The sequence below is a fragment of the Cornus florida genome, unplaced genomic scaffold (assembly GCF_030987335.1).
Source record: "Cornus florida cultivar Cherokee Brave unplaced genomic scaffold, ASM3098733v1 CherokeeBrave_3.0.0_Hap2_Chr01, whole genome shotgun sequence".
Classification (NCBI taxonomy): domain Eukaryota; kingdom Viridiplantae; phylum Streptophyta; class Magnoliopsida; order Cornales; family Cornaceae; genus Cornus; species Cornus florida.
In genome coordinates this window covers 87,050,241-87,122,329 of record NW_026775571.1, presented here as the reverse complement: position 1 = coordinate 87,122,329, position 72,089 = coordinate 87,050,241, and the positions used below count along the sequence as shown (strand labels likewise).

At 36.6% G+C, this 72,089-nt stretch overlaps 3 protein-coding genes across 4 annotated transcripts; all 3 read right to left on the bottom strand.

Moving 5' to 3' along the window:
• Nucleotides 1-3,100: 3,100 nt before the first annotated feature.
• LOC132276876 (aspartyl protease family protein At5g10770-like) lies at nucleotides 3,101-12,545 on the bottom strand. The gene is made up of 3 exons (XM_059778515.1): nucleotides 12,414-12,545; nucleotides 4,989-5,049; nucleotides 3,101-4,551 (listed from the first exon to the last, which is right to left on the bottom strand). Exons 1-3 carry the CDS (start codon nucleotides 12,543-12,545, stop codon nucleotides 3,287-3,289), a joined length of 1,458 nt encoding a protein of 485 aa, XP_059634498.1. The 3' UTR covers nucleotides 3,101-3,286.
• Nucleotides 12,546-32,452: 19,907 nt separating this feature from the next.
• Nucleotides 32,453-35,031, bottom strand: LOC132276868 (aspartyl protease family protein At5g10770-like). The gene is made up of 3 exons (XM_059778502.1): nucleotides 34,876-35,031; nucleotides 33,640-34,535; nucleotides 32,453-33,086 (listed from the first exon to the last, which is right to left on the bottom strand). Exons 1-3 carry the CDS (start codon nucleotides 34,940-34,942, stop codon nucleotides 32,703-32,705), a joined length of 1,347 nt encoding a protein of 448 aa, XP_059634485.1. The 5' UTR covers nucleotides 34,943-35,031; the 3' UTR covers nucleotides 32,453-32,702.
• A 34,142-nt stretch (nucleotides 35,032-69,173) lies between these two features.
• LOC132304724 (aspartyl protease family protein At5g10770-like) lies at nucleotides 69,174-70,980 on the bottom strand. Of its 2 annotated transcripts, none has more exons than XM_059802452.1 (2): nucleotides 70,846-70,980; nucleotides 69,174-70,470 (listed from the first exon to the last, which is right to left on the bottom strand). In XM_059802452.1, the coding sequence occupies exons 1-2, from the start codon at nucleotides 70,901-70,903 to the stop codon at nucleotides 69,260-69,262; spliced, it is 1,269 nt and encodes a 422-aa protein (XP_059658435.1). In that variant the 5' UTR covers nucleotides 70,904-70,980; the 3' UTR covers nucleotides 69,174-69,259. The 2 variants fall into 2 exon arrangements, with proteins under 2 accessions (XP_059658435.1, XP_059658440.1); XM_059802457.1 differs by having other exon boundaries at nucleotides 69,174-70,464.
• Nucleotides 70,981-72,089: the final 1,109 nt, after the last annotated feature.

The window sequence follows — 72,089 nt, the reverse complement described above, 5'->3', positions numbered from 1 at the left end:
GAGCTCGCTGCTGGCTGCGTGATAAAGAGAGGAATAAGGTAATCATACAAGGTCATTTGTAATGACCATTAAAATGGCGGGTTCCACGACAATTTAAAATATTTTCTTTTAACTTTATATATATGAAACACATTATGACCACTCATTTAAACATGTGGACATGTAAATATGTACTAAATAATAATGTATGAATTGCAATGACCCCAAAACATAATCTCCGTATACAACAAAATCGGTTATGGGTCTCGTTCTAACCTCTCGGCCCAAAAAATAGAAAAATGCTAAAATGGCAATCAATGCATTTCTAAAAGCCCTGAATTCTATAACATTTCCCAATCATTACTCTGACAAATTCGGTATACCCCACGGTGTCTGACATGCAAAACGAAAAAAGACGAAAATACCCTCAAAATAAAAAAAAATCCTAGTAAATGGAAAATGATAAAAAATAAAAATAAAAATCAGAAACATTACAGGTATCACAAGGGAGCATATAGTTTAGGTATTGAGATAAAGAGAGAGAGTAGAGTGATAAGAAGAAACGGGTTTAACCTGCACAAATAGGCATTACCCATATTTTTATTATTTTCTAATTTTGGATAGGTGTCAACAGGGAGGATGGCCACGTTCAGGATGGCCACGTTCAGCAGGGAGGATTCATCCTCCCTGCGCAGGATGCAAGTATTACTCATATGTAAATTATATACTCTATTTGAAATGCAAAAAGCTTTTTCCTTTGTTCATCAAAGCTTCTTGCTCCTCTCACTGTAGAGGTCATCTGTCATTCAGATTTTTGGAGTACTTCTCTATGGTGGTGTGTTCTTTATGTTCTTTGAAGATTGTGATGACTTTCATCTCCTCTCCATTCCGACGACCCGGTGGGTTGTCTCCCCGAAGAGGCACCTGTGTTGAATGTCAATTTGGGGTTTTTGCAAAGTGGAAAGTTTCCTTATGAATTTTTTCTGCTTTTTCCTTTTGATTCGGGTATTACAATGTTGTTTTTGTTATCTTTGTTAGTGCTAGCCTTATTTCTGTACTTGTTTGCTTTCAGTTTTCTCGGTTTGCCTTCCTCTTTATCCATGGTTTTTTATCCATAGATTTCCATGGGGGGTCAAATGATTGGTAGTAATGCACATATCCCAGTTACAAGATCTTTGGTTTAAGATAGTAATATTTTGGTGTTTGGGATCCGTTGGTCATTCTACTAGGCGATGTTTCTCTGTTGGAGTTATTGTTGATGGCGAATCGTCGCTGCTGTCCTTATAGCGCGATCACATGGTTAAACCTTGTCCTTGTTCAGGTTTCCAAGTGTGCAATCAAAGTTTATTGAGGAACCACTGGATGACGGCATCTGTTCCTTTTGCAGGATTTCAAATTCTGTCCGTTTGGCTGTGGATTTTGGAAGAGACTATTGTATCTTTTCCTGACCATGATTGTAATGACTTGGGCAACTGTTCAAGTAAATTGATCAAGAATCGCCAAGTTTAGAGTTGGGTTTGTGACCATGAAATTGATATTCCAGATCAATTGTCGAAAAATCCTCCATCGTCGTTGTCGAGTGCACCGGCGTTTGGGTTCCATCATCATGATGGACTTACGATCCTGCACTATCAAACGTCTGTATTATCGTCTCGCATCATGATTGCATGGCAGTCTTTGCGTGTTGACCAAGATGAGAAAGGTAATTTGGGCCCCGCTGAAGGTTCTAGTGGTTGCATAAGGGTGCAGCACCAACTGGGCCCAATCAATGCTAATGGGACTATCCATTACATGCGTTTTGTATCTACTTCGACCCATCTTAGTCCTGCCAATGATAGCCTCAGCCCAAGGAACGAAAATGTTATGCTTATTAACTTTCAGTTTGATGTTATCTTCCTTTGTACTTATGTGGATATTTGGATCCTTGCTCCAGAGGAGTGTAAGCTTAGATCTTTGTAGTGTTATTGTTTCCCAAAAAAAAGAAAAAAAAGGAGGCATGTAAATTATATACTTGTTCCAAAATACATGTCAATCTTTTCATTTTTATACTCTATTTGTCTGAATGTAAAATATTTTTTTATTTTCGTAAAATATTTACGAAAAAAAAAATATTACAATCTAACAAAAATAATTTACTTATTAATTTTAAACAAGTTATTTTACATGTCCCACTCGATGGGGCTCGATCTGAACCTCAACCGACACCTTTGTCAAATACCGAAAAAAAAAATTAAAAAAAATAAAAAAAATATTTTACTTGAAAAAGAAAAATAACGTAGGCTTTGTTGTCCTAAATTGGATGTCTCATTAGTAAAGTCAAAGTGTTAATTTTTTTATATTATTTATTTATTTATTTTATTAAACCAAGAAAAAGGAATCAATCACATCCTTAAAGACCCACTATAAATAGATTTAGTAACTCTTTCAATATCAATATGATAAAAACTTTAAACACTAAAACTCATACGGAGTACACTTGAAAAGTTAAATTCTTGAAAAAAAAAAATAATAATAACACTATTTTGGGGTGAGGGAGTATATTTGTTATTATACGTTGTCATTAGTAATCCGGAGACTGATAGTTGTTCTTAGTTGCCCAACATTATGGCATTTTGTGTGGATATGGTGTAATAGAATTTCCCCTTCAATCAAAAGGGATACATCTATCATAAAATATTTATCAATGCATACTAGGCAGTAGGCACTATCAGTTAAAATATAAATAAATATGGGAAAGGAGTGGACGAGTGGTTAGTCTTAGTGACTATATTGCTTTGCATAACTTATCTCAATTATTTTCTCTTTAATGTTTTTCTATTAATTTACTTATTTATTTTGGTTTTATGGGAAGAAATTCGCACTCATTCTTTGTGGGTAATATTTTTGTCTTATATTTTCAGTTTTAACCGCGATCATAGCCGTTTGATCCATGTGTTTTGATGCGTTGCTTGATTAGATACTTGGTTGTGTCTTCAGTTTCAACCGTGACCAAATGGTCATAACCTTTTATCTAGTGTGTTTTGATGTGTTACTTGATTAGATACTTGTCTTTGATGGGTCGATTATAACTTACTTAACAGAAGGGACAAAATATATAATACTATATAATTTGATTACCCATGTAACTGGGGGCCTATAAAAGGCCTATGGTTAGCTCATACAATATCGAGTCCAAAAAACACAAATAAGAACAATTTAGCATCATGGGATCTTCATCTATCATACAAAAAGCGTTCTCCTGACTCTATTTCATGAGATGCCATATTATTCATTAATATATGAGATAAAGTTGCCATCATTTTAATAACTAGCTGCAGCCCCCAGCAGCAAAACCAATTCTTGAATTGGAGACATCGTAAGCCACACCATACGTCTGCTGCTGAGTGTATCCAACAACCGCTAAGTTGGGGTCGAGTGTCCCGAAGGCCAAGCACGTAATGCCCCTCCCATCAAAAAGAATGTTTTGAGACGCAAGAGTGAGTTCGGCCTCTCCTTCAAATACCAACCGAATCTCAGGCACATCTGTTGACAACTCCTTCATACTACCTTTATAACACGCATAAGAACTACTCGGGAGAGCCTCGTGCTTGGTGGATAAGATCTTTTTGAACTCATCGCGGAGAGCTGCATATACTGACGGATGCAGATACGTGAGCGTCGTTCCTGAATCTAGTATTGTTGGAATGTTGTAGTCGGCCTCAGACACTCCCTGCAGTGTCCTGCCCGCCACTACAATCGCGGACAGCTTCAAAAAATAGTAGCCCGTCTCTTGTTGAATAGGAAGCATTGGAGTGAACTTGTAGGGTGGTCCCGTCAGTGAATCCCTCCCTATGGACAACGAGCCTCCACTGCCTCCGCTCGCTGTTGGGAGGCAGTAGGAGAAGCCATTTCCGTATTTGGTTGACAGCTGGGAGACCATGGACAGTTTGTTACGACCAAGGCCGAAAAGGCCACCAGACCCAGCGAATGTCCCATTATTATTTTGCCCACACCCGAACACAAAACCAGGCAGTGTTTCGGATGGTGATAGGCTTAGTGAATCCTGACTCAAGTAGCCAACAGTGTAAGACTTGTCCTCATAGATAACCTCGTACAAGCACTCATCAGAAGAGGTGCAACCACGGCGATTCAGTGAATTGCACTCGGGTGTTGTGCACGACAACCTTTTGTAGGTGCTGGACGCGGAGGGATCAAAATAGGGAACGACCTGTGGGTGGCAGTACACCTCGCAAGGCTTGCATTGCACCCAGGAGATGTAGCTGCCGGTGTCGACAATCACGGGATAGTAAGTGGGTGGAGTGCCAAGACCAACCTTGATATAGTAACGGCCCACACCAACAGACGTATCAGAGTTCACGGGTGTGGTGACGAGATTCGATCCAAAAAGGTTTTCTGTGACACTGCTTGTTATATTCTTAGTGAGTCTGGAGTTGAGATGCGTAACTCGTGCTTGATCCCGAGATAGTAAATCGGAGAAGGATAGCGGAGACTGGGAGGTTAGAGGCGAGCCATGTCCATGCACATGATGCAAGGTGAAGCGTAAAGCTGAATGGTTGAGTCCTTGCTCATCTTCTGCCCAAAAAAGAGAAACAGAAGTAATTTAATTAATCCGTATCCCTTTCCAACTTTGAATATCATGCCCAACATATATATATATATATATAATTATATATATAATATGATCAAATAAAATGTTGCAAACAATAACCAAATGGGCAATAGCTTAGCTAGCTAGCACAAGCCCTCCAAATTCTCGAAAGAGAAGTTGGATGTTCAAGCCTCAGTGATAACATGACCGGTGTATTATTAACGGGCCAATAGTCTAGTAGTATCAATTTCTTATTTTTTAAAGGGAGGTTAAGGGTTTAAGTTTCAGTAAAGATATTTGTATGTGAATACCAGCTAGGGAAAAAAAAAATACATGACCTGTGTATTTGTTTAACCTTTCAAAAATAAATTGTTACAAACACTTGTGGGAATGTTGTAAATGAGATAACCACATCACATACCTTGATTCCCTGCAAATGTAGATGTTGCAAGAAATGAGGAACCAAGCCAACCCCATTTTTCCTACTCCTTTGGGAATGCTATCCTGATTTAAGTATATTTTATGTATATATGATTCACTTCTCTCACACATCTATATATATATATATATATATATAGACACACACACATGAAGCTAAGCAAAAGTTTTAGTAACTAGTCTGCGACGACTTTGAGTCGTAACATGCTAAGTACTCCATGTGAAACCACTATGAGAAAAGAGTCAACGATTTTGACACCCAAAGGGTCTCTTTTACATTTAAAAACATCAACTATATAGAGAAGTCTGGAGAGTTTGTAAGGCTTAGTTTGGTCACATGGAATAAGTAAGAAAGAAAAAGAAAAGAAATTTGTTTAAAACATTTTAAGAATTTTGTTAGCAAAAAAAGAAAAAAATAATGGATTATTATACTTAATAGTATAATTATTTATATTTAAATAAGACTTCATAATATTTTTTTAGATATAAGTAAAACTAATTATTAGTTTAAGAGAAAACGAAACTTAAAAAAAAAAAAAATACGAAGATGTACTAATGACAATATTAAAGTTTTAGAGAGATTTGATTGTATGTTGTTGTTGCCAATTATATATGAACTTGTGAAAAAACAAAGAAAGGTGCAAACAAACAAAATAAAAAAACAAAGAAAGAAAGAGTTGTTTTGTAGAGAACCTGCCTCTTAGAATTCCAGTAAAAAAATAAAGAAATAAATTGATTTGCATGATAAAGTTAATGGGTAAAATAAGAATGTCAAATAAAAAGATAATATTTTCACAAGCAAATATTATTTTTTTGTATTTTGTGTAGGAAAAGTTTTGGGAGAAAATAGGCAAGTATGAAAACATAATTTTTTCATTACATTTCTTTTTCCATCTATAAAAAACTCCAAAAAAGAAATTTTTTTTCTTTCCTTTCTTTTCTAATTGATTCCACCTAAAATACAAGATCTTTTTTTCTTTTTTCTTGTTCACAATTTTTAGTCTCTTCTCTCTCTCATTTTCTTTAGTTTATATTTTAAATTTTTTATAAAAATTTACAAATCTTATCAAAGGGATTTATCAAATATGAATTAATTATCAAATAATTTAATAAATTATGAATGCATATATATTGTTTTAATTAATCAAATACAAAGGTCCAATCTGAATTCGAGATGTTGACAACAATGACAAGTTTACATGTATGTTAGAAAAGTCGTGCTTTACGTGCTCAACATTTTTCTTTGGAAAATCTATATCGACGAGATTGGCGGAGAGAGATAGGTGCTTCTGAGTCTTTTTTTTCCAAGTGAGAATGACCTTGAACTGTTGCAGTCCAATGCGTATTAAGTACTTCTAAAATATTTCATTTTTATATATAAATTAGAATTAATTGTATAAAATCTCCTTTAACTATTAAAAATTTGCATGTAAATTTTTAGTACTCAAAATTGCAAAAACTTTGCAAGACAGTCCCTTCCTCAAAAGATTTGGTTTTATTTTTATTTTTTGAAAAAATAAAATGTATCCTTTTGAATTAATTGCAAAATACCCCTACCCCATGTTATGCCGTTTTAGGGAAAATTTATAAATTTCTTATAGTTCAAAGGAGTTTGTGCAGAAGAGTAATTTAGTAACTTTTAGTACACCATGCTGACCTTATTTGTAAATTTTCAACCGTTCAAGAAGGTTAAATTTAATTTTTAATATGGGAGAGGAGTGACGAGTCTGGTGATTCTATATCTCTCTATTATTTTTTCTTTATTTTTATTTTTATTTCTTTATTAATTTATCTTAGTATTTACTCTTTACTATGTTAAAAAACTCACACACTTATTTTTTGCATGTAAAAATTTAAAAAGATTTCATTGGTACTTTTATTTTATTTTTATTTTTTTGAACATGTTTCAAAATTTATACAGTTGTCTATTTTATGACACAAATATTTTGTCTCAAATGGCCTATTTTCACCATCAATCATATTGCCTTGGTCAATTATATGATAAAGTGACTTTAGTGGATGAATCTCATGTGTTGCTTGATTAGTTGTGTTTCGTGTGTTGCTTGATTGATTAGTTACCTGATGAAATAATCTGGGCCATCAAAATCAATACCGCGACCGATGGTGAGCACACAATGTTGGGAAGTTGAGAAGAGTTCAAAATATAGTGATAAAGCTCAAAGAAATTTGGACGAAACTCAGATGAAGTTTCTGTTAAATTGTTTAGAATCTGACAAGCTTCGGCCGAAACTCCGATGAATGTTTCAAATAAGGATTAAGATCTTTTAAGTTAAAATTTCTCTATATTATTGTAAGTTGAATTTTAGAAATTTTAACATGCGATCTTTATCACATATTTATGACTTGCACCACATTAACAAATTAAAAATAAGAAATAAAAATTAAAGTTATTTAACCAATGAATAGAGAAACGTCGTTAACAAATGCTAAAACTTTTTCAACTCTCTATTTTTTCTGGTCTCTTATGCCTACAAACTGTCTCCCACTCTTTCCTCTCTTCATTGTTACAAACCGTCTCTCTCTTTCTTCTCTCTACTTTATTTCTTCAGTAATTCTCTCTATGTATTTATATATATGTGTATATAAATTAATACTCTCAAAATTTTGAAAGAATTGAAGTAAATTGGGATTGGTATAGAATTGGTGGTAAAGTTTACAAATTTGTGGTGATTATCGGTGAGTTTAAATCATAATCTTCAGTTTAGATTGAATAACTTGCAGTTAGACGGAATCAAATGCAATTACCAACTTTTTGTAATCAACAAATCATATATTAAAAATAAAAAATAAAAAAATAAAAAAAAAAATTATCTCATTGATTTAGATAATAAAAAAATAAAAAATAAAAAAAAAATTGAACAACCTAGCATTATGTCTAGTGGAAGGAAATTGGAAGGAGCAGAGTTTAGGTTTAAACATTAAAAAAGAATTAGAATAGAGGGAAGTAAAGGTGAAGAGATCTAAGAATCTAGTTGGAAAAAAAACCGTTGTCGTTTCAAGCCTTTTTTATCACTAAATTATGTGGAGCATTGTCAGCCCTAAATTTAGATGAAATGACACATGTTAGAATCATAACAATACAACCAAAAGCCTTATATATAGAAAAGATGATAGAGAACGTGGTTCAAGTCAAAAGAGAAATAAAGACTATTGCGACTTGTTTAAGATAGGAATAAAGAAGAATGAGAAGGAGGATCTTTTTTTTTTTTTTTTTTTTTTTTGGAAAAAATGAGGGAGAGATTATGACGTAAACATGGTTAGAGTATGAAGATAACGACGCAAACCTGGTTAGAGACGTGGTTAGAGTATGGTGAATTTTCCTTAATTTAAAACGGTGCAGTTTTTATAAGAATCTAGTTGAAAAAAAAAAAAAACAAAAAAACAAAAAAACATAATAAAAAAACAACCAACCATTGTCGTTTCAAGCCTTTTTTATCACTAAATTATGTGGAGTGTTGTCAGCTCTAGATTTAGGTGAATGACACATGTTAAAACCATAACAATACAACCAAAAACCCTATATATAGAAAAGATGATAGAGAACGTCGTTCAAGTCAAAAGAGAAATAAAGATTATCGTGACTTGTTTAATACAGGAATAAAGAAGAAACAGAAGGAGGATCTTTTTTTTGGAGAAAAAATGAGGGAGAGATAATGATTTAAATGCTGTTAGAGTATGGTGAATTTTCCTTAATTTAAAACAGTGCAGTTTTTAAATTCGGTAAATTTTTCTTATCTCAAAACGGTGCAGTTTTAAACATTTTTTAAATTAGGAATTTTCCTTAATTTAAAACGGTGCAATTTTTAAATTTTGGTAAATTTTTCTTATCTCAAAACGGTGCAGTTTTCAAACTTTCTTCAAATTAGTTGACGTGGTTTAACACCAGCCGTAGATAGATTTGAAATGTCACGTGTCAATCAGTAGCGAATTCAACTTAAAATAACTTAAAAAATATTTAACTTAGAAGATCCAAGTCCTTTGATAAATTTTTTGGTGACCAAACCTAAGATTTTGGCCTAACAACAGGTGAAGTTTTCTTTGACTAAACCTAGGATTTTGGATGGAACTAGAATTCTAACCAACTTCCAGTAACCAAAAACTTTTGTACTCACTATATATTTGATAATGTTTAAATTTAAAATAACATGATTTATCAAAATTATTATTTTTAGATCAATATATACATGAATACAGTGATTCATGGATGGTAATACTTTATGAACATGTTGTAATACCCCTAATTTTAAAAAGGATATTCCTGGTATTTAATGGTATTTAATTTATTATTTAAGTGCATTTTATTTGATTATGTGTCATTATTTTTTTTTATTAGGTGCTTAATTGTTTTCTTTTGTGGTGATTTAATTTATTTAAATGATATTTATTTTTAGTTATTTGATTGGAATTACTTGTTAGTGTTTTAATTATTTAATTGGCATTAATGGTTTAAGTGTAATTGGTTTAGTTATTTGATTGGAATTACTTGTTAGTGTTTTAATTATTTAATTGGCATTAATGGTTTAAGTGTAATTGGTTTAATTATTTTATGTGTGTATTATTTTATGTGTGTCTTATTTGGTTTAATTGGATTTACTAATTATTATTTTGTTCAATTAGATTATTTGTTAAGTATTTAATGGTGAATAGGGTAATTAGGTAAATACGTCTAACTAGGGTTTTAATTACAGTATAAATTAGGGTTTTATATTATAGCCGTCGTAGGTTTCTACGTTAATTGGATGGGCCGGTTAGGATTGTGAGTTGGACTCAAATGAACCTAGGGTTTAGGAAAACTCTATAAGTATAAGGTAGACGTCTGTGTAGGGTTTTTTTAAACAAAGCACACGTTTTGTGGAAGTGGAGAAGGAAAAACGCAGTTTTTCACATTCTGCCAAGGTTTGATCAAAGCTCCGATCCTGCTTCGTCCGTGGTCCGATCGAGCTGAATTTTGGAGGAGAGGTTCACGACTCAGTGACGCACAATCTGAATGGTGGAGATCAGAGTTTGACCTCGGGAACAGTGATTCATACTCGTGAACAGTAACTGGGTCGCACAGGTTTTTTCCATTCTGCCCAGATTTCATCAAACATCCGATCCCGCTTCGTCCGTGGTCCGATCGAGCTGAAATTTGGAGGATAGGTTCATGACTCAGTGTCACACAATTTGAACGGTGAAGATCAGATTTTGAGTTCGGGAATAGTGTTTCGTACCCTTGAACAGTAACCGAGTTTTGGAACTCGCCGGGATTTTTTAAGAAGACGACGTTGAAACTTTGAACAAAAGTTTCTGAGGCAAGATTCTATCCTTACTCTTTCCCTTAGGCTTCATACTCTTTGCACTCTTAAATGATTCCAGGATTAATGAAGATTAAACCAAACTAAAATGATATCTGTTTTGCTATGAAACTGGTAGTTACAATAGTATTGTATGCTTGTTCAACCTAGACTAAGCATGTTTGTCGATGCATTGTGGTTCTGTGGTTCACGTTTTTCCTTACCACTGCTAGTATAAATTATTGGAAGGATGGGTCTAGATGATAGCTATCTTAACTTCTGTAATAGCAACTGTTGGAACTTAAATACTATGAGGATTTGAGTTTAACACTAGATCGGTTTTGTGGAACACTATAATTTGAGCATGTCTACATACATACTGTGAATATTGTTTTGATGCTTACATTATCACAGTTAGTATCAACTGTGGAGGTTAGGATTTTGTGATACATACCCTACATATCTATATGTCATTTGTAAGGTGTTAAATAGAAGTTTTAATTAATTCTGTCTTTATATCAGACTAAAGGGAACAACTTAAATTGGGCATGTATATGTTGTTATTGTGACCCTGTTTATCAATGCTTATTTTATCACTGCTAACATTGAATGTTGGATGTTGGAATTTAGTTGATATATACTTGATTTATTGGTATTATTAACTACTGGAGGATTGGAAAGTAGACACCGGTATGGGACGGTGGCATACTAAGGATGGGTTTGCTTTTTAAAACAATACCATTACCCACCTACTTGGAATAAGGATGGGATTAACTAAAAGTTAAGTCCCGTGGATTTGTATTGTCATGGCAACTACTTGTTGAGCGGCAATAGTAGGGATTTTGGTTGGATTTTATATAGGTACTGTTATGGTGCCTCGGTATGAGCTTGAGCCTCAGGACCGATGGCTAAGGAGCGTATATGCATCGGGATGTGTAGCTGGCTACGATGGTTGGAGGTGTACCCTGTTTAGGTATAGGTACATATACCCACTTCGTGTGCGTTTTAGCATGTTACTTCTATTCAGGTTGAGACCGGCCTGTAGTCCAGTGAGAGTCCTTTAGTGTGACTATATATATATTGACGGACTATCAGTTATTGTTGAATTGTTTAGGATGTACATGCGTATCGGGCCTCTGTTTGGATTGTAGTAGTATAGAACTTGCGCGTGGGCCTGACCCACTTCTATTTTTTCAGGTACACGACAGTTCCAGGCTTAGACGTGTTCGTGCTGAGCAGAGGTCTCTATTCACTCTTCCGACGATGTAGGGCTCTCTCTATAGTTTTATTTCTGGACGTTTATTACAGTTGTTCTATCTTCCGTTTGGATGTTTAATAGGGGTCCACTAGAGATGGATTCCCAAGTTGTAAACTGATGGAGTTTCGGAGTTTGGGTTTGATGGATTTTAATAATTATAATATTTTGCGGATTCTATTTTTAGTTCCTTCCAGCTTTAATTTCATTTCTTAATTTATTTTGTATTCCGTGTTCATTATAAAATATTAATTGTTTGATATTCCCTCGGGTTTGGGCCTAGGCCTGATCAACTCGTGTCTCGGATCCGAGAGGTATCACACATGTGAATTGTTAAATCTAGTTTAATTAAATTTTGAAGAGGGTGAAAATGCCTCGATAGTCCAATGGGTTAGTGACTCCATTAAACTTTGAGTGCTAAATTTCAAGTCTATGCATTTACTAATTTAATTTCTAACACTCATAAAACAATATGATTAGTTGTTTATACACAAACTTGAGATTTATGTTGCCAAACAAGAACAACAATTCAGGATCATAGGATTTTCATCCATCATATAGAAAGGATAGCTACAGAACATCTCATGACTCCACTTTATGTGCCATATTTATTGATATATGAGATTTAAGTTACAATCATTTAAATAACTAGTTGCAGCCCCCAGCAGCAAACCCAATTCTTGAATTGGCGACATCATAAACCACACTATATGTCTGATGCTGAGGTTTCCAATAATAGCCATATCATCCGTGGCAGACTTGCGAAGGCCAAACACGTAATGCCCTTCCTAGCAACACCCTCCAAAATGTTTTGAGGCGTAAGAAAGAGGCCAGCCTCTCCCTGAAACACCATCCGAACCTCAGGCACATCCAACATGTCCTTCAAACTCCCTTTATAACATGTGTCAAGAAATTCAAAAGACGGGGCAATCTCGTGCTTCGAGGACATAATCTTTGCAAACTCATCCCGTAGTGCAGCGTATACTGACATAGGCAAGCGCGTGATCTTCGTCCTATAATTTATACTTGTTGGAACCCTGTACTCAATCTCTGCCACTCCCAGTGTCCTGCCACTGCAATTGCGCAGACAAACTCATGGTACAAACTGTTTTGTACGGAATTAGTAAGCATTGGAGTGAACTTGTAGGATGATCCCATAAATGAATCGCTTCTTATGGACAATGTGTAAATTATTGTAAAGGAAAACATTTCTCCAATAAGTAATTACCAAAAAGGTAATTATAAGTTGAAAATAAATAAATAATATTAATTGATATCTATTTACTTAGCCACCAAGTAATATGTCACATGTTCAAATTATGTGGGCCACAATTAAATAAATAATCTTACATTCTCCCACTTGGCACATATGATAACTTCTATAGTAGTTTAGTAAAATAGTCATTAGTGTGCACCATAAATCAAATTAAGATATTAAGTTGGTCATCATAAATACTATGGTAAACAAACTACTAATGTGAGTCATGACGGTTGTATGTCCCTAAATGACATAGTCCCTTCCATGTATCACAATACTAGTAACCTATTCAACATGGACTATAAATGAGAAGTATCAATAATGATCTAATAATAATGTTTTTTCCAAGACTATTCCTATTACCACTTATTAAAGCAATACGTACATGTACATTAACTAATAGGAAATATCAGAAACACATTTAATGAGCACAAAATATCAAATATATATAAGCACTGTTAAGCAATCCACAATTAAAAAATAATCATCATTGACTACATTCAAGACCCATTCTTTTAACATGTTCCATAAATGTTTTGGGTGGTAGTTGTGATACCCCTCGGATCCGAGACACGGGTTGATCAGGCCCAGGCCCAAACCCGAGGGAGTATCAAACAATTAATATTTTATAGCGAACACAGAATACAAAATGAATTAAGAAATGAAAGTTTAAAGCTGAAAAGAAACTAAAAGATAATCCTTAAATAATTAAATATGTTAAATTTGATAAACCAAATATCCATAATTTGAACAACTCGGGAATCCATCTCTAGTGGACCCCTAATAAAAGTCTCACACTAAATGAAAGTAAAATAAAAGATAAAACCCCAAATCCAAGATCTGGAAAGAAACCCTACATCTTCGGTAGAATGGAAGATCGTCTCTGCTCTGCACGAACAAGCTCAAGCCTGGAACTGACGTACACCTGAAAAATAGGAGTGGGTCAGGCCCACGAACAAGTTCTAACCTACTACAATCCAAGCAGAGACTCGATACGCATGTACATACTAAATAGTTCAACAATAACTAATAATCCGTACATAAATAAATCCACACTACTGGACTCTCGCTAGGTCATGAAGGGGGTCTCAACCTGGATAGAAGGCATCACACAATACGCACCTGAGTGGGTATGAGTACCTAAACCTAAACAGGGTATACCTCAACCTTCACAGTCAGCTACACATCCAACTGCATATACGCACCCTAACCGTCGACACTGAGACTCAAGCTCATGACACGGTAACATAAAAATATATCTAAACTCCGTTTCTATCCATCCACCAGAACTCCAATAAGTCACTCGGCGTAGTCAACCGTACCGACTTATATATATAAGGAGGATTGTATTTTATAACCCGTGCCCTTACTCCAAAATAGGTAGGACTTAGCAATTTGAGCTAATCCAAACCCAGTATGTCACCGTCCCATACCGGTACATACAATCCAATCCGTCCAATAGTTGATAAAGCATCGATAATTATAACAACAATATCAACAATTCCATACTACACATAATAGAATGCATTAGCAACCATTCTTAAAAATACCAATAATTGATTCACATTGAAAATATAAATATCAATGTCAACTACTCCTTACTATGCATATTGGAATAGTTAATCAACACGCTTATTTACATTTACAGTTGACAAAATAATGACCATATAAATGTCAATACCAACAGTTCCAAACTAAACATGTTAGAACAGATTAACAAACATGCTTAAGTAAGCCAATTCCGAATCCATAATTTGATCATACAGGGCTTTATTAATAATGATGACCTATTCCCAGTTTCCATAGAATTAACAGAGCCTAAATAGACATTTTCCCACTCAAATCTATAGCATGCAGAATAAATATAAGTAATCTATTATACTTATAGTTTCCTGTCCAACAACTTGCCGCACTAACCGTTAAATTTAATCATCAACTAATTTTCAGTGAAATATAAATTGTTTTAGCATAGTTTCTATTGTCATGAACATATAATTCGAGTGGACAAGCTCTCACAGAAAATTTCTAATATAATTAAGAAATTAGAAACTCCAAATCTACACAGTCTACAAGACCTTCATATTTAACTCCATGTAATCCTAATGGTTAACGCTTTGTGTCCAATTTTATAAAATCTGGTCTTTGCATATTTATGTTTACCCTAGACCACTCCTAAATCACCCATTACAGTATTCATTCACCAATAAACACATTAAAACAATCACTAGGAAGCCTAATCACTGAAAAAATTTGAAAAAACAACCTACAGAATCAAAACTCACGCATAAACAACCGGGAGCCGGCTCCAGAATATTGGAGCCGCCTCCAATGGCCCTGGAGCCGGCTCCTAGACCATTGGAGCCGCCTCCAGTCCAAGGGGAGCCGGCTCTCTCCCTCCTCTTCTTCGTGTTCTCCTCTCCGGTCGCCGTTTACGCCTCCCACACTTCACAGTAGAGGTTTTCAGAGAGTTTCAATTAATCCTAGGAGATTCCAGTCCTTAACTCAGTCCTTATTATGCTACTAATATGGATTAAACCAAGAATTAAATAAGACAGTTCAAAGTTTAACAGTTTACAAGTTTTAAACCAAAATCAGTTTCAGTTACACTCTAGGCATGACACAGACAACGTCTTTTATTTTTAAACCTGTAATTCATCCTGGAACCATTGAGTATGCAAAGAACACGAGTATAAGGGAGAGAGTAAGGTTAGAACTTGCCTTGTGAGATTTTTGTTAAAATCTCTGCGTTGTCTTCTACAATCTCCAGCGACTCCTACTGCAACCTCCTCTGTTCCTCGTTTCTAATTCCACAGGCGTGTTTTGGTTGTATTATTTTGTTCCCTAAGCAGACTTATCTTATGTATTTATAGGCGACCAAAACCCTAAGTCCAATTATACCTAAAGTCTGAAACGAGGCCCATAAACTCAACCGTCGGCTCCTTAAATAACCCTAAACCTAAACAGAGCTAAAACCCTAACCACACTTTTTTTTACCTAGTCACAAATTAAAACATGTAATTACTAATTTAACAATAAAAATTCCAAGTTAACTACTAATTCAATTAAAGAAACAAATAAAAATTCCAATTAATGTAAAGAATGCAAATAATTAATTAACCCAAAGAAAACAAATAAACTAACGAATTAATTCAAATAACACTGAATAGAAAACAAGTAAACAAATTAATGAACCAAAAATAATTAATAAACAGAAAACAATTAAACAAATTACCGAGACTATCCTTTCAAAAGTTAGGGGTATTACATTCTTCCCCCCTAACAAAAGGAATTCCGTCCTCGGAATTCGCTCTTACCTTCTTCCAAAATATCAGGAAACTGCGAGCGAATGACATCTTCCCGTTCCCAAGTAGACTCAGCCTCATTGTGATGACTCCACTGAACACGAACCAAAGGAATAACCTTATTACGAAGAATCTGATCTCGTCGGTCGACAATACGACACGGTGGCTCTAAATAAGTTGCATCCGGTTGCAACTCAATTTCCCCAACATCGATATGCTGATATCGATCCTCATCTCGCAGAAATTTCCGCAACATGGAAACATGAAACACGTTGTGAACGCGATCCAAAGTATCCGGGAGTGCCAACCGATAAGCGACAGCTCCAACGCGATCCGTAATCATGAATGGACCGACAAACCGCGGAGACAACTTCCCTTTCTTCCCAAAACGCATAACACCCTTCATAGGAGATACTTTAAGAAGAACCTGATCCCCAACCTGAAACTCCAAAGCACGAGTGCGACGATCAGCATAGCTCTTCTGCCTACTTTGGGCAGTACGCATGCGATCTCGAATAAGAGCAATCTTTTCAGAGGTATCCTTGATGAACTCAGGACCTAAGAATCGATTCTCTCCAACCTCCATCCAACAAACAGGTGATCGACACGGTCGACCGTATAACGCCTCAAAAGGTGCCATCCCAATAGTCTTCTGGAAACTATTGTTATAAGCAAACTCCACAAGTGGCAAATATTCCTCCCAGTGGCCCTTGAAATCCAGAACACACGACCGAAGCATATCTTCCATAATCTGATTCACCCTCTCAGTCTGTCCGTCAGTCTGAGGATGGTAAGCAGTACTAAGGTGTAACTCCGTACCTAAAGCCTGCTGAAAACTCTTCCAAAATCCAGATACAAAGCTCGCATCCCTGTCCGATATAACAGACAATGGAATGCCATGTAGCTTCACAATCTCTGAAATGTAAAGCCTCGCCAACTGCTCCGAAGTGTAGTCAGTGCAAATAGGCAAGAAATGAGCTGACTTGGTCAACCTATCCATAATGACCCATATGGAATTATGCCCCTTGAAAGAATTTGGCAACCCTTCCACAAAATCCATAGATATGCTCTCCCATTTCCACTCCGGAATTGGTAGTGACTGTAGAGCTCCTGGCGGCCTCTGATGATCAATCTTAACCATCTGACAAGTACTACACTGAGAAACAAAAAGAGCAATGTCCCTCTTCATACCTGCCCACCAAAACTGCCGCTTCATATCTTGATACATCTTATCGCCTCCTGGATGAACAGAGAACTCAGAGTGATGAGTCTCAGTCATCACATCCTTCCTCAAATTATCAGCAGAAGGTACCACTAACCGTCCCTTGTACCTTAAACCTCCATCAGCCCCAACATGGTAGAATGGAACCTCTCCGGAAGCTATCTCTGTGACCTTGTCGACACATTGCTGATCAGTGAGTTGTGCTTGTAAAATCTTGCGAATGATGGAAGGTGTAACCACCATGCAAGCCATAAAAGCATCTGACAACTCATCTACATTCTTCAAAGCATTCCACTCAGTAGTGAATAGAGCAGAAAGACTACCAACGGGTCGGCGACTGAGTGCATCCGCCACCACATTCGCTTTCCATGGATGGTACTGTATAGAGAAATGATAGTCTTTTACAAACTCCAACCATCTGCGCTGTCTCATATTCAGCTCCTGCTGAGTGAACAAGTACTGCAGACTCTTGTGATCACTGAATAATCTGAAAGACTCACCCAACAGATAATGCCTCCAAATACGCAAGGCAAAGACCACTGCTGCCAATTCCAAATCATGTGTCGGATAATTAAGCTCATGAGGCTTAAGTTTCCGAGATCCATAAGAAATTGGTCGCTCCTCCTGCATCAATACACATCCAAGACCCTGCAACGATGCATCCGTGTAAACAAGATACTCTATCCCGCTTTGCGGAGTAGCCAGAACCGGTGCAGAAGTCAACTTCCTTTTCAGCTCATCAAAAGCCCGCTGACAGTGTTCATCCCACACGAACTGTACACCCTTCTTGGTCAGATGAGTGAGTGGTCCTGCTATCTTGGAGAACCCCTGGATGAATCTCCTGTAATATCCTGCCAGACCGAGAAAACTCCGAATCTCTGTAGGTGATGTAGGCTGTCCCCACTCAACCACCGCCGAAACCTTGGCCGGATCCACTGCGATCCCCTTTTCTGACACCACGTGACCTAGAAATTTCACCTCCCGCTGCCAAAATTCACACTTCTCGAACTTGGCATACAACTGGTGTTCACGAAGCGTCTGCAAGACTATGCGAAGATGTCTAGCATGATCGTCCTCCGACCGAGAATAGATCAAGATGTCATCAATAAAGACAATAACAAATTGATCCAAATAAGCCCGGAAGACTCTATTCATTAAGTCCATGAACACTGTAGGTGCATTAGTCGTCCCAAACGGCATAACACGAAACTCATAAGAACCATATCTCGTGAGAAACGCTGTCTTAGGAACATCCTGCTCCCTAACTCTCAGCTGATGATACCCAGAACGCAGATCAATCTTGGAGAAATATGTGGCTCCCCTTAACTGATCAAACAAGTCATCAATCCTGGGCAAAGGATACTTGTTACGAATCGTAACCTTGTTCAACTCCCTGTAATCTATACATAGACGAAGCGAACCATCCTTCTTCTTCACAAACAGAACCGGTGCTCCCCAAGGTGATGTACTCCTACGAATAAAACCCTGGCTGAGTAACTGCTGAATCTGATCCCTCAGCTCTCTCATCTCCACCGGTGCCATCCTATAGGGTGCCCTAGCAATAGGCACAGTGCCTGGAGCTAAGTCTATCACAAAATCGATCTCGCGACTAGGTGGCAACCCTGGAATCTCCTGAAATACATCCGGGAAATCCTGTACAATTGGTATGTTATCCGATGACACAGTAATCCCCTCCTTATTTTCCTCTTCCACATGGAACAAATAGGTGCTACCGCCCCCTTTAGAACGTGGCATAGCTACTACATACATATCCTGACCAGGTATGGTAAAAAGAAGAGACCTATCAAAACAATCAACTTGGGCATGGTAGTGAGACAACCAATCCATCCCAAGTATCACGTCATAAGTGTGCATGTCCAGGACCAATAGATTGGCTAGAAATCTGAGTCTGCCAATATCTAGTGTCACAGGCCCATCACTCTCATATATAATAGCTGTATCACCCAATGGTGTAGAAATACCCTGAGGTCTAGTGCATACCCTCGTCCTTATCCCAGATAAAGCAACAAAAGTCCTAGCTACAAATGAGTGTGTAGCACCCGTATCAAATAAAACACGTCCATGTAAACCATGAATAGGAAACTTACCCTCAATAGTCTGAGGTACCTGAACATCCTGTGGCTTGGGGTTATACACCCTGCCATAATGCAACTGCTGTGGCGCCTGTCCCTGAGTTTGCGGCGGTGCCGGTAAAGCCAGATGTGTCTGTCCCTGAATTCGTGGAACCTGTGGTGCTGGTAGAGGCACTGGCGCCCTCTGTCCCTGCTGCACATACTGTCCATGTCCCTGTCCCTGTCCTGCTTTAGGACACTGCCTGGTGGTATGACCATACTCTCCACAAGTGTAACAACTGCCCTGGAAAGTACCAAATGGCCTCCTCTGTCGGTTAGCCTGTGGCTGACCCTGTCCTGCCTGTGGTCCCCCATTCTGTTGCCTCTGAATAGGTGCCCCATTCCGATGAGCATCTGAACCACCCTTGTGTTTCTTCCAAGGCTGTTGCCCTTGGAACTTGCCTTTGTCATTCTGCCGGTGACCATTGCCATTCCCCTTTTCAGCTGACTGATTAGTAGAGTCTTTATCTCCTCGCTTCTCACCACGAGCCTGTCTGATGTCCACAGTCAACTGATACTGTTGTAGAGCGGCGTCTACCACCTGAGCATAGGTAGTAAAAGCTGGACTACCTGTAATAGCTCTCTTGATAGACCACATCAGTCCCTTGACAAAACTGTTGCGCTTCTTTTCCTCTGTATCCACCTCCTCCGGTGCAAAGAGAGACAAGCGTGTGAACTGCTGCTCATACTCCGCCACTGTCATGTTTCCCTGCTGCAGACTTAGAAACTCGGTCTTTATAGCTGCCCTGACTGCATAGGGAAAATATTTCTCATCAAAGCGAGCACTGAACTCATCATAAGACAATGTCATCCTCTCCTCTGAGGTGGTAACTGACTCCCACCACTGTAGTGCATCCCCAACTAACTTGAAAGTAGCAAGCATCTGCTTCTGAACCTCCGTGCACTGAACCAAACGAAGATGACGCTCAATGTCCTGTTTCCACTGGTGAGCTGCTCTCGCATCGGTTGAGCCTGAGAACACAGGTGGACTCCCCTTTGTGAAAGAGCTCCTAGCCTTTCCCCAAGAATCCGTCTGAACCACTGGTGCTGGTACAGGTGCCTGCTGAACCTGTGGTTGGTTCCGGAGTACAGCTGTTACCCCAGCCTCTATAGCCCGAGCAACGAGGTCATTGAGGTGAGGAGGAATCTCTGGATCTCTGTCTCGACCCTGAGTCTGTTGAACTTCCTCCTGCTCCTCCTGAAACCCTGGCATTTGCTGCTCTTCTTCTATTTGCTGACGCTGTAGGAGATATCGTTGCCTACGTGCCGCTCTCCTTTCCTTCCTAGTTCCTTGCATGTTCTGTCCATTTCTAGCGTTAACCATCTGTTAACACGAAAAGACAGACATCAGTACTATTTCTATACGAACCATAAGGAATACAATGAATCCTAACTTAAGCTCTATTCAAGAGAACGCTACGCGGAAGACTTAATATGAAAACATCCTAGAGACACTTGAACCTGGAGTGCTCTGATACCAACTGTGATACCCCTCGGATCCGAGACACGGGTTGATCAGGCCCAGGCCCAAACCCGAGGGAGTATCAAACAATTAATATTTTATAGCGAACACAGAATACAAAATGAATTAAGAAATGAAAGTTTAAAGCTGAAAAGAAACTAAAAGATAATCCTTAAATAATTAAATATGTTAAATTTGATAAACCAAATATCCATAATTTGAACAACTCGGGAATCCATCTATAGTGGACCCCTAATAAAAGTCTCACACTAAATGAAAGTAAAATAAAAGATAAAACCCCAAATCCAAGATCTGGAAAGAAACCCTACATCTTCGGTAGAATGGAAGATCGTCTCTGCTCTGCACGAACAAGCTCAAGCCTGGAACTGACGTACACCTGAAAAATAGGAGTGGGTCAGGCCCACGAACAAGTTCTAACCTACTACAATCCAAGCAGAGACTCGATACGCATGTACATACTAAATAGTTCAACAATAACTAATAATCCGTACATAAATAAATCCACACTACTGGACTCTCGCTAGGCCATGAAGGGGGTCTCAACCTGGATAGAAGGCATCACACAATACGCACCTGAGTGGGTATGAGTACCTAAACCTAAACAGGGTATACCTCAACCTTCACAGTCAGCTACACATCCAACTGCATATACGCACCCTAACCGTCGACACTGAGACTCAAGCTCATGACACGGTAACATAAAAATATATCTAAACTCCGTTTCTATCCATCCACCAGAACTCCAATAAGTCACTCGGCGTAGTCAACCGTACCGACTTATATATATAAGGAGGATTGTATTTTATAACCCGTGCCCTTACTCCAAAATAGGTAGGACTTAGCAATTTGAGCTAATCCAAACCCAGTATGTCACCGTCCCATACCGGTACATACAATCCAATCCGTCCAATAGTTGATAAAGCATCGATAATTATAACAACAATGTCAACAATTCCATACTACACATAATAGAATGCATTAGCAACCATTCTTAAAAATACCAATAATTGATTCACATTGAAAATATAAATATCAATGTCAACTACTCCTTACTATGCATATTGGAATAGTTAATCAACACGCTTATTTACATTTACAGTTGACAAAATAATGACCATATAAATGTCAATACCAACAGTTCCAAACTAAACATGTTAGAACAGATTAACAAACATGCTTAAGTAAGCCAATTCCGAATCCATAATTTGATCATACAGGGCTTTATTAATAATGATGACCTATTCCCAGTTTCCATAGAATTAACAGAGCCTAAATAGACATTTTCCCACTCAAATCTATAGCATGCAGAATAAATATAAGTAATCTATTATACTTATAGTTTCCTGTCCAACAACTTGCCGCACTAACCGTTAAATTTAATCATCAACTAATTTTCAGTGAAATATAAATTGTTTTAGCATAGTTTCTATTGTCATGAACATATAATTCGAGTGGACAAGCTCTCACAGAAAATTTCTAATATAATTAAGAAATTAGAAACTCCAAATCTACACAGTCTACAAGACCTTCATATTTAACTCCATGTAATCCTAATGGTTAACGCTTTGTGTCCAATTTTATAAAATCTGGTCTTTGCATATTTATGTTTACCCTAGACCATTCCTAAATCACCCATTACAGTATTCATTCACCAATAAACACATTAAAACAATCACTAGGAAGCCTAATCACTGAAAAAATTTGAAAAAAACAACCCACAGAATCAAAACTCACGCATAAACAACCGGGAGCCGGCTCCAGAATATTGGAGCCGCCTCCAATGGCCCTGGAGCCGGCTCCTAGACCATTGGAGCCGCCTCCAGTCCAAGGGGAGCCGGCTCCAATCCAATAGGAGCCGGCTCTCTCCCTCCTCTTCTTCGTGTTCTCCTCTCTGGTCGCCGTTTACGCCTCCCACACTTCACAGTAGAGGTTTTCAGAGAGTTTCAATTAATCCTAGGAGATTCCAGTCCTTAACTCAGTCCTTATTATGCTACTAATATGGATTAAACCAAGAATTAAATAAGACAGTTCAAAGTTTAACAGTTTACAAGTTTTAAACCAAAATCAGTTTCAGTTACACTCTAGGCATGACACAGACAACGTCTTTTATTTTTAAACCTGTAATTCATCCTGGAACCATTGAGTATGCAAAGAACACGAGTATAAGGGAGAGAGTAAGGTTAGAACTTGCCTTGTGAGATTTTTGTTAAAATCTCTGCGTTGTCTTCTACAATCTCCAGCGACTCCTACTGCAACCTCCTCTGTTCCTCGTTTCTAATTCCACAGGCGTGTTTTGGTTGTATTATTTTGTTCCCTAAGCAGACTTATCTTATGTATTTATAGGCGACCAAAACCCTAAGTCCAATTATACCTAAAGTCTGAAACGAGGCCCATAAACTCAACCGTCGGCTCCTTAAATAACCCTAAACCTAAACAGAGCTAAAACCCTAACCACACTTTTTTTTACCTAGTCACAAATTAAAACATGTAATTACTAATTTAACAATAAAAATTCCAAGTTAACTACTAATTCAATTAAAGAAACAAATAAAAATTCCAATTAATGTAAAGAATGCAAATAATTAATTAACCCAAAGAAAACAAATAAACTAACGAATTAATTCAAATAACACTGAATAGAAAACAAGTAAACAAATTAATGAACCAAAAATAATTAATAAACAGAAAACAATTAAACAAATTACCGAGACTATCCTTTCAAAAGTTAGGGGTATTACAGTAGTCCATTCGTTAATGAATTTGCAATCATAAGTTGTGTGCTTATATATTCAATAGACATTCGTTGTTTCTAAACATCTTTTTTAATGATAAAGTATTTCAATTTTAGAATACCTATCATTTTTCATACAAGAAGATCAATAATTGCAGCATAAATTTTCAGCAATCTGAAAATGGTACTCATAACTCCAAATCCTGAAATAAATTATGCAATAATAAATTGTAGCCTCAAAGCATGCTACAAATTAAAAATTCATAATAGACAAAGTAATAAAAAATTACTTTATACTTTTTCATAATATTGTTCTTCCAGCCAAAAGAAACAAATAACCAATTAAAGAATGTCTTTCTAGGTATGAGCATATAATCTTTTATCACATACCAACTTGTATAAATATCAAACTCCACAATATATGCATAAAGAATATTTTTTGTTTCTTTACCTTCTAGCTAACTCATTCTTTGGGATTGCATTAGGCTGACTTTATCCCTTTTTATGTATGGAATAATACTGGTTGAATAATGTTCTATACCAAATCTTTCTAGAACTCTTTCAATATATGTTTTCTGAGACAATATTAAAAATTTACGTGATCTATCATGAAATATTTCTATATCTATTACGTAGGATGTCTCATCCATATTTTTCATTTCAAAGTTCTTAGAGATTACTTTTATTTTCATATAATAAACTAAGATCACTACTAGCAAATAAAATATCATCAATATATAGAATCAGAAATATAAACTTACTCCCACTAACCTTCTAGTATATACATTGATTAACAGTGTTTTTCTTAAAACTAAAAGAAATAATGGTATCATTAAACTTAATATACCACTGTTAAAAAGTTTGTTTAAATCCATATATTGGCATCTTAAGTTTGCAGACCATGAATTCTTTACCCTCTAATGTGAAGCCTTCAGGTTGTTCCATATGGACTTTTTCTTATAAACTCCCATTCATAAAAGTTGTATTTACATCCATTTAATGTAACTATAAATCATAATAAGCTACTAATGCAATGATATTTTAAAAGATTCCTTCTTAGATATTGAAGAGAAGGTTTCTTTATAATCTCTTCATTAATGGTACCAATCCATTTAGTAAAATCATTACTGTTAATGGTTTGTGAATATGTAACTGGATCCGTATATATCTCACTATATATCAAAATCAGATTCTTGCAGATATATCACATAGTCATCCGAAATAACAGAACTCCTTTCTCTTTGGGTCAGTTTGGTAGAGTGGAAATGGGAGAAAAGGGAAGGGAAGGTGATGGAGGGGGATTAAAAATTTGTGTTTGGCAAAAATTGTTAGAAGGAAAGGGAAGGGTTTGGAGGGTTAACTTGTGCCTTCAACAGTAAATTTCTTAACCTCCCAAAAATGGGAGGAAATGAAGGGAAAGGGAAGGAGAGGCTTGGTGTGTGATTTCATATGCCAATCTTACCCTTGATTAGTTATAGAGAGAGATGAGGGCAAGCTGAGAGTTGAGAACGGCGAAGCTTGCGAACGGCGAACGGCGAAGCTTGAGAACGGTGAACGGCGAACTCGAATTGGAACAGCGGGCGATGGAAACTGATATGGGTTTTGATTTTTTGAACAATCTGATATGGGGTTTGATCGATATGGGTTTTGATTTTATAATGAATCTGAAATTGGGTTTTGATTTTTTGAACAATCTGAAATGATGCCGATATGGGTTTTGAAGTTTTGATTCTTGCAAACAAATATGATTCTTGCAGACAAATTTTATATGGGTTTTGAAGTTTTGATTCTTGCAGCCAATCTGATTCTTGTAGTAGTTTGTAGTTGTAGAGAGAGAGAGAGAAAGGGGTTCGGCATTGAGAACGAGAATAGAGAGATGGAGTTGAGAATGAGAAGAAAGATGGAGTTGATTTGCCGTAAAAAAAATTGCCCTAAAAAAAATTTGCATACGAGACAAATATATATATATATAAATAAATTTATATTTTAAAATATAGAAAGGCATAATAGTAAATTTATTAAAATAATTATCCTTCCTATCCTTCCCTTTCTTTCCCCAAATATGATTATTATCCTTCCTTTTCCTTTCCTTTATTAATCAACCAAACACAATATCAAATAATCATTATCCTTCCCTTCCCTTTCCTTCCCTTTTCCTCATAATTAATGTTATCATTCCCCTTCAAACCCACCCTACCAAATATAGCCTTTGAAATCGTCTTAATATTATTCCTTATGATTCTTCTACAATCTATTCATTGGTGACAATCTCATTATAGAATTGTTAATCATTTAATTGTTCTTCGTTGTTATACGATTCAACAACTGAAGAAACAATTATTTCCTTAGAAGTTATGGGTAAAAAGATTTGTACCCTAACTTCTGAATTGATCAAATTCTTATTTTTATCACTCCCACTGACTTCACCATTCTTAATGAATCTGTGATTACCGGTTTCAATAATTATCGTATTATGTTTAGGACAGTAAAACTTGTACCCTTTAGATTACTTAATATCCATAATATTATAGGTAACAAGAAATTACTTAAAATACTCCAAACCATATCCATAAAGAGTACGATTACGCCTTTTAGCTACACACTTCTGCTGTGACATGTATAACAAAGTGTATTGAACACAAATGGCATACATTTCAAGGAGTTTAGCAAACAGTTAGAGTTTTAACCCATTTAATCATACTTTCCATAATATTCACCACCTCTATATGAACTTATGATTTTCTCTTTTCTATCTAGTTGCCTTTCGACCTCAATTATGTATACTTCAAGAGTATTACTTGACATTTTTCATACAACAAATAGATATATCCATAGCGTGAAAAAAATTAACTATAAAGGTAATAAAATACTTTTCTCCACCAAAAGATGGAACATCAGAAAGTCTAAAAATATCTGTATGAATAATTTCAAGAAGCCCTATACTTATTGTAGCTCATTTCTTTCTGTGTTTGGTTTATTTACCCTTAATACAATCTACACACACAACAAAATCAGTAAAGTTTAGATTCAGAAGAATCATATCCTTTATTAATTTTTCTAACCTTTCACTAGATATTGACCTAGTCTTTTATGCCACAAGAAAGATAAATTTATATTAATTGAGTTACGTTTAATTCTAACATTATGATGCAAGATCAAAAAGTTTTTAATAAATAAACTATTAAGTTTGAATTTAGAGAAATCATCAATAATAATACCATAACTCACAAATTAGAATTTTTTGAATAAATATCATTATTAAATTTAAATGAAAAATCATTAATATAAAGTTTTGAAATAAAATCAAATTATAAGAAATTGAATAAACGTAAAAAGTTTAAAAATAATTTTACTAAAATCCACTGTCAAACATTAAACATAATGTCACAATGATTTTAACAAAACTTTTGTCCAATTATCATAAATAAGAAATTCTTATTTGAATTTATGGTTTAGGCCATATGAAATTCTTGCATCTATTAGAAATATAAGTATTAGTACTTAAGTCAACCTATCATGTATTAAAAATAATTTCAATAAGTAATTCAAAATATATAAAAGCCAAAAGCTTAGCATTCTTTTTCGAATCATTCTTTATATTTCATATAATTTTTTGAAAGTGTTCAATACATTCATGACACTTTTATATTATTACATTCCTTTCTTTTAGTAGATTGACCTAAATCTTTTAATTTTGGGTGTTGCTCACTTAATGCCTTTTCAGTCTTATTCCCAAATTTTATTTATAACTTCTTGAGTCATCAGATGAACATAATGATTACCTTACTACTTAAGTCTTGTCTCCTCCTAAATTAATATAATTATCAATTAAATCACTTTCCACTTGTCTTAATAGTGTTAATTTGAAATGATTCATACTGAATAAACGAGAAATTGAGAATAAATTTAATGAAAAATTTCTCATCCACAATCATCCCTAAGGTCCTCAATTTTATAGCAACATTAGTCATCTTAAGAACATACTCATACATGGTAAGAGTACCAACAAAATTACATAATAGTGATATAAATTAATAATTTTCGTTTTAGATATTTATCTACAATACGAAAACATTCTTCTATTCAAATATTCCTTAGCACTATCATTATGGGGAACAATTATTCGCATAATCATAATGTTTTATCTGCTCGATCTCTCCCAAACTTTATGGAGAATCTTTTCTCCCTCACTGTTTTATCAGTAATAATAGTAGGTTTTTCAGTTTAAAATGCTAAATTAAGATTTAACACATCTAAATTTTAAACTCAACTTACTCATTTCATAATGAGAAGTTAGTCCTATTGAGAATTAGAACAGATGTAGCATGCGCATTAAGAGATATAATAAAACAAATATAATAAGATAAAATGCTCACAACAATAATACTTTGAATTAACAACATGTTTATATAACTTAAAAATATAAATACAATGTATAACTATAGTACCCATTTGGGTGGCAACTATAAAATAGTAATAATGATATTTATTTGTATTTATATGTATACCTTCATTGGTGATGCATTATTTAATTAAACAGATAAGTTACCTTTGGATATCCTATATCTACCTAATTAAAAAATACATGCAATTCCTTAATTTTCATTTAATCACTTGAAAATCAATTCCTTTTGGAGAATTATTTCTCATAATTAAATAAATTCAATATTCATGAATATCACAAAAAATAATAAGTATCATAATTCATGAAATATTGCAATTATGTTTACTGCCAAAATTAATATTCATCAACCATTATGGTTAGGCTACTTTGGTAGCTACCAACCTTTACATAATATGAATATTAAATTAGATAGTAACTAATTTATGATTAATTATGTCTAGTACAAAAATTAATATTCATCAATCATTATGATTGGGCCACTTTTGTAACTATCAATCTTTACATAATATGAATATTAAATTAGATAGAGATTAATTCATCATTAATTATGTTTACTATTATAATTAATATTCATCAATCATCATAGTTAGGCCACTTTGGTAGCTACTAACCCTCACATAATATGAATATTAAATTATCTAGTGACATATTCATCATTAAGTTACCCATTTAACATTATACACACATACTCATGCTGATCGATCTATCCAAGTTTAGATAGGTAGATTCAATCCCAGAAATTTAATAGTCCAAAAATTTAATAAAAATATCTTTTTACTTTATATACATAATAAAATATATTATTTTTATTTTCAGACTTGAAGATCATAATTGAATCAATTTAAAATTGATTCTCCATCATCTATGTATGTATGGATACAAAATAATTATTTATTATTTGCATGTCCATTAAAGTTAAATTAAATTTCTAAACTAACATATTATTCTAGAAATTTAAATTTTTAATAAAATAAATAAATATACGTATTTTGTGCAATCAATTATTTATTAAATTTTTAAATAATTAATAAAATATAATCTGTATAATCATCAAACTGTAAATGATATAGAGATTGACTTTATTAAAAAAGTAACAAACAAAACAAATACTTTTCAATTCATATCATGTACAGAAATTGAAGCACTAATGAAAACAAAATTCCTTTACAATAATTTACATAAAAGATGTAAAAGCATATTAGTCAATCGACGGTGGACAAAACTTTATTAAAGGAATCAACTACATCAGCACATTCGGATACATACATATATATTATACAATAATTTAATTTTACTTTTATTTATGCGACTTTAAAGGAAAATAATGAGTTCCTAAAAATCAGCTCTGATACCACATGTAAACTCTAATTAATTTGTGTTAGACATTAATCACAAATGATCATAAATTTCTAGATTTTTAGAACTTCAATTAATTTCACATCCTTATAACATATAAATAAATATAGTTAAATATACATACATCTATTCATGATATCAAACATTGTTGAGATTAAATTCAATGTCCAGATTCTTTAACCACGAACCAATCTGCAACTCTGATCAACAGGCAAAGGCGGAAACTGGTTTAGAAATGTTTTATTTTCTTATTTCTTACTTTGATGGAAAGTAGAATTATGTTACTAAAAGGAAAACTGGTCATTTCTCTGCCTTTATAAAAGTGCATATACTTCATTAATTATGTACGATTAACGATACAACATGAGAAAATTTTATGTGTGCAAAAGACAAAGAAAGATAAACCAGTTTCTACATTTACCTGTTGATCAAAGTTGCAAATTGGTTTGTGGTTAAAGGATTTTGATATTGAATTTAATCTCAACAATGTTTGATATCATGAATAGAGGTATGAATATCTAACTATATTTTTTTATGCGTTATAAGGATGTGAATTAATTGAAGTTCTAAAGATCTAGGAATTTATGATAATTTGTGATTAATGTCTAACACAAATTAATTAGAGTTTACACAATGAGCCTCCATTGCCTCCGCCCGTTGTTGGGAGGCAATAGGAGAAGGCATTTCCATATTTGGCTGACAGCCAAGGGCGGATCTAGAAATTGTTGATGGGTGGGCTAAAATTAAACATAAATTTAATAACATAATTTTTTAAAGCAAATTTTTTTATTAGGATTTGTTTGGCTTGGACTTATTTAGTTTGAGCCTTTATTTTAGTATTGTGATTTAAACAAGCTGGCCTTATTTGAGTTGTCTAATACTAATAATATATTTATTTATTTTTGGGCTGGGCTGGATACGCCATTGCTTATAGCTGAGAGAACATGGACAGCCTGTTACTACCGAGGCCGAAAAGACGAGCAGTCCCACTGAACGTCCCATTATTGTCCTGCCCACACCCGTACACAAAACCAGGCAATGTTTCTGGTTCGGTTAGGGTCAGTGAATCCTGACTCAAGTAGCCACTAGAGAAAGAGTTGTCGCCGTAGGTAGCAGCAGACACTCATTAGAATAAGTGCAAGCAGGGTCATTTAGAGTGGCTTCCTTGAGTGAATTGCACCGGGGTCTTGTGCACGACAACCTTGTGTAGGTGCTGGATGTAGAGGGATCGAAAATGGGGACAACCTGTTTGTGGCAGTAGCCGGCGCAAGGCTGGCATTGCAGCCAGGACAAGGAGCTGCCAGTGTCGATAACCACAGGACAGTAACTGATTGGAGTGCCAAGGCCAATCTTGACATAGTAAATGCCCATACCAATACACATATCAGAGTTCACAGGTGTGCAGATGAAATTTGATCCAAAAAGGTGGTGTGATTTTTTTGAAGTGTAGGGAAATTTTTCAATATTTTAGTGGAATTTGTGCTGATGAAATACTTATATGGTCATTTCTAATCAGTAAAATTCATGAAATTTTAGTGTCTACAATAGAAATAAAAGAAAAAAAATGGAGAGAAAAACATACGAGTAGTGTTTGATTGAAGAAAGTGAATGCAAATTTTTTTTAAAGGATAAGAGAAACTTGAAAAAGCAATAAAGTTAAAGAGAAATGAAAAAAAAAAAAAAAGTTAGATAGAATTTCGGTAAGAGAGAATTTTATAGAACATTTTATAAACTTAAAATATTATATATACTAAAGTAAATATAAATTTATATATATATATATATATATATATATATATATATTAATTCTTTTATTTTTGTAAAATCTACAATGTTTGATTCCCAGAAAATCTATTGCCCTATATATATATATATATATATATATATATATATATATATTTATTTATTGGAGAACCATGTTAAGCTCGATGGGCAGTACACTAAAATAGTTTTGTGCATAAGTATCCAGGAGCCGAATGGGCTCGAGGAGTATACTTGGCCCCAGGCCCAATGTGGTTCCGAGCCTCACTCTTGTAAATATTTATGTGCTTCTTGATGAAGCGTGCCTGTAAATTATATATTTGTTCTAAAATACTTGTCAATTTTTTTATTTTTAGTTGTCCTAAATTGAATGTCTCATTTGTAAAGTTAAAGTGTTAATTTTTTTTTTTTTTTTTAAACATTATCAATTTACTTTTTTTTTTTTCTTTTGCATTGAACCAATAAAAAGTAAAAATCACATCCTTACATATCCATTATAAATAAATATAGTAACACATTCAATACCAATACAAAAAAAAATTAAATACTAAAACTCATAAACTTAAAAAGTTAAATTCTCAAAACTTTTAACACTATTTTGGGATGAGGGAATATATTTCTTCCGTTATGCGTGGTCATTAATCAGTAAGAGGGGTCAATCCAGAGAAGTCACTGACCATGAGCCTGATAGTTGTTCGTAGTTGTCCAACGTTGTGGCATTTGTGTGGATGGTGTAATAGTTGTTTAATAAAATTTCCCTTTCAATCACAAGGGATGCATCTATCATAAAATATATATATATATTTTTTTGGAAGGTTCTATCATAAAATATTATTCTATGCATCCTAGGCAGTACGCACTATTATTTAGTAAAATATAAATAAATATGGGAGTGGACCGAGTGGTTAGTCTTGTGACTTTTTTTTTTTTTTAAGTTGAAGGACTCTATATTGCTTTGTATATAACTTTATCTCAATTATTTTCTCTTTATTGTTTTTTTATTTACTTATTTATTTTGGTTCTTGGAAAAAAATTTACGCACTCATTTTTTGCCGATATTATTTGTCTTATATTTTCAGTTTTAATCATGATTAAAATGATCATAATCGTTAGATCCATGTGTTTTGATGTGTTACTTGATTAGATACTTGGTTGTGTCTTCAGTTTCAACCGTGACCAAATGGTCATAACCATTTGATCTAATATGTTTTGATGTGTCGCTTGATTAGATACTTGTCTTTGATGGGTCGATTATAACTCATTTAACAGAAGGGGCAAAATATATAGTACTATATAATTTGATTATACGGCCTATAAAAGGCCTATGGTTAGCTCACACAATATTTAGTCCGAAAAACACAAAAAAGAACAATTTAGCATCATGGGATCTTCATCTATCATATAACAAGGGTTGTTGCTGAGCGTTCTCCTGACTCCATTTCATGAGATGCCATATTATTCATTAATATATGAGATAAAGTTACCATCATTTTAATAACTAGCTGCAGCCCCCAGCAGCAAAACCAAATCTTGAATTGGAGACATCATAAGCCACACTATACGTCTGCTGCTGAATGTATCCAACAATCGCTAAGTTGGGGCCGAGTGTCTCGAAGGCCAAGCAAGTAATGCCGCCGCTCCCATCAATAAGAATGTTTTGAGCAAGAGTGAGTTCAGCCTCTCCTTCAAACACCAACCGAACCTCAGGCACATCTGCTGACAACTCCTTCAAACTACCTTGATAACACGCATTAGAATTACTCGGGAGAGCCTCGTGCTTCGAGGACAAGATCTTTTTGAACTCATCGCGGAGAGCCGCATATACCGACGGATGCAGATACGTGAGCGTCGTCCCTGAATCTAGTATTGTTGGTGTGACGACCTTGTGGGCGGGTGTGCCGTGGGCGGGTGCAAGAGACACTGTCAGGCTACCACACTGGCGAGCTACGGGTGCGGTGCACAGTCCCACATCACCTAGGTAGAGGAAAGGTGAAGTGCTTATATGTAAGTGTGTCACCTCCAATTGGTATGAGGCCTTTTGGGGTGAAACCTAAGAGCAAAACCGTGCGGGTTCAGGCTTAAAGCGGACAATATCATACCATGTGGTGGAGTGGGTCGTTACAATGGTATCAGAGCCTGACCCAGCCGGAAGTGTGCGGACGGGGACGTCGGGCCTCCAAGGGGGGTGGATTGTGACGACCTTGTGGGCGGGTGTGCCGTGGGCGGGTGCAAGAGACACTGTCAGGCTACCACACTGGCGAGTTACGGATGCACAATCTCACATCGCCTGGGTAGAGGAAAGGTGAAGTACTTATATGTAAGTGTGTCACCTCCAATTGGTATGAGGCCTTTTGGGGTGAAACCTAAGAGCAAAACCGTGCGGGCTCAGACTCAAAGCGGACAATATCATACTATGTGGTGGAGTGGGTCGTTACAGTTGGAATGTTGTAGTCGGCCTCAGACACTCCCTGCAGTGTCCTGCCCGCCACTACAATCGCGGACAGCTTCAAAAAATAGTAGCCCGTCTCTTGTTGAATAGGAAGCATTGGAGTGAACTTGTAGGGTGGTCCTGTCAGCGAATCCCTTCCTATGGACAACGAGCCTCCACTGCCTCCACTCACTGTTGGGAGGCAATAGGAGAAGCCATTTCCGTATTTGGTTGACAGCTGGGAGACTATAGACAGCTTGTTACCACCCAGGCCGAAAAGACCACCAGACCTACCGAACGACCCACTATTGTTCTGCCCACACCCGAACACAAAACCAGGCAGTGTTTCCGATTGTGTTAGGCTTAGTGAATCCTGACTCAAATAGCCAACAGTGAAAGAATTGTCCCCATAGTTAGTCTCGTACGAGCACTCATTAGAGGGCGTGCAATGGCCGCGATCGTATGAATTGCACTCGGGTGTTGTGCACGACAACCTTTTGTAGGTGCTTGATGCAGAGGGATCGAAATAGGGAACGACCTGTTGGTAGCAGTGCACCTCGCAAGGCTTGCATTGCACCCAGGAGATGGAGCTGCCGGTGTCGACAATCACGGGATAGTAAGTGGGTGGAGTGCCAAGACCAACCTTGACATAGTAATGGCCCACACCAACAGACATATCAGAGTTCACGGGTGTGCTGACGAGATTTGATCCAAAAGGGTTTTCTGTGACACTGCTTGTTATATTCTTAGTGAGTCTGGAGCTGAGATGCTTAACTCGTGCTTGATCCCGAGTTAGCAACTCAGAGAAGGATAGCGGAGACCGGGAGGTTAGAGGCGAGCCATGTCCAAGCACATGATGCAAGGTGAAGTGTAAAGCTGAATGGTTAAGTCCTTGCTCATCCTCTGCCCAAAATAGAGAAATAGAAGTAAATTAATTAATCCATATCCCTTTAATATCATGCACAACACACGCACAGATATATATATATATATATATATATATATATATATATATATATATATATAGACACACACACACACACATCCTATATGTAATCAAAGAAAATGATGCAAATAATAATCAAATGGACAATAGTTCAAGTAGTACAAACTGGCCAAAAGAGAGGTTGAATATTCGAACTTTAATAAAGGTATGAATATGTATTTGTTTAACCTTCTAAATAAAATAAAAAATTCTTGCAAACAATTAAGTGAATCTTGTAAATGCGAGATAACCACATACCTTGATTCCCTGCAAATGAAGATGTTGCAAGCAGAGAGAAAGAAATGAGGAACCAAGCCAACTCCATTTCTCCTACAGCTTTGGGAATGCTATCTTGATTTAAGTATATTTTATGTGTATATGATTCACTTCTCTCGCGCACACGTATATATACATGAAATAGTCTGGGACGACTTTGAGTCATAACATGCATATGTACTCCATGTGTAACCCCAATATGAGAAAGAGTCGATGATTTTGACACCCAAATGGTCTCTTTCACATTTAAAAACATCAACCACTAGTATCAGAAGTTACGAGAGTTTGTAAGACTTAATTTGGTTAGATCCAAATAGTAAGAAAGAAAATAAAAAGAAATTTTTTTTTTTTTTTTAATTTTTTAAGAGTTTGATTAACAAGAAAAGAAAGAAATTTTTTGTGAGAACGTAACTTTCTATAACTACACAATTTTTTCATAACCGATTAACTAAAAAGTAAGTTTTAAATCCAATGGGTTCATTTCTTCTTTTCTTATTTTTTTTTTACCTATAAAAAGCATAGCAAAATTTTGCTTTCTTGAGAAAACTATATAAAATTTCAATTGTCCTTCTTTTTTACTTTCTAAAATAAATTGCGTTTATGCATGATTTTTAATAAGAATATTATAATAGTTACCTCTCTAAGATATCTTATAAACTTTATTGAACCAAATGAGATAACAACATGCCTTGATGCCCTGCAAATAAAGGGGTATCATTGCAAGTAAGAAAAAAGAAGCGAGGAACCAAACCAAATTTCTCTTACATCTTTTGGAATACTGTTCGTTTAAGTACATTTCACCTGATCATTCTCTTCAAATATACATCTCTCTCTCACACACACAAAAATAATAATAATAATAAGATAAAAAAAATAAAAATAAAACTAAAAAGAAGAAGAAGAAGAAGAAGAAGAAGAAAATCATAAGTTTCTGTTTTAAAAACAATTTTGAGAAAACTTGGGTCTTCACACATATAACTCTATGAGGTCCCTGTTGGAAATTTCATATATATATATAAATAATAAAAATTATTTTATGATCCCATGCACTACGTTTTCCAAAATAGGATTGTAATGTAATTATTGATACTTGATGGATTGGGTTGTACTTTCCAATTTTGTGGTCTAATTGGGAGTATGGTTTTATACCGTTGAATTGTGGTTTTCTAATCGGTCGTGTTGATTACAATTATAATCAACCATTTGTAATAGCATAAATCATTGTAAAATAGGGCTATTGTACGAGTAAGTTGTGATACCCCTCGGATCCGAGACACGGGTTGATCAGGCCCAAGCCCAAACCCGAGGGAATATCAAACAATTAAAGTATTTTAAAGCGAACACAGACGACAAAATGAAATAATAAAGATGGAAATAAAACTGAAAGAACATTTAATTATACAACCCTCCATGCATAACTGAAAAATAAAACTCCAATCCTCCAAAACTCGAAGGTTACAACTTGGGAATCCATTGGTGGACCCCTAACCAAAAATTTAACTGAAACTGAAAACTGAAAATAGATAATGCTAGAAACATCGAGAGAAGTCCTACGTAATCAGATGGATGTGAGACTGTCCTCGACAAGCACGATCAAGCTCTAAGGCTGGAATCGTCCTGTACCTGAAAAGAATAATGAAGGAGTGGGTCAGACCCACGAGCAAGTTCTAATCTAACTGCAATCCATACAGTGACCCGATACGCAGATACACCGTAGACACCTCACAATATCTATCTAGTCCATATGTAAAAATATATCCACACTAAGGGACATTCACTAATCTATAATAAGGGTCTCAACCTGAATAGAAGGCAACATGCGAATACGCACCCAAAGGTGGGCATGAGTACCTAAACCTAACAGGGTACACCTTAACCTATTATAACCAGTTACACATCCACTGCATATACGTACCCTAACCAACGAGTCTGAGTCTCAAGCTTAGCTCGTGATACCATAAACATACATATAAAGTCCGTCCAAATCCAGGGTATGTAGTTCAAATATTTAATAAACTGACATACAACAAACCAACTGGTTAGACACTCAACTTATTCAGTTGATGTGACTGAACCACCGTCCATTAATCCAGGAAGCCACTCAACTTTGTTGCAGTTGATATGTCTTAACCAAAATTAGGATTCAACATTTATAAATCCATTCCTTAAATCCGTTGGGTTAGGTTTAGGTGTTTTGAGCTAAACCGTCCCTAGTATGTTACCGTCCCATACCGGTGCATACAATCCTCCATATCCTTGTAAATTACATCATATATATAACATTTTAGTAATTTACAATCCAAAACTGATAACCAAATAATTGCAGAAAGAAGTTTAACAATCTAGCAATTAAAACCAGTATTAATCCATGTAACTGCATTAAATAATTTAATATTCTAACAATTAACATCCAAAACATGCATAGTTCAAATTTGATATAACAATGACCCTATCATGTTTTTAAAATCAGTTCTATAATAATATTATAGTCCAATAAATCGCTAAATTAATTCAAGCGATTTAGTTCCTTCCATCCGGTAACGGCGTACTAAGTTGTATACCTATTTTCTATTTTACCCTTTAGCACCGGGCCACACACTAAGCCACAATTCCAAATTATTAAATAAAAGATTTCATCATAAATCTAAAATTTAATTTAGAATCATATTATAGCCCCTTAAATTGTCAAATCAAAATTAGACAATAAATTTCCTTCCAGCCGTTATCCGTACGCAAAGTTGATAAATAACGCACTGTTAATTCCACTAATACCAAGAGGGTATTTGATGCAATTCAAGACCTTTATTACATCATAAATTATTTATTAAAAAGCCCATTAAATTTTTAAAACTGTTCAAGAACCACAAGTGCCCAAACAGTAGCCAAAAAACACTGTACGCATCAAAAATTGAAAGAGCCTGCTCTAGAAAAATAGAGCAGGCTCTAAATCAGCATAGAGCAGGCTCTACCACCACCTTGGAGCCAGCTCTAAACAGGTGGGAGCCGGCTCTTGGCATTCCAGAGCCGGCTCTCTCTCCCCCTGCGAGCTTCCCCTTCGTTTCAGCTTCGTTCTGACCTCTGTTCCAACTCCGGCCAGTTGCAATCTTTCTGTTGGGTTTAAAAACTAATTTTAAGAGTCATATTTAAGCCTAATAGCATCCCCAAGATTTTGTTACAATAATTTGAAACCAATTACAGAGATTAAACGAAGCCATTAAATTAGTATGCTTGAAGAACAACACTGAAATTTAATTTAAGAAAATTTCAGTTCTCTTCCAAACCCTCTGTTCCCCTTTACCACTGAACCTAAGGATCTTATATCAATCCCAATAACATCCCCATGCTTCATTTACAGAGATTTAAAAGTAATTCCAAAGACTAAAGTTACAACAGAACAACATGTTTAAAGAACAGAAAACTGAAACAAGACATGCATGAACTGTAACAGATTGATTTTCAACATAAATAGATCATTCACATGACATATATTAAACATATATCTTCCAGTTATTGATTGGTTAAACCCTAGAGATTATCTAGGTGTGCAGAACACGAGCCAAAGAGAAGGAGAAACAGAAGAACTTGCCTGTGATTTCAGTTATGAAATCTCGGCGTCGTCTTTAAGTTTTCCGGCAATTACTGCAACACTGTCTAGCCTCCTATAACTCCGTCTCTAAACCTTACTCAACCTCCTTGATCCTCTCTGTAAAATTCCCCTCAAGCCTTGCTCTGTTTCTCTCACAACTGCTCTCTAATTCTCCCTCTGTATCTTGGGTATGTGACAATGCTTTTGTATTCTAGAACCCTAAATCCATACACTGTTCTATTTATATATAGAGACGTAAAATAAACCCTATTGCCTGTACGTGTAGAGACAGAGCCCTAATTATAATCCCCGTTGGCCCATAACAAAACCTACGTCGTAAAACAGTGTCGGCTACATACGAACTCCATTATATAATTAACACTATAACCTAATGCAATAAATAAAACATTAAACTAAATCCAATTAAAATAACCCACGAAATTGAAATAATTAAACAAACAATCAAAAGACAACAATTAAAATTATTAAATAAAACAAACAAAACAAAACAATTAACAAATAATTCAAATTCTAATTAACACAATTAAACAAATAATTACATAAAATGCAACCAATAATAAAATATTCTAATTAACACAATTAAACAAATAATTACATAAAAAATTAAGGGTATTACATTCTTCCCCCCTAACAAAAGGAATTCCGTCCTCGGAATTCGCTCTTACCTTCTTCCAATATTTCAGGAAACTGCAAGCGAATGACATCCTCCCGTTCCCAAGTGGACTCAGCCTCATTGTGATGACTCCACTGAACACGCACCAAAGGAATCACCTTATTACGAAGGATCTGATCCCGACGATCGACAATACGACATGGTGGCTCCAAATAAGTTACATCCGGCTGCAACTCAGTCTCCCCAACATCTATATGCTGATACCGATCCTCATCTCGCAGAAATTTCCGCAACATGGACACATGGAATACGTTGTGTACGCGGTCCAAATTATCCGGCAGTGCTAACCGATAAGCAACAGCTCCAACTCGAATCCGTAATCATGAATGGACCGACAAACTGCGGTGCCAACTTCTCTTTCTTCCCAAAGCGCATAACACCTTTCATAGGTGACACTTTGAGTAGAACCTGATCTCCAACTCGAAACTCTAAAGCACGAGTGCGACGATCAGCATGGCTCTTCTGCCTACTTTGGGCAGTACGCATGCGATCTCGAATAAGAGCAATCTTTTCAGAGGTATCCTTAATGAACTCAGGACCTAAGAATCGATTCTCTCCAACCTCCATCCAACAAACAGGTGACACGGTCGACCGTAAAACGCCTCAAAAGGTGCCATCCCAATAGTCTTATGGAAACTATTGTTATAAGCAAACTGCACAAGTGGTAAATATTCCTCCCAGTGGCCCTTGAAATCCAGGACACACGATCGAAGCATATCTTCCATAATTTGATTCACCCTCTCAGTCTGTCCGTCAGTCTGAGGATGATAAGCAGTACTAAGGTGTAACTCCGTACCTAAAGCCTGCTGAAAGCTCTTCCAAAATCCAGATACAAAGCTCGAATCCCTGTCCGATATAATAGACAATGGAATGCCATATAGCTTCACAATCTCTAAAATGTAAAGCCTCGCCAACTGCTCCAAAGTGTAGTCGGTGTAGATAGGCAAGAAATGAGCTGACTTGGTCAACCTATCCATAATGACCCATATGGAATTATGCCCTTTGAAAGAATTTGGCAACCCTTCCACAAAATCCATAGATATGCTTTCTTATTTCCACTCCGGAATTTGTAGTGGCTGTAAAGCTCCTGGCGGCCTCTGATGATCAATCTTAACCATCTGACAAGTACTACACTGAGAAACAAAAAGAGCAATGTCCCTCTTCATACCTGCCCACCAAAACTGCCGCTTCATATCCTGATACATCTTATCGCCTCCTGGATAAACAGAGAACTCAGAGTGGTGAGTCTCAGTCATCACATCCTTTCTCAAATTATCAGCAGAAGGTACCACTAACCATTCCTTGTACCTTAAACCTCCATCAGCCCCAACAAAGTAGAATGGAACCTCTCCGGAAGCTATCTCTGCGACCTTGTCGACATACTGCTGATCGGTGAGTTGTGCTTGTAAAACCTTGCGAATGATGGAAGGTGTAACCACCATGCAAGCCATAAAAGCATCTGACAACTCATCTACATTCTTCAAAGCATTCCACTCAGAAGTGAATAGAGTAGAAAGACTACCAACAGGTCGGCGACTGAGTGCATCCGCCACTACATTCGCTTTCCCTGGATAGTACTGTATAGAAAAATAACAGTCTTTTACAAACTCCAACCACCTGCGCTGTCTCATATTCAGCTCCCGCTGAGTGAATAAATACTGCAGACTCTTGTGATCACTGAATAATCTGAAGGACTCACCCAATAGATAATGCCTCGAAATACGCAATGCAAAGACCACTACTGCCAACTCCAAATCATGTGTTGGATAATTAAGCTCATGAGGCTTAAGTTTCCGAGATCCATAAGAAATCGATCGCTCCTCCTGCATCAATACACATCCAAGACCCTACAACGAAGCATCCGTGTAAACAAGATACTCTATCCCGCTCTGCGGAGTAGCCAGAACCGGTGCAGAAGTCAGCTTCCTTTTCAGCTCATCAAAAGCTCGCTGACAGTGTTCATCCCACACGAACTGTACACCCTTCTTGGTCAGATGAGTGAGTGGTCCTGCTATCTTAGAGAACCCCTGGATGAATCTCCTGTAATATCCTGCCAGACTGAGAAAACTCCGAATCTCAGTAGGTGATGTAGGCTGTCCCCACTCAACCACCGCTGAAACCTCGGCCGGATCCACTGCTATCCCCTTTTCTGACATCACGTGACCCAGAAATTTCACCTCCCGCTGCCAAAATTCACACTTCTCAAACTTTGCATATAACTGGTGCTCACGAAGCGTCTGCAAGACTATGCGAAGATGTCTAGCATGATCATCCTCCGACCGAGAATATATCAAGATGTCATCAATAAAGACAATAACAAACTGATCCAAATAACCCCGGAAGACTCTATTCATTAAGTCCATGAACACTGCAGGTGCATTAGTCGTCCCAAACGGCATAACACGAAACTCATAAGAACCATATCTCGTGAGAAATACTGTCTTAGGAACATCCTGCTCCCTAACCCTCAGCTGATGATACCCAGAACGCAGATCAATCTTGGAGAAGTATGTGGCTCCCCTTAACTGATCAAACAAGTCATCAATCCTGGGCAAAAAGATACTTATTACGAATCGTAACCTTGTTCAACTCCCTGTAATCTATACACAGACGAAGTGAACCATCCTTCTTCTTCACAAATAGAACCGGTGCTCCCCAAGGTGATGTACTCCTACGAATAAAACCCTGGCTGAGTAACTGCTGAATCTGATCCCTCAGTTCTCTCATCTCTACCGGTGCCATCCTATAGGGTGCCCTAGCAATAGGCGCAGTGCCTGGAGCTAAGTCTATCACAAAATTGATCTTGCGACTATGTGGCAACCCTGGAATCTCTTGAAATACATCTGGGAAATCCTGTACAATCGATATGTTATCCAATGACACAGTAATCCCCTCCTTATTTTCCTTCTCCACATGGAACAAATAGGTGCTACCGCCCCCTTTAGAACGTGGCATAGCTACTACATACATATCCTGATCAGGTATGGTAAAAATAATAGATCTATCAAAATAATCAACTTGGGCATGGTAGTGAGACAACTAATCCATCCCAAGTATCACATCATAAGTGTGCATGTCCAGGACTAGTAGATTGGCTAGAAATCTGAGTCTGCCAATATCTAATGTCACAGGCCCATCACTCTCATGTATAATAGCTGTATCACCCAATGGTGTAGAAATACCCTGAGGTCTAGTGCATACCCTCGTCCTTATCACAGATAAAGTAACAAAAGTCTTAGCTACAAATGAGTGTGTAGCACCCGTATCAAATAAAACACGTCTATGTAAACCATGAATAGGAAACTTACCCTCAATAGTCTGAGGTGCCTGAACATCCTGTGGCATGGGGTTATACACCCTGCCATAGTGCAACTGCTGTGGTGCCTGTCCCTGAGTCTGCGGCGGTGCCGGTAAAGCCAGATGTGTCTGCCCCTGAATTTGTGGAACCTGTGGAGCTGGTAGAGGCACTGGCACCCTCTATCCCTGCTGCACATACAGTCCCTGTCCTGCTTTAGGACACTGCCTGGTAGTATGATCATACTCTCTACAAGTGTAACAACTACCCTGGAAAGTACCAAATGGCCTCATCTGTCGGTTAGCCTGTGGCTGACCCTGTCCTGCCTGTGGTCCCCCATTCTGTTGCCTCTGAATAGGTGCCCCATTCCGGTGAGCATCTGAACCACCCTTGTGCTTCTTCCAAGGCTGTTGTCCCTGGAACTTGCCTTTGTAATTTTGCCGGTGACCATTGCCGTTCCCCTTTTCAGCAGACTGATTAGTAGAGTCTTTATCACCCCGCTTCTCACCACGAGCCTGTCTGATATCCACAGTCAACTGATACTGTTGTAGCACGGCGTCTACCACCTGAGCATAGGTAGTATAGGCTAGACTACCTATAATAGCTCTCTTGATAGACCACATCAGTCCCTTGACGAAACTGTTGCGCTTCTTCTCCTCTGTATCCACCTCCTCCGGTGCAAAGAGAGACAAGCGGGTAAACTGCTGCTCATACTCTGCCACTGTCATGTTTCCCTGCTGCAGATTTAGAAAATTGGTCTTCATAGCTGCCCTAACTGCATAGGGAAAGTATTTCTCGTCAAAGCGAACACTGAACTCATCATAAGTCAATGTCATCCTCTCCTCTGGGGTGGTAACTGACTCCCACCACTGTAGTGCATCCCCAACTAGCTTGAAAGTAGCAAGCATCTGCTTTTGAATCTCCATTCACTGAACCAAATGAAGATGACGCTCAATATCCTGTTTCCACTGCTGAGTTGCTCTCGCATCGGTGGAGCCTGAGAACACAGGTGGACTCCCCTTTGTGAAAGAGTTCCTAGCCTTTCCCCAAGAATCTGTTTGAACCACTGGTGCTGGTACAGGTGCCTGCTGAACTTGTGGTCGGTTCCGGAGTGCAGCTGTTACCCCAGCCTCTATAGCCCGAGCAACAAGGTCATTGAGGTGTGGAGGAATCTCTGGATCTCTGACCCGACCCTGAGTCTGTTGAACTTCCTCTTGCTCCTCCTGAAACCCTGGCATTTGCTGCTCTTCTTCCATTTGCCGACGTTGTAGACGTTCTTGCTGTCTACGTGCCGCTCTCCTCTGTCGACTGTTCATGTTCTGTCCTCTTCCAGTGTTAACCATGCTGTTAACATAGAAAGATAGACATCAGTACGAGTTTAAACGAACCGTAAAAGAATTTAACGAATCCTAAACATGAGCTCTATATAAAAAAATAACGCTACGCGGAAGTCTTAATACGAAACGTCCTAGAGACACTTGAACCTGGAGTGCTCTGATACCAACTATGATACCCCTCGGATCTGAGACACCGGTTGATTAGGCCCAGGCCCAAACCCGAGGGAATATCAAACAATTAAAGTATTTTAAAGCGAACACAGATGACAAAATGAAATAATAAAGATGGAAATAAAACTGAAAGAACATTTAATTATAAAACCCTCCATGCATAACTGAAAAATAAAACTCCAATCCTCCAAAACTCCAAGGTTATAACTTAGGAATCCATTGGTGGACCCCTAACCAAAAATTCAACTGAAACTGAAAACTGAAAATAGATAATGCTAGAAACATTGAGAGAAGTCCTACGTAATCAGATGGATGTGAGACTGTCCTCAACAAGCACGATCAAGCTATAAAGCTGGAACCGTCCTGTACCTGAAAAGAATAATGAAGGAGTGGGTCAGACCCACGAGCAAGTTCTAATCTAACTGCAATCCATATAGTGACCCGATACGCAGATACACCGTAGACACCTCACAATATCTATCTAGTCCATATGTAAAAATATATCCACACTAAGGGACATTCACTAATCTATAATAGGGGTCTCAACCTGAATAGAAGGCAACATGCGAATACGCACCCAAAGGTGGGCATGAGTATCTAAACCTAACAGGGTACACCTTAACCTATTATAACCAGTTACATATCCACTGCATATACGCACCCTAACCAACGAGTCTGAGTCTCAAGCTCAGCTCGTGGTACCATAAACATATATATAAAGTCCGTCTAAATCCAGGGTATGTAGTTCAAATATTTAATAAACTGACGTGCAACAAACCAACTGGTTAGACACTCAACTTATTCAGTTGATGTGACTGAACCACCGTCCATTAATCCAGGAAGCCACTCAACTTTGTTGCAGTTGATATGTCTTAACCAAAATTAGGATTTAACATTTATAAATCCATTCCTTAAATCCATTAGGTTAGGTTTAGGCGTTTTGAGCTAAACCGTCCCTAGTATGTCACCGTCCCATACCGGTGCATACAATCCTCCATATCCTTTTAAATTACATCATATATATAACATTTTAGTAATTTACAATCCAAAACTAATAACCAAATAATTGCAAAAAGAAGTTTAACAATCTAGCAATTAAAACCAGTATTAATCCATATAACTGCATTAAATAATTTAATATTCTAACAATTAACATCCAAAACATGCATAGTTCAAATTTGATATAACAATGACCCTATCATGTTTTTAAAATCAGTTCTATAATAATATTATAGTCCAATAAATCGCTAAATTAATTCAAGCGAGTTAGTTCCTTCCATCCGGTAACGGCGTACTAAGTTGTATACCTATTTTCTGTTTTACCCTTTAGCACCGGGCCACACACTAAGCCACAAGTCCAAATTATTAAATAAAAGACTTCATCATAAATCTAAAATTTAATTTAGAATCATATTATAGCCCCTTAAATTGTCAAATCAAGATTAGACAATAAATTTCCTTCCAGCCGTTATCCGTAACAGATTGATTTTCAATATAAACAAATCATTCACATGACATATATTAAACATATATCTTCCAGTTATTGATTGGTTAAACCCTAGAGATTATCTAGGTGCGCAGAACACGAGCCAAAGAGAAGGAGAAAGAGAAGAACTTGCCTGTGATTTCAGTTATAAAATCTCGGCGTCGTCTTTAAGTTTTCCGGCAATTACTGCAACACTGTCTAGCCTCCTATAACTCCGTCTCTAAACCTTACTCAACCTCCTTGATCCTCTCTGTAAAATTCCCCTCAAGCCCTGCTCTGTTTCTCTCACAACTGCTCTCTATTTCTCCCTCTGTATCTTGGGTACGTGACAATGCTTTTGTATTCTAGAACCCTAAATCCATACACTATTCTATTTATATATAGAGATGTAAAATAAACCCTATTGCCTGTACGTGTAGAGACAGAGCCCTAATTATAATCCCCGTTGGCCCATAACAAAACCTACGTCGTAAAACAGTGTCGGTTACATACGAACTCCATTATACAATTAACACTATAACCTAATGCAATAAATAAAACCTTAAACTTAATCCAATTAAAATAACCCACGAAATTGAAATAATTAAACAAACAATCAAAAGACAACAATTAAAATTATTAAATAAAACAAACAAAACAAAACAATTAACAAATAATTCAAATTCTAATTAACACAATTAAACAAATAATTACATAAAATGCAACCAATAATAAAATATTCTAATTAACATAATTAAACAAATAATTACATAAAATGCAACCAATAATAAAATAAATTCCAGGAATATCCTTTAAAAGTAAGGGTATTACATAAGTCGAACCACAGGGATTGCTAGTTTATGGCAACCAAGATTGTAAAATCACTTTTAGTTTGATGAAAGAGGTGTAAGGTTTTGTTTGGTTTGTCACTTGATGCTTGGAATTAAAAATTGTGCATAAACAATAAATGTAAGGAATTTAGAGGAGAAAGATTTATGTAAAGAGGGCTAGGGAAGTGAATCCACTACCAAACCTATAAACATGCTAGCTTGTGATTAACATGGTGAACACTATATATATATGACCATGATATGTTACAACACAAAATTGATACATTATCTTCAAGAAATTCATGAAATCAATAGGCAAGAAAAATCTATCAAAGTTTTACATGCTTGAATTACCTAAACTAGGGTGTAGCCTTAGACATGTTCACTAAGCTAGAGATTATCAAACCCTCAATCAAATGATATTGCACATGAAGCTAAAAATCAAGAATAGACCATCAAAGGAAGGACCTAAGCCATGGACTCAAACAACATGCCATTAAAACCATTCCACAATCTCATTTTCATTGTCACTATGAAAATGCAAGCCATACAACCATGAGAACATACAATCTAAGACAAGATAATAGATTCAACATAATCATTTATAGAAATTTAGGTCCATTACATCAAGTGCAAAGCTCTATATTATGAAATAACCACATATATACATCATTCCCCAAATTTAAACCAAAACTAAGGCATGCTTACAAGGAAGGGCTTCATCACCTCACTAGAAAGGGAGTTAGTTACCCATAGACACAAAGGAGGAAGGAAAGGAAGTTATCTTACCCTCCATTTTCACACGTAGAAGCCATAATACACACACACCCTCAAAAACTCAATATTTCTCTCTCTAGAACCCCTTACAATATGAGATATATTTATTACATGCATCAAGCCTTCTATTTAGCAACCACAGCCTTCCAACCACTCCATTTTCGTGGCCCAAAACTCCTAGAGAAGTGCAGAACAATCCCCCCAATTAAGGGGATAAAATTAGGTGAAATAAAAAGGGCGATGCTCTTTTGTCTGCAGAACGGCAGGCGCCAGCAGCGCAAGGCGGGCTCCCGCGCAGTGGCAAGAGAGCTCGAGGGTGGCACTTGGCGGGGGCCTGCGAGACACGTAGGGGCCCCACATTTTTCCAATTTTTCTGCCTCAATTAGCGGGCACCCGTAGGTGCATAAAGGGTGCCCGCAATGCTACAAGGCACTTCACTGCATCTTGAACTGTTTTTGACTCGATCCGTTGAAGCGCTCATTGTGGCTAATGCTTTTTGCAGGGATAATCAGGAGTTCAATGGGTTATTGGCTTGGCCAAAATGAAGGTCCCCGTCAATGGCATGCTTTGATTCTTCAAGAACTCAACAAAACTGCACTTTTAACTATCTTTGGGGAACCAACCTGAAAGCAAACAAAAACATGCAAATGAAGCTAATATATACAATATGATCAACTAATGGACTTAACTAATGCAAATAAGGGCTCTTGAATATACAATATTTAGCGCTTATCAAACCCCCAAACTTACATTTTGCTAGTCCCAGAGAAAAACCAAAAATGAAGATCTTAATAAAATGACAACAATTGAAATGCTATGAACATACATCAACCATGATGCAAGAAAATACACACACAGGCAACTTGGAATAGACAGAGTATTGGAGATGGAATCATTTTATAGACTATCTTGTGTATATGAAGCCTTGACATAACAACATGGGTAAACATATTTCAATTCTCACGCATCAACATCATAGTCTATATAAATACTTCAATTGTCATCTCTTTAATAGAAATCAACTCTAACTTCAATGAAAGTGAACCAGATTCTTAATATGTGGCTTTTACCTTATTTTTCCAATTTCCAAACATAAGTTTTCAAATCATTGAATTTCCCTTTTAAATGAAGTTTCTAAGGCATGAATTTATTCAAAATACAACTTTTGTTGCTTCTTCTTCTTCTTCTTCTTTTTATTTTTTTTTATTTTTTATTTATTTATTTTTTCTATGATACATATTATGGTCGTGCAATGCCGAAGTCCCTCAAGTTTTCTAACCGACCCATGTAGTAAGTGTTAGGCCAACAACTTCCAAACCAGATAGTTTTAGGGTGCTAAGTGTAAGGACACTCCAAGGGCTTAATAACTCGAGTTGGCAAGGCTATAAACTCCAACGAATTATATTTATTTATTTTTATTTTTGTGAATGACCGTGCAATGCCTAAGTCCCTTAAGCTTTCTAACTAACCCATGTAGCAAGTGTTAGGTCAACAACTCCCAAACCGAATGGCTTTAGGGTGCTAAGTGTAAGGATACTCCAAGAGCTTAATAACTCGAGTTAGTAAGGCTACAAACTTAAACTAGTCATTATCCTTATTCATTCATTTTTTTTATTTTATTTTTAAGATTCAATGCCAAAGATATCCATTCATTAGGGTCATCAATTCACATTAACTGAGTCAAGGTCAAGGTAAATCAGGTTGCATGCCTCACTATTAAGTTTTCGGGGTGCATCTGTGCAGTGTGAAGCATAGAAAAGTATGAAATCCGATGAAAATCTAATTGAAACATTTATACAAACCGGTTTGAATCAACATGGTCATTTCAGATTTTTCTTTAATTTTAAAACTATCTTTTGCATCTATATACAAAGTATTAAACACATACTTCAATCTCCAATAAGTTCTAAGGTTATAAGATCATCGCTTTCCAATAAATGATTTAATTAATTTACATAAACAATTTAGCACATGAAATAAAAAATGTAATACCAAAAATGCAATAATGTACCCCCAAACTTGAATGTCATATTGTCCTCAATGTGAGAAGACAAAGAATGGAAATGGAATTAAAAAAGGAGGGTACAAAGAGCAATAATACCAAGTGGAAGAAAAAACAGTGGCGATATAAACAGACCAGCATGCGAATTCCAAAAGTAACGCCCCCAAACTTGATTCTAAAAACCTGTCAAAACACATCTATGCACAACAAGCATCATATAAATCCAGACAGAGAGAAAAATAAACAACTGTAATCTTATTTAACTAAAAATCGAGTAGTTATGCAGAATAGCAAAAAGGGTTGCAGTTAGAAGTTCAAAATAGAAGCTGAAAGTAAATGCCAAACGCAGCCCAACATAAAGCAAAAGAGTACTACTGGAAATAAAAATGAGTACTGAAAATAGAAAATCACTCCATCATCAGAGTGGGGGATGAGCCACCACCGTCGCCTGACGGTCAGTCAATCAAGGACTGCAGCATGGCCTGCAACACCTACTGGCCCTCCCAAGTCTCTTTACGAAGGTCCGTAAGGGTGCCCTCCATGGTATCAACTTGCAGCTGACTGGTATCAAAACGGGTGCTGAGAGAGTCATAATCGGCATAGGACATAGCAGGTGGTAGTGGCGCAATAGGTGCGGGAGCAGCCGGCGCAGGAGCAACAGGGACAGCGGGACCTCCCCAATCAAACACACCACCAATACGTGCTTGACGGGAAGTTTTAAACTAGATAGTGCTCAACTTTCATGCACCAATGTCAAAAAGTAGTACCTCAGTGTTCTTCTCTTCTCTTTGGGGGACCTTGAACTTCTGAATCTTGAGGAGCTTGGTGACCAAGTACGGAAAAGGAAGTGCCCAAGTAAGGGCATTATACGACTGGGTCACAAAAAGATCATTGTAGACCTTGAGAAGCTGGTCTCAGATAAGTTGTGGGACACAAAACCAATGTCCCTTCTCAGCTGTATAAAGGGTGTGCAGAAAAACCCCTTTACGCTCAGAATGCTTAGGAACGGGAAGGACATTTTTGGCAAGGACGGAGTCTAAGAACCATAGTCGGCATGGGAGGAATGACTTATTCGTGCTTGATTTACGATTGCCAGTATAATAGTTGTAACATATTTCCTTGACAATTTCAGACAATCTCAGCTCAGCTAGAGGGTCATCGTACAGAGGCTGGTCCAATTCATTCACTGGAGATGCCAATGGACACTCCAAGGCTGTGGCAAGGTCATGAATGGTGAATTCAAAGGCTGCGCCATCAATGGTAGTCTTAATGACCTCCGGCTCTGAACATGTATAAAACATGTTGGAATAGAACTGGCAGACAATGCGCAGATAGAAAGAGCTAGTGCGTGGTTTGAATAGAGCTTTTAAGCCACGGTCCTTCAACTCTTGGACCGCCCATACCGTTTTTGGATTTTCTTCAAAGCCGTCTTTGATGACAAATTTAGCCTCGGTTTCAATGGGCCACTCAGCCCAATTTAGCATGGGAGGGTCCTTAGATGGTCCCTCAGAGGAGCGAGCACGCTTGGAGGAGGTTTTGGGAGCCATTTGGAAGAAGGAGTTGGTTCAGGCAATTTATCGAACACCTGGTGTGTAAGAACAAATTTTAAAAGGCAAGAATTGATTAGAATGGTGAAAACCCAAAATTTTTGTCCTGCAATCAAGATAGAATAAGCCCAAACAAATACCACACCTCCACATGATCAATCCCTTCCTCTATCAATCTAAAAATGGAAATAAAGAGAGAGATAGAAACTTACCCAACAATAGAGAGCAAAGGGCTCCTTGCTTGGTGATGGGAGATTCTGAGGATGAGAGTGAGATAAGATGATGGAGTGGGGGAGGAAGATGAGATGGGAGAGGAAGAGATGGAATGATAGCTGGAATGTTGAGAGGTATAGGAAGGGTTTGGACTCACAAGAATGAGAGAATGAGGGATATACAATTCAAAATGGGCCTTGTAGGGTTGATTTAAGTTAGGGCCCGAAGGTTGGCAGGCGCCTGCGGGTTGTCAAGGTTTGCCCCAGCGTGCAGTAGGACGCTCCTTTTGTACTCGATGGGGGCCCGGAATGCTTGGCGGGGCCCCGCAAAATTCAAAACTTTCTTCCTAGAATGGCGGGCGCCCGCATTGCTTCTGGGAAGAAACCGCTTTCCTAAAGTGATTTTTGGCCTAATGGAGGCCGGGCCGGGGTCGAAAAATTCCCTAATTAGAAAATTATGCTCCTATGGACCCGAGACACCTTGTATAACCTTCGGAACGAGAATCAGAGCTCATTTGCAAAAGCGCTAGTTTTGATACCCGAATTTCCCGTGATTTTTGGATTTTTCGAGAAAATTACCGGAATGACCTTGAAAAATTCCGAAAATGGTATCGATAAGTTAAAATGATTAAGAAAACTGAATGTGACTTTTGGAATGCAATTCGAGACAGTTCCATAAAGGGTCACATTTTGGCTATACTTAGCTAATTTCTGGAAAATTCTTGGCTAAGGTAACTTGGAAGAGGGAAGCTTGGAAGTTGAAAGAATTGTTTCCCATGGTTGCTAAAATTAATGTCGATAGCTAGACGAACCATGATGCCGCATCAGTCCTAGTAAATTGGGTCCATCAATAGGACTTTCTCTACTTTTCAGATCGGGACGATGCCATCAACATAAGGCTTAAGCTGTTGGCCATTAACCTTAAAGAGAGATTCATTGGTAGGATTATGAAGTTCAATTGCACTATAAGGAAAGACAGATGAGATGATATATGGACCATCCCACCATGACCGGAGTTTATCGGGAAAGAGTCGCAAGCGAGAATTAAAAAGCCAAGCTTTTTGTCCAAGGGCAAAAGACTTGTAGACAATGTACTTATCATGAAATGCTTTAGTCTTTGCCTTATAGATTTTAGCGCTTTCATACGCATCATTTCAAATTTCCTCAAGCTTATTGAGCTGCAATTTGCGAGTAGAATCGGCTTGTTTAAGGTCAAAATTGAACCGTTTTATGGCCCAAAAAGCGCTGTGTTCTAACTCCACTGGAAGATGACAAGTTTTACCAAAGATAAGTCGATATAGTGACATACCGAAGAGCATCTTATACGCTGTCCGGTAAGCCCAAAGCGCATCGTTTAGTCTTAATGACCAATCTTTGCAGTCCGGACGAACCATTTTTTCCAGAATATGCTTGATCTCACGATTAGATACTTCCACTTGACCACTCGTTTGAGGGTGGTAAGGTGTGGCAACCTTATGAGTGACAGAGTACTTGAGAAGAATAGATTTAAGATAGCGGTTACAGAAATGAGAACCTTCGTCATTGATGATGGCCCTAGGTGTACCAAACCGACTGAAGATGTTCAATTGAACAAACTTGACCAAAACTTTATGATCATTGGTTTTGGTAGCTTTCGCGTCAACCCATTTAGACACGTAATACACTACTACGAGAATGTACTCATAGCTATAAGAAGATGGAAACGGTCCCATGAAGTCAATTCCCCACACATCGAATATTTCTATGATTAAGATGGGGTCAGGGGCATCATGTCTCTTCTGGACATGGATCCGAGCTTTTGGCAACGTTTACAAGACTTGCAGAAATTGTAAGCATCCTGAAACAAAGAGGGCCAATAAAATCTGCTTTAAAGGACTTTGTCAGCAGTTTTCTTGGCATTGAAGTGTCCTCCACATGCAAGAATGTGGCAAAAATTTAGGACACTTGAGAATTCAGTTTCGGTAATGCATCGCTGGATGATTTAGTCCGGGCAATACTTGAATAATTCCGGATCTTCCAAAAAGAAATTTTTTATTTAGGAGAAGAACCGGTCCTTCTCTTGTTTGGACCATTTGGACAGAATTTTTCCTACCGCAAAGTAGTTGACGATATCCACAAACCATGGGAGAGTTGAATGAGAAATCTGAAACAGTTGCTCATCCGGAAAGGAATCACGAACTGCAGCAAATTCAGAACATTTCTCAATGAGTAAACGAGAGAGATGGTCAGCGACAACATTGTCTGTCCCTTTTTTATCCCGAATTTCAATGTCAAACTCGTGGAGTAAGAGTATCCATCAAATTAGGCGGGGTTTGGCCTCTTTTTTGGAAAAGCAAATGCCTTAGAGCGGCATGGTCTAAAAAGACAATGACCTTGGATCCAAGAAGGTAAGAACAAAATTTATCGAAGGCATACACCACAGCTAGCAACTCTTTTTTAGTGGTGGTGTATTTCATTGAGCATCAGAGAGAGTTTTGCTAGCATAATAAATAGCATGTGGTAACTTGTCCATACGCTGGCCTAAAACCGCACCCAATGTATAATCGGATGCATCACACATGATCTCAAATGGAAGAGACCAGTTAGGCGGGTTTATGATTGGGGCTGACGAGAGAAGAGTACGAAGCTTCTTAAAAGCTTCCAAACAGGATTCATCAAAATTAAAGGGAATATCCTTGGCAAGAAGATTACACAAGGGCCAGGATATTTTGCTAAAATCTTTGATAAAGCGGTGATAAAAGCCGGCATGGCCAAGGAAGGAATGGATTTGTTGGATAAAGTTTGGAGGAAGATGATTCGAGATCAATTCGACTTTTGCCTTGTCGACCTCAATTCCCCTTTTTGAAATAACATGTCCCAAGACAATGCCTTCTTGGACTATAAAATGACTCTTTTCCCAACTTAGAATCAGATTTATTTCCTTGCATCTTTAAAGCACAAGGGATAAATGGTGGGGACAGGAGTTAAAGGAAGATCCAAAGACGAGAAAATCATCTATGAATACTTTCAAAAACTTTTCAATCATATCGGAAAATATGGACATCATGCACTTTTGGAAAGTTGTCGGCGCATTGCATAGCCCAAAGGGCATGCGTCTATAGGCAAATGTTCCAAAGGGACATGTGAATGTGGTCTTCTCTTGATCTTGAAGATCAATTGCCACTTGGTTATAGGCAGAATAACCATCAAGGAAATAGTAGTAGCTTTGGCCGGCAAGCCTCTCTAGGATTTAATCAATAAATGGAAGAGGAAAATGATCCTTCCTAGTGGTAGAGTTGAGTTTCCGGTAATTAATGCACACACGCCACCCGGTAGTGGTGCGTTATGGCACGAGATCTCCTGCTAAATTTTCAACAACGGTAAGGCCGAATTTCTTAGGAACAACTTGAGTAGGGCTAACCTACTTGTTATCAGAGATTGGGTAGATGATTCTCGCATCTAATAGCTTGATCACTTCTTTCATGACCACTTCCTTCATGTTTGGATTCAACCGGCGTTGCACCTCTCTAGAAGGTTTAACGTTGTCCTCTATATGAATGTGATGCATACAAATAGAAGGGTCAATTCCTTTCAAATCAGCCATTGCCCAACCAATAGCTTCTTTGTCCTCTTGTAGCACTGCTAAAAGGCTATTTTCTTGGTCCTTTAAAAGGTACGATGCAATGATAATTGGAAGAGTATTGTTTGTACCAAAGAACATATACTTGAGGTGGACTGGAAGCGGCTTTAACTCAAGTTGTGATGGAGATTTCAAGGAAGGGACCGGAGGAGTAGTGGAAAGTTGAGGAAGTGGTTCTCTTGGCACTTTCCGTGGAAGAAAGTCCATGATAGCACCAATATCAAGCAAAGAATTTACTTCTTGGATGGATTAATTGATATCAAAGTTTGCGAAATCAAAGTAAGACATGCAAGTTTCAAAGGGATACTTCCTTAGAATGAAGGGGAGAGATTCTTCGACCACTTTATCTACTATATCAATGAAAAAACAATCATCCTCTTTAGAAGGATGTTGAGTTGCATGGAAAATGTGGAGTTTGACTTGCATATTTCCAAAGGCGATATTCATCACCCCGGTTCAGTAATTTATTGAGTATTTGCCGAAGCTAAGAAAGGCCTACCGAGGATCACGGGAATATATTTCTTTGGATCATGTACTAGTTCCATGTTAAGAACCACAAAGTCTACTGGGAAGTAGAATTTGTCCACTTTGATGATGACATCTTCAAGAATGCCCTGTTGATGCTAGACCTATCTGTCGGCAAGCTGCAAGACCACAGAGGTTTGCTTAAGATCTCCCAACCCGAGTTGTAAGTAAACTGAATATGGAATCAAGTTCACGCTCACTCCTAAGTCAATGAGGTCCCTTTCTATCTTGTTGTCACCAATGACACACGAGATTATCAGGGCACCTGGATCCTTATTCTTTGGAAGGGTGCTGTGCTGAATTATCGCACTCACTTGTTCAGTTAGTCTTACCTTCTTTGGTAAATGACTTTTGGAAGTGCGGTTTTGAGTGCACCAATCTTTGAGAAATTTAGCATAGGGAGGAATTTGCTTCATAGCATCCAAGAGAGGTAAGTTGATCTTTACTTGCTTAAAGACCTCCCATATGTCCTGAATTTTACAACTTTTGTTCCCAAAATGTGTCAACTCTTGGAGACGTTGAGGAAACGGAGCCTTAAGCTCATAAGAAGTCTACACATTTGGGGTGACAAGCTTGGAATTTTCAGTGCTAGACTTTGGATTTTTAGGAGTGAAATTTGGATTAGATAAGCTAGGATTTAGATTTTTGGAAGGGAGGATTATTTCATCTTTTCCTCCATCAACTTTGTTGTCCACAATTCGACCACTCCGAAGGGTGGTGATTGCTTGAACTTATTCATGAGTAGGCCCACTCGGAGGAGGGGCTTCGTCAATCACATGCATCCCTCTAGGATTCTCAAATGGTTGAGCGGGAAGTTTTCCTTTATCTCTTTGAAGAAGTTAGTTCATTGAATTAGCTATTTATCTCACCTGATTCTCAAGTTTAGCTATTGACTGAGTATGTGAATGAACCATTTGGAGAGTGGGTTGCAATGATGTCAACAACTGCTTGTTAGATTCTAACATTTGCTTGTTTAGAGATTCCATCATTTGTTTGTTTGCAGCAAGAATGTCATCAGCTGGAAACACAGGAGGTGGAGGAAAAACATTTGGATTATAGGGTGGACGGTAACTTGAAGAGGCCTGAAATTGCCTATTTGGATATTAAGAATAGGGCTGATTTTGATGCCCTTGATTTTGAAATATCAAATTTTATAGGGCGGGTTGCCTCCACGAAAAATTCGGATGATCTCTCAATCCCGGAGTGTAGGTATTAGAATAAGGATTATTTTTGGGCCTGGAAAATATAGCATTTGCTTGCTCTTAATTGTTACTAGGAAATTGATCCGGTGTGGGGCAATCTCTCGAGAGATGGAATGGGCTAGTGCATGATGCACATACCGCACTTGCTGAATTTTGAGACAAGGAAGGAGAGAGATGTGGTGCCATTAATTGATAAAATTTGTGAGCTATGGTATCCACTTGATAAGATTCTTCCCTTATTGTCTTTAGTTGACATAGATTGGTGTTCTTTACATTGGTTGAGGTTGGAGCCCTACGAGAATTATGTTGCAATGAGTTTTCACTCAAATTCTCGAGTAAGGTCAAAGCCTTATCCACATTTTTAGACATGAACATCCCTCTAAATGATGAGTCAACCATGAATCTATGTGGGTCGGTTAAACCAGCATAAAAAGCTTGCACCAATTGTCATTTTGGAATTAGATGGTGCAGACATTTTCTAAGGAGGTCTTGAAGTTTTTCCCAAGTCTCATGGAGTTATTCCCCATCGATTTGCGAAAAGATAAGAATGGAACACTTCATTTGGTTGGTCTTACTCACAGGATAGTACTTTTTTAAGAATTCTTGTTGCAATTAAGCCCATGTAGTGATGGAATTTGCCGCAAGGGAGTTCAACTAATATTTTGCCATATCTTTTAAGGTGAATGGGAAGATGCAAATGGAGAGCATTTTCAGGGAAGCCCCTTAGCTTGATGGTAAATGATGAGCGCTGAAAAGTGCGCATTTAAACCCATTAAACTTAGGTATTTTAAGACCTTTATCTATCTTATTTTACCGCCTTAGACTAATTTTGTATTATTTCTATTTTTAGGCACTTATCCCCAAAATAAGTTAAATCAGCCAAATAAAAGCATAATTGAAGCAATCTTGAGATAAATCAAAGAAATGAGCAAAGTGGAAGCTAAATGAAGCACAGTATGGAAAATCAATAAGTTCGATCGATCTTAAGAATACTTTGATCGATCTGGAGTTCATCGATCTCAGCATTTCAAGATGGATCCAAGCTTTTTGTCCTTATCCAAAGATTCCACTAAGTTCGATCGATCCAATATTCTTCAGATCGATCGAAAAGATTCCATCTTATCCACACCTACTACCCACCTACCACTTTTGTCTTCTTCCCAAAAATATCCCAAAATATCTCAGAGATTTGTCTTTATTCAAAAAGGCGCCGCCAAGGATGATCGATCTCTGCAGTGTTTGATAGATATTAGCCAAGTTCGATCGATCTCACCACAGTTCGATCGATCGAACTTCCTCAAGTGCGAATTTAAGTGATTTTCAGCTCATTAGAAGTTGTCTCATAAGTCAATCATTAGAGGAGCCTTGGTATACGAGCTCAGACCATTGGGTGTGACATTTGAGTTACCTATATAAGGATTTGAGCTACTTTTTACATAGGGAGATAGATACAATTTTTAGATCTTGGAGATCAATTCTTAGAGAGGAAGAAAAGAGAAGAGGAGGCAAGAGACACATTCTTGAGAGTTCTTCCATCCATATTAAGAAGATGAGCATTTCTACCATGGAGATAGCCCTTGAGGGTTGGAGGACACCATCTATGAGTGGCTAGACATCCTCTTAGGGCTAGAGTTAGCCCTAAGCATGCCTTCTACATCTTGATTTATGTATTTTTGAGGGGATTTGTGTTGTAATACTTGTCTTAACACTTGATTTATGTATAAATCTTGTTTATTTCATGATTTGTATAGTTTAATACTTCCAATTGATCATTTCATTCTATCCATATGTCTATGTATGTTAGAATAGATATTCATGTGTTTATTTCTAGCTTTTATGTTATTGATGCATATCTATGTGTATTAATGCTATAGATCTAGAGATTGTCAAGGCATAGTGCTTAATAGAATGCTCTTGTGGTTTATTTAATGGTTCATACTCATTTCTTAATGGATTGTGCCTCTCCCTTAGTTTAATTAGTTTAATTTTCACATCATTAGCTTAGATGTAGTGTAGTTACCTTAGTTGTTAAATGGGAGGACAATCTATACTTTTGAATACAAGTAGCATATGCTTCTAACCTTGTGATATGTTTGGATTGTGAGTTTAAAGAAAGAATTAATGGCTAAGTTTGATATATTGTGGCTTTCACCATGTTACTTAGACAATATTTGGTTAATTGGTCATCCATGCTTGTTGAAACAACCACACACACTCACCAATGTTGCAACACATGTTTTTCCCCTCATTAATTGTTCATTAAGTGTGTAGAAAGGTTATGCTTAGTGGTGATCTCTAAATCCCAAGACCTCTCTTTCTTGTTTTCTCTATCCTTTAATTGTTTGTTTTATATTGATCGTGTTTAGTCTTAATTGTAGTTTAATCGATCAAACCGACCACATTTTAATCACTCGACCTACTAACCCTAATTTTGTTTCCACATCTGAATACGACACTAATCCAATGGGACGATCCCTACTTGCCCTTGCTACATTATTAGTAGTTAGAAGTAGCAGTGACATTTATAAATTTAAGACTTAGCCACATTGCACACTCACACATTCTTAAGCGTTGGTGCAGCGACAAACCAGTAAAACAAATTTCAAGAAACTCATCAAGATGCTTATAGGGGTCTTCATTTTCAAAGCCATGAAAATGGAGGGAAACATTTGACTTGTGCTAGATTTGATCTCATATTAGGCTGCCTCGATGTTTAGCATCACTATGCAAGAGGAGAAGCATAAGTTGTAGGGATGAAATGGTCCCTGAGAGCTATAGGTACAACATTTGGAATTTCGGCCCTATCATTATTGATTCCCTCATTGTGATACCCCTCGATTCTAGAGCCACGGGTGATCAAGTCCGAGCACAGAATACAAGGGATATCAAACAATTAATATTTAAACAAGCATTTGAATACGAAAAGAATAATAAATAAATAATAAGCTGAAGGAAACTAAATAATAAATCCCTATTTTAAAATTCTCAAATAAATAATAATTGAAAATTCATTAATAAAATCCTCCAATCCTCGGATACTAGTAATTAATTAAAACTACAACCCGGGAATCCATATTGTGGACCGCTAATAATATCCTAACTGAAAAAACTGAACTGAAATAAAACTAATAATTAAACAATGAAGAAGAGTCCTACGTAGAGTCGGAAGAGTGAATGACTGTCTCTGCTCGGCACGAACAATCTCTAAGACTGGAACTGACGAACACCTGAAAAATAATGGTGGGTCAGGCCCACATACAAGTTCTAAATCTACTACATCCTAAACAGAGACCCAATACACGTACACATCCTACTTAATTCAAGAATAACTAAATAGTCCATATATAGATATATACACACTAAAGTAACCTTACTAGACTATAGAGTTGTCTCAACCTGAATAGTAGGCAACAAGTAAAACGCACATATAGTGGGCATGAGTACCTAGACCTACCAGGGTATACAACTACGTTATATCTAGTTACACATCCCTGGCAATATACGCACCCTAACCACTGATCCTGAAACTCAAGCTCATATCATGGCGTATAATTATATATGTAAAATCCGTCATATCCAATCATCAAAATAAACTATCCAATTATTATTTTAATAATATGTCATCCAACTATTCCATTGACCTGACACGAATAAGTAGGACTTAACACTATGGTTAATCCGTTCCCTTATTAAAAATAGGTAGGACTTAACTTTTAAGTTAATCCATCCCTAATATGCCCCCATTACATAATGGTGCGTTAATCCATATCATAACCAAATAAAAGTTTCCAATCTAAGGATAATGTAATAATATTTACATCTAATAATCCAAATAAACAAGATATAAATCATATACACATCATTTAGACTTACTTGAGCAAAATATCAATTCTAAGTAGCATGCATTTAATTTACATCACAAGAAATTAACATGCATATCAACTAAATTGTACATCTCCATGTTTTGATTAAATTAATTTAAATCTAAACAATTGATTAAAATAATTTAATCCAACCATACTTAATTAATTTATCCTTTTTAAAATTAATTATATTCCATACTTAGCATGTAAACTTAAATCATGCATTCTAATTCTTAATGAATTTATTTAAACTAAATAAACAATTAATTCAAATCCATCATTCAAAAACAATAAATATTAATGTAATATTCTAGCATTAGCCAAAATAACACTTAAAAATATTTACTGTAAAAAAACCAATCCTTTTATATATCCAACTAATTACTTCCTAAAACCATTGTCTTCTCTTCCTTGTTCGGCGTGCCCAATTCATGAAGAAAATAAATTCCAATTACAGTATTTCGTAAAGTTACATATTGATTCATGCCCTTTTTCTAATTCGCCTCGTTCGACGTGCCTAACTTGTAAGCAACCATCAATTTTGACTCACTCATATAGATACAGACTGATGCATAATGGGAAATTCTTTATTTATTTATTTTTATATACCAAACACATTCCTAACCCCCTAACCAACACGAAATTTCAATTTAGAATTAACAACATTCCTAACCCCCTAACCAATATGAAATTTCAATTTAGAATTAACAAACTGGTGCATTGTTTAAAAAACGTAATTTTAACTAAAAAGCAAAACTGATGCATCATGGTTTAACCTTTGACTTTTTACTCCTTCTCGTTCGGCGTGTATATTTATGAAGCAAAAGAAATCACAATTTCATGTAAGGTATATAACATACTAAATCATGTAAAAACATGCTTAAAAAAATAATAAATATACCAACCACCAAACAACCACATTAAAACACCTTAAAATTCAATTTATTAAAATATGAAAATTCATCACAAATTCATTATTTAAACACATGAACTTTAATTTTCAAATTAATTCATATAATTAGATTCAATTAATTTATTTAAAGAACCTAGAATTAATCTAGCATGTATAGAGTCTGAATCAAAGGAGAAGAGAAGAATTAAAACTTACCTTTAGGGATTTGATAAAAACCCTAACCTCTTTCTTCCTTCCTCTTTCTTCTTTCTCTCTCTAAAATATAATACGTGATATATTTTTTAACCTCTTTCACAACCATATAGTTATATATTTATAAGCAAATAAAATAACCCTAATCCTTTTCCCAATCCAAGTCAAACTAATAATAAAAATAAAATAAAATTTAAATACTAAAAAGGTAACTAAAATATATTTTACATATAATCTGTGTGTAATCCTTTTTGTATATAATATATAAATATACATCAGATTATTATTAAAGGACTTTATATATATATATATATATACAATTATCCATGGATAATTATCCGTAACCATTAAACCCCTTATCCAAGTAGTCCATGGGACCCAATTGGTTGGTCCATTACTACTATCCATATCTGAATCCTTAAAAATACAAAAATAATTCCTAAATAAATACACATCTTCACATACAATTTAATTTAAACAAATAAGTCAATTAACACATTTAAACAAATAATTAAATTAATTAAACAAGTAAACAATTAGCCAAAAAAATCAACTAAATAATTAAATGCAATTAAAACAATGAAAATAATACCGAGACTATCCTTTTGAAATTAGGGGTATTACACTTATTCCCGACATTTCCTTCATTTCCGGCCATTATATTAAATTCAAATTCAATTTCTCTTATATTTTTAGATTCCCTAAGGTTTCTTCTAAGAGTCCTTTCAAGTGAATTTATGTCAATTGAAGCATTAAGAGTTGGCAAATACAATGACCTACGTCCTAACATCAACTACACAATTCACAACAAGCACAACACTTCTTCACCATAACATCCACATACAATGTTCCCTTTCTCCTTTATTATCAATAAGACAGAAAATAAATGGCCTCGACAAGGACCGATGCTTTGTACAATAGTAAAACAGAAATAGCCTCGACAAGGGCTCCACAATCAAATATCTCTAATTTAACCACATGCAAGATATTCACAATTTTGAAACTAGACTTTGAAAAACTTACCTGAAGTCCTCTAGACTTTTGATATTTTCAGTTTTCCCTCGGCAAGCCTTGAGTCCCTAGAATCTCGCAAGAAAACTTAGAGCCCAATGTCACTAAAACCAACAAGAAAATATTCACAAAACACAATATTCACAATCAAATCAAAGTTAATCTTTGAACCTCGGTTACAAAACTGTTTGCAATCCCCGGCAACGGCACCAAAAATTGATCGGTCGTGTCGAGTACAATTATAATCAACCCTTTGCAATAGCACAAATCATTGTAAAATAGGGCTACTGTACGGGTAAGTCGAACCATAAGGATTGCTAGTTTATAGCAACCAAGATTGTAAAATCACTTTTAGTTTGATGAAAGAGGTGTAAGGTTTTATTTGGTTTGTCACTTGGTACTTGGAATTAAAAATTATGCATAAACAATAAATGCAATGAATTTAAAGGAGAAAGATTTATGTAAAAAGGGTTAGGGAAGTGAATTCACTACCAAACCTATAAATATGCTAGTTTGTGATTAACATGGGGAACACCATATATATATGACCATGATATGTAACAATACAAAATTGCTACATTATCTTCAAGAAATTCATGAAATCAATAGGCAAAAATAATCTATCAAAGTTTTACATGCTTGAACTACCTAACCTAGGGTGTAGCCTTAGACATGCTCACTAAGCTAGAGATTATCAAACCCTTAATCAAATGATATTGCACATGAAACTAAAAATCAATAATAAACCATCAAAGGAAAGACCTAAGCCATGGACTATCAAGCTTCTCAAACAGCATGCCATTAAAACCATTCCACAATCTCATTTTCATTATCACTATGAAAATGAAAGCCATAAAACCATGAGAACATACAATCTAAGACAAAATAATAGATTCAACATGATCATTTATAGAAATTTAGGTCCATTACATCAAGTGCAAAGCTCTAGATTATGAAATAACCACATATATACATCATTCCCCAAATTTAAACCAAAACTAAGGCATGCTTATAAGGAAGGGCTTCATCACCTCCCTAGAAAGGGAGTTAGTTACCCATAGACACAAAGGAGGAAGGAGAAGAGGTGATCTTACCCTCCATTTTCACACCTAGAAGCCACAATACACACACATCCTCAAAAACTCAATATTTCTCTCTCTAGAACCCCTTACAATATAAGATATATTTATTACATACATCAAGCCTTCTATTTAGCAACCATAGCCTTTCAACCACTCCATTTTCGTGGCCCAAAACTCTTAGAGAAGTGCAGAGCAATCCCCCTAATTAAGGGGATAACATTAGGTGAAATAAAGAGGGCGATACTCTCTTGTCTGCAGAACGGCAGGCGCCAGCAGCGTAGGGCGGACTCCCATGCGGTGTCAAGGGAGCTCAAGGGTGGCACTTGGCGGGGGCCAGCAAGGTACGACAGGGCCCCGCATTTTTTTGATTTTTCTGCCTCAATCTGTGGGCACTCGCAATACTGCAGGGCACTTCACTGCATTTTGAACTGTTTTTAGCTCGGTCCGTTGACGCGCTCATCGTGGCTAGCTCTTTTTGCAGGGATAACCAGAAGTTCAATGGGTTACTGGCTTGGCCAAAATGAAGGTTCCCGTCAACGGCATACTTTGATTCTTCAAGAACTCAACAAAGCCGCACTTTTAACTATCTTTGGGGAACCAACCTGAAAGCAAACAAAAACACGCAAATGAAGCTAATATATACAATATGATCAACTAATGAACTTAACTGATGCAAATAAAGGTACTTAAATATGCAATATTCAGCGCTTATCATTTTCCAACTTATTTAGTGTGATTTAATTCAAACCATTAATATCTAAGTTTCTATGATAGGAAGGGAGACTTAGGTATGCTTGTTTGTAGAGAAGTCATCCCCCTTGTTATTATTATATATAAGGGTTTTAAAACCCTTATTCAGACCTATCATATCGATAACTCTCAGAAGGGGGTAAAATACTTTTAATTTTTCAGATCTCTCAAAGGGCACTAAGGAATTCTCAAAGGTATCTAAAGTTTAATCTTCTAATCAAGTATGATATCAAATACCTCTCTTTAATTCATGATTAATTTTGATTTTTACATGTTATTTATTATTTAAACCTTAAAATTGGTATCAGAACCAAGTTAGCATTTGTAGAAATCAAAATAGTAAAGATTGATTTATGATGTAATATATTTAAATCGATGTATTCGAAATCGCACTGATTACCTTTGTCTCCATGATTTTTGTGGGTGATTAACAATTAATCACATGGTCTAAAACTCTCTGAAAATATTAATGCAATCAATAATGGTGTTTGATCAATCAGTTATGGCTTTTGGGATATCTAATTAATTAAACCATATAAATTCATCACATAATTGATTCAAAGGTTCTATTTTTAAATACTATGCATGCTAGACAAGAACTTTTTATTTTAAGCATGAATTTGTTATGGAATGCATTAATTTTGTTTCCTTATACACGCTGAACGAGGAACAAAAATGTTAATGAATTAGATTCTGAAAATCATACTGTGTATAGTATATAGAGAGAGATATATGTTTGAATATTTAATTACTTCTTTAAATTATTCCATATATGTGAGGTAGTAATTTAATGTATTATTTATTTATTGCCCATTAACTAATTGATAGTAATCCAATATAATGGTGATGAAACTGCACGACCTCATGAGCGTGCTATACATATAATTTTAATGGTACTGATCCAATGCTTTATTATCAATTTATGGTATTTGTTCCATATTTTGGTCTAATTTATGCACACTAAATAAATAAATTTGAACCTGATTAAAATGGAAATTCTAAAAAATAAGGTCCTTCATTGGAGTTTATGAGAATCAGTAAAGTGACCATATCAAAAATAATAGTCAAAGTGAGTGATGCGTGCTAAAAAGTGACACGCTCATGGAGGTTATTAGTTTTTGAAATTTTAAGGCATTGGTCTTATTGAGGTCTCATAGTACACTTACATTTATGAAGGCATTTGTTCTACCAAAAGGTGATCAATGTCTTAGTGTGGGATAAGTGAGTAGAATATTTGAAAGTGTTTGGAGTATAACTAAATAACCCTCTTGCCAAAAGGTAGTGGAAGTGTTTAGCAACAATTCAAGTATAATCAAATAAGTCTGTGCGATTTGATCGCAAGTTTGGGGGGTAAAATAAAAAATCTAAAATTCTGTCAAAAGGTGATTTTTAGATGGCATTTTATCTGTTACCGCGGGGTGGACGAATTTTGCATGTAATAAGACATCATGAGAAATTCAGTTTAAAACCCCAAGCACGAATTAAAGTAATAATCTCTAAAGCTGTGACATATTATTTTATATGTTGTTCATTTTATATTATTTGATATAACATGTATTACAGTTATGGACGCTTCCGCTATTCAAAGACAGCTCATAGGGATTGAACCATTAAATGGTTCGAACTATACTACTTAGAGGATAATTGTTGATATTATGTTGGGTTTCTTGGACTATGAGTTCGTACTTTATGAGGAGAAACCCACTGCAATCACTGAAGAGTTTTCTAAAGCAGTAAAGGTGTTGCATGCTAAGTGGACTAAGGCTAATACCATGGCCATCAGGTTGATCCGTGCTTCTATTGGTGAGACTATTCATGGTGGTATTCCTGTTTTTAATACTGCCAAGGCGCTTCTTGATTTAATTAAGAAGCATTTCATGGGTACCAAGAAGCAACTTTAGTATTATTATCTGACACAACTTATGTCAATCAGTTATGATGGCAGTGGTTCAGTGTAGGAGCACATTTATAAGATATGCAAGCTGGTTAATGGTCTCAGGGAGCAGGGAATCACATTTGATGATGAGTTATTGGTCTATATGGTGATCTATTCTCTTCCTAGATCTTTTGATGCTTTCAGGGTAAATTATAATTCACAAGAGACAAAATGGGGCATTAATCAACTATTGGCACTTTGTGTGACAGAGGAAGAGTGGCTTAAGGGCGCTAAATTTGAGTCAGCTCATCTTGCCACAAGCAGTAAAAGCAGGAATAACTTTAAGTGGAAAGGCGGCAAAAAAGGGAATCAGGCAATTCAGAAACATGAAAGTAGGACAACAGAGGAAAATTCCTTGATTATGCAAATGCGAATGATAAGTGTTAGGTTTATAATAAGAAAGGACATCAAAAGAAAGACTGCTACAGTTACAAAAATTGGTTAAAGAAAAATAAAGCAGGTATGGGAGTTGCTATCGTAATATTTAAATACAACTTAGTAAATGTGCCTAATCATACTTGGTGGATTGATACAGGTGCATCTATTCATATTTCTTGTTCATCACAGGGACTTCAAAGCCAGAGAAAACCTAGGGCTGAGGAGAAATTGGTGTTGGGTAATGCTGATACGGTTCATATTGCAACTGTTGGGAAGATTTCGCTAGTGTTACACACTGGTTTTTCCTTAAAGCTTCAAGATGTTTTTTTTTGTTCCTACTATTAGGCGTAATTTACTTTCAGTTTCAAGACTTAATGCTTTGGGTTTTCGGTTTTTTTTTGGTGATGGATCAGTTACTATTCATTATGGTAATAATATTGTTGGACATGGTTGTTTAGTTGATGATTTATATCAGTTATTATTGGATGATTCTCATATACCTGCTTCTTATTTTTCTGTGGATTCGATACCTTTCGGATTAAAACGTGTTTTTATTAGAGAGGATTCATCTATGTTGTGGCATAGGAGATTGGGGTATGTCTCTCGAAAGATACTTGAACGCTTGGTCAAGGATGAGATTATAAGACCACTAAATTTTTCAGATTTTGATTTATGTGTTGACTATGTCAAGGGGAAGATGCCGAAGAAACGCAATTTTGAGGCTAGTTGGTCATCTAGTCTTTTGGACCTTATTCACACAGATATTCGTGGTCTGTTTCCTACCGCTTCTCGAGGAGGACAAAGGTATTTTATTACCTTTATTGATGATTTCTCAATGTATGCTTATTTGTACCTAATACACCAAAAGTCTGATGTACTTAACATGTTTAAGATCTATCAGACTGAAGTTGAAAAACAGTTAGGGAAAAAGAATAAAATTGTAAGATCGGACAGAGGTGGTGAGTATTATGGGAGAATGGACCAGGAGGGTATGAATCATGATCATTTCGTCACGTACTTCAAGGAGCAAGGTATAGTGCCACAGTATACCATACCTGGTTCTCCTGAATAAAATGGAGTTACAGAGAAGAGAAACCACACCTCTCAAGATGTTGTTCGCAGTTTGATGAGCCATTCTTCACGACCTGAGAACTTGTGGGGAGAAGCTCTTAAAACGGTAGTTTATTTTCTTAATAAGGTGCCATGTAAAGCAACTCCTGAAATATCCTTCAAGCTTTGGACAAGTCGTAGACCTAGTCTTCGACATTTGCATGTGTGAGGATGTCTTGCAGAGGCAAAGTTGTACAATCCTGATATTAAGAAGCTTGATCCTCGCACTGTTACTTGTCATTTCATTGGGTATCCTGAGAGATCATTTAGTTACAGATTTAATTATCCCTTTAGACCTATGGAGATTGTTGAGACAAGTCATACAAAATTTATTGTGAATGGCGAATCCAATAGGAGTTTGGATCATTGTACTTTCTCTTTTTTACAGAAGAGCAATCTTCTGTGCCTATTCCATTTATTACAAATTTAATTCCAACTTCAATTATTCCATTCAAAGCTCCTAGTCCCACCCCTTCAGTTATTCCTCATATGCAACCTCTTGCTTCAACTTTTAATCCACTTTCTGAGCCTGCTCAACTTAGAAGATCTTCTAGAACTTGGAGGTCCGCTATACCTGATGATTTTGAGGTGTATATTAATGAGGTTGACATTGGCGAGCATGAGGATCCAACTTCATTTAATGAAGCCATGGAGAATTATGAATCGTCTAGTTGGATAGATGTTATGAAAGATGAAATGCACTCTATGGATGTTAATGGGGTGTAGAAGCTTGCTGATTTACCTACAGATTGCAATGCGGTGGAATGCAAATTGGTCTTTAAGATCAAGAGGGATTCACTTGGAAATGTTGATAGATATAAAGCTAGATTTGTGGCTAAAGGTTGCAAGCAGAAGCCAGGTGTTGATTTCTCTGAGACTTTCTCTTCAGTTTCATCAAAGAACTCTTTGAGAGTCATTCTTTCTATTGTTGCACATTATGATCTTGAGTTGCATCAGATGGATGTGAAGACAGCATTCCTTAATGGAGACCTTGAAGAAAAGATATACGTGTCTTAACCTGAAGGTGTTATGGTTAAGGGACATGAACATCAAATGTGTAAAATAAAAAAATCAATTTATGGGCTTAAACAAGCTTCACGACAGTGGTACTTGAAATTTGATGAAATGATTACTAGCTATGGGTTTAAGGAGAATGTTGGAGACAAATGCATATATCTTAAGGTCAGTGGGAGTCATTTTATTATTCTTATCTTATATGTTGATGATATCTTACTAGCTAGCAATGACATTCATGCGATACATGATATGAAGAATTTTTTATCAAGTCATTTTGATATGAAGGATATGGGTAATGCCGAGTTTATCCTGGGTATTAAGATCCATAGAGATCGCATAACAGACACACTTGGTTTATCTCAAAAGGCATATATTAATAAAATTTTAAAAACTTTTGGGAGGGAAACTTATGCACCTGGTGAGGTTCCAGTTGTAAATGGGGATATTTTTTCAGAAGAACAATGTCCTAGGAATGAGATTGAGAAAAGTAAAATCGATGTCACCGCATATGCGTCTGAAGTTGGAAGTCTGATGTATGCTATAACGTGCATTAGATCAGATATTAGTTATGTGGTTGGGATGTTTGGAAGATTTCAGCAAAATCCAGGTATTGCTCATTGGAGGGCGATGAAGAAAGTTTTCAGGTATCTTTAGAGAACAAAAGAGTTTATCTTGGTGTACAAGAATCAAATCGTTTGGAGATAGTTGGTTATTTTGATTCGGACTATGCAGGTTATTCAAGTAGTAGAAAATCCACTTCTGGATATATTTTTATGTTGGCTCAGGAAGCTATATTATGGAAAAGCTCTAAGCAATTCATTATCGCAGATTCAATTATGTATGCAGAGTTGATTAGTTGTTATATGTCTGATGCTGATGGTTTCCAATAATGGCGATATCACCCAAGTCTGAGTTTCCTGCGAAGGCCAAGCATGTAATGCCCTCCTCAGCCACATCATACAGAATGTTTTGAGGCGGAAGAGTGAGGTCGGCCTCTCCTTGAAACACCATCCCAACCTCGGGCACATCTGACATTTCTTTCAAACTCCCTTTATAACATGTGTCGAATAATGAAAAAGGCGGGGCAGTCTCGTGCTTTGAGGACATTATCTTTGTGAACTCATCCTTGAGCGCAGCATATACTGACGTAGGCAGGCGCGTGATCACCGTCCCAGAATCTATAATTGTTGGAACGTTGTACTCGGCCACTGCCACTCCCAGTGTCTTGCCTGCCACTGCAATTGCCGACAAACTCAAAAAGTAAAAGCCGCCCCCTCGAGAATCAGTAAGCATTGGAGTGAACTTGTAGGAAAATCCCATCAATGAATCCCTCCCTATGGACAATGAGCCTCCAGTGCCTCCGTGCGCTGTCGGGAGGCAGTAGGAGAAGGCATTTCCATATTTGGATGACAACTGAGAGAACATGGAGAGTTTGTTGCGGGTCAGGCCAAAAAGACCAGCAGACTTACCGAACAACCCTTCATTATCCTGGCCACACCCAAACACAAAACTAGGCAGCGTTTCTGACTGGGTTAGGGTCAGTGAATCCTGACTCAAGTAGCCACTAGTGAAAGATTTGTCCCCATAGGTAACCTTGTACAAGCACTCGTTAGAGGTAGTGCAAGCACGGTTATTAAGGGAATTGCACTCGGGTGTTGTGCACAATAACCTTTTGTAGGTGCTGGATGCAGAGGGGTCGAAAATGGGACCGACCTGTTCATGGCAAGACACCTCGCAAGGCTTGCATTGCAGCCAGGAGATGGTGCTGCCTGTGTCGACAAGCACAGGATAGTGACTGGGTGGAGTGCCAAGGCCTATCTCAACATAGTAATTGCCCGAACTAATAGACTCGCCAGGGTTCACGGGTGTGCTAATGGACTTTGGTTCAGAAAGGTGTTCTGATTTGTTAGTGAGTATGAAGTTCAGATGCTTAACTCGTGCTTGGTCCCGAGATAGTAACTCGGAGATGGATGGTGGAGACCGGGAGGTTAGAGGTGAGCCATGTCCACCCACATGATACAAGGTCAAGTGCAAAGCTGAATGGTTAAGTCCTTGCTCTGCTTCTGCCCAAAAAAGATAAATAGGAGAATGTTAATTATTGTCCCTTTTCAGCTATCAATATTATGCACTACATATAATGCTTATATGTTCATTCCCAATCAATACATTTTATATGTGAACAAAGTTAAAAAATAAAATAAAATAAAATAAAATAAATTTATATTATGTAAAATATTGCAAACAATACATTGAATCACCAATAGGCCAGTGGCCTAGCCGTATCAGGTTTTACTTTTCAAAGGGAGGTTAAGAGTTTGAGCCTTAATGGAGACATGCGTATGTGAATACCAAGGGTGAAAAAAAAAAATAAAAAAAAAACTAACTAATTACATTACATTGAACCAAATGAGATAACCACATCACATGTCTTTGATCACCTGCAAATGAAGATGTTGCAAGCAGGAAAAAAGAAGCGATGAACCAACCCAACCCCATTTCTCCTACACCTTTGGAAATGCTATGCTTGTTTTATGTATATAGTTATCCTCACACACACACACATATATACATACACAGAGTAGCAAAAGTGTTAATAAGAATTTGGGGACGACTTGGGGTCTTCACATAAGTCGGGAGTTCCCACGATGAAAAAGAGTCAATGATTTGGACACCTAAAGGGTCACTTTTACATTGAAAATTATCGACTAGTAGTAGTGTAGACAAGTCAAGGAGAGTTCCCTAAGAAGAAAGTTACAAGAAAATGATATGCAAAAAGAATTGTTAGCAAAAGATTTGCATCCAACAGTAATAGCATTTTAGAAATTATATTCACACAAACTTATTTTTCTCAAAATGATAAAGATTTTCTTGTGTTCGTATTACAATTTCTACCAAGAATCGCAAAAGTCACACAACTCGGACTCGTTTGATCTACGTCATTCTCACTCATATCAAAACAACATACCCTAATGTTATCATGACATTAACCTACGTTCACATCAAAACAGTCTGAGTAAATGACAGTCTAATTCTAAATGATTTTCATTTTACCAAACATGAAATCCAAGTAATTTTTTATATGCTTCGCTAAAATTTTCTATCATTCTACAACGTTTGAAAAAGTTGCTTCTGTTTTTCCTTTTCCATGATTATTTTTCCTTTGGTCTTCCAGTTGCAAATTCCTTGGTGAAGATTTGGTAAAATGGAACAATTTGTTTGTTCGAAAACAAAGTCACCAAACCATCAATTCATGAAGGCTTGTACTTGGGACAGAGGTAGAAAATTATATGAGAGGGGGCAATGGTAGAGTTTTATTTGTAATTTACAATATTAAAATTTAAAAATTATATAATTCATGTGAGGATTCTAACTGAAATCTTTCCTAAGACGGTTTATTAGCAAGATATAAGAGAGTGAGACCCCACTTTCTTATCTCTTGCGAAGCTCACCAATCAGAAGTCTTGGCCAAAAATTTCTTTTAGAATCGTTTGCTTTAAAAGCATTTTCCTTCATTGAAATAAGAATAGAAAATTTCGGAATAAATTTTTTTAATTTTTAATTTCAATATATATATATATATATATATTATCCTTTACTCATTTTTATTTTTATTTTTATCCTTTTACTTCTTCCCGCTAAATCCATAAAGCAAATCAAACCATATCAATAATCCATAAAGCAA

Coding starts and splice junctions, on each gene's coding strand:
- LOC132276876 (XM_059778515.1), bottom strand. CDS start 12,545: ATGTCAGTATACGCTGCACTACGGGATGAGTTTGCAAAGATTATGTCC. Junction 5,050..12,413: donor ACATGTTGGATGTGCCTGAG/GTTCGGATGGTG, acceptor CCAAAGGAGTAG/GAAAAATGGGGTTGGCTTGG. Junction 4,552..4,988: donor TACATTTGCAGGGAATCAAG/GTATGTGATGTG, acceptor TTTTTTGGGCAG/AAGATGAGCAAGGACTCAAC.
- LOC132276868 (XM_059778502.1), bottom strand. CDS start 34,942: ATGGAGTTGGCTTGGTTCCTCATTTCTTTCTCTCTGCTTGCAACATCT. Junction 34,536..34,875: donor TTCATTTGCAGGGAATCAAG/GTATGTGGTTAT, acceptor TATTTTGGGCAG/AGGATGAGCAAGGACTTAAC. Junction 33,087..33,639: donor CCGACTACAACATTCCAACT/GTAACGACCCAC, acceptor CCCGCCCACAAG/GTCGTCACACCAACAATACT.
- LOC132304724 (XM_059802452.1), bottom strand. CDS start 70,903: ATGGGGTTGGGTTGGTTCATCGCTTCTTTTTTCCTGCTTGCAACATCT. Junction 70,471..70,845: donor TGCAACATCTTCATTTGCAG/GTGATCAAAGAC, acceptor TTTTTTGGGCAG/AAGCAGAGCAAGGACTTAAC.